The 72,089-nt window shown below is 46.5% G+C and overlaps 1 protein-coding gene across 6 annotated transcripts; it reads left to right on the forward strand.

The window, feature by feature from the left end:
* The first annotated feature begins 13,030 nt into the window (after positions 1–13,030).
* Positions 13,031–49,938, forward strand: ISL1 (ISL LIM homeobox 1). Of its 6 annotated transcripts, none has more exons than XM_085631233.1 (6): positions 13,031–13,391; positions 30,279–30,468; positions 36,017–36,276; positions 41,629–41,915; positions 46,565–46,732; positions 48,712–49,938. In XM_085631233.1, the coding sequence occupies exons 1-6, from the start codon at positions 13,313–13,315 to the stop codon at positions 48,841–48,843; spliced, it is 1,116 nt and encodes a 371-aa protein (XP_085487359.1). In that variant the 5' UTR covers positions 13,031–13,312; the 3' UTR covers positions 48,844–49,938. The 6 variants fall into 6 exon arrangements, with proteins under 6 accessions (XP_085487359.1, XP_085487360.1, XP_085487363.1 ...); XM_085631234.1 differs by having other exon boundaries at positions 41,632–41,915; XM_085631237.1 differs by having other exon boundaries at positions 41,632–41,915; positions 48,727–49,938.
* The last annotated feature ends 22,151 nt before the right edge of the window (positions 49,939–72,089 follow it).

The following is a 72,089-nucleotide window of genomic DNA, read 5'->3' on the forward strand; positions in this document are numbered from 1 at the left end:
GTGTATGTTATGTCAGACATGTCAGTATTACGAATTTCGATTCACTATTTTTAGCACAACGCCGGCATGGAGTGAATAACTATATTTCTCTTCATTTTTAATCACAAAGCGGCACATCAGAAAGAAAAATGTGCGAACACTTGGGTGTAGTGTGCTCACAATTAACATTGACTACAGTACTTGTTATCAGATATTTTTCCTGATTAACTTTTGTTTTATATCCTACAGACTATTTGCTGACGTACATTAGGTATGTATTTTAAAACGCATGCCTTATAGTTACGGCATCACACTTATTGCACCTTATTCAGGTTAACTAGGAGTGGCAAGTTTCTCGACACTGGGCTGGTCCCAGTGTAGTCCTGAAGAAGAGCTGGGGAAGCTCGAAACTAGTTGACCAGATCATATGCTAGGCACACCTTTCCATTATAGTTAGGTTTCTCTGGCATATTACCCCGTTTTTAATCTTTTCAGCTTAGAGCACTAATAAAGTTTATTCTTGGCCCACTAGCTGATTATTTTAATTATCCCACTCCACCACATTTTCACTTACACTACACATAGTCCAACATTTTTTTAATGCTCCTACGTAACCTCGCAAGTTGTAGCACGCCTCAGTCCGTAGAGGACTGGGAGGACCCCTTTGATGAAGCATGTCACCGTGGGGAAACCCTGGTGAGTGAGGGGACTCAAGAAAGAGATAATCCTTCCCTTACTTTCCAATCGGTGTTCTTCAGGATCGAATTGACTTCTGACACCACCTGTTTTTCCTGGTTAGGTTCTTGTTTACTTGACTTGCTCAGGTAGTTGTTTTTTGAGCTATAATACCTTCCACATATTGGATAATTAACCAGTTCATTACTCTGGTGATTTTGACATTCCACTTCCAATACTGTCTACAATACCATCAAGTGTGCAGATATGAAGTGTTGGAGGAAGAGTATGTACATGAGTCTTCTGTTTTACCTTTTAAGTCCGTTGTCAGAGTAGGGAGACTGATGTTTTTCTTAGCGGGTCTAGCTCTGAGAGTGCTTTAAGTCATTCGTTAGTGTGCAGGGAAATGCATTTCAGGACCATGCCATTTTCTCATGCACTGCTTGATGGAGCCGCTCAACACTTCCCAGAAATGACCTGAGGCCAACCCTCCACATGCAGCCAACCCAAAGCTGTGCACGGCTTTCGGCTGTATGCAGTGGGGGTTGGCCACAAGTCCTGGCCTGTGCCCAGGCTATGTAGCTGATCCCCTCAAAGGCACCCAACCCCACGCTGTGCAGGTCTTTTGGCTGTGTGCGACAGAGGATTAAGCCTTTACCACATGGCTTAGAATTGGCCTTTGAGCAGCGGAGACTCCATCCCCCGGAGCCAAATACGATTAAACAGGGGAGGGACATGCAGCCTCCCTCCCCAGGCCGTCTTGGGCCTGATGGACCTCATCCTCTGGGGCCACGTTGCGCACTCCCTGAGCCTTATTAGGTTTCGAGGACACCATCTTCCAGGGCCCTGTGTATTTTAAAGGGGAGGGGAGCCACGTGGCTCGCCTCAGAGAGCCTTATTAGGAAGAGCAGTGTCTACACCATGTATTTGTGATTCACCCTCATGAAAGCTCATCTGTGCAATTTGGAAGAAATTATAACATTTTATCAAGGGTAATCATTAAGAACAAAATTACCAATGAAAGAACAGAAAGAGCAATTGATAGCCTGCTTTCCTGGTGGGATCACCTTTTTTAAAGACTACCCCCCCAGATGAACACCCTCTGCAGTCACTCGATATATCATGCACTTTACGTACAGAATAATTGTGCAGATCCTGGGGCCACTGACTACCTTTACTATTTAATTGCGTCTTCTTCCTCCCATCAGTACCTCCGGTCACAGCTCACATACCACGACGGGGTACCCACGGAGCGGTAAGTCTGGTGTGGTGTACGCAACCTTGACTTTTGAATGGCATGCAAGATTTTTACTTGGCTTTACCTGGCTTCACTTCAACATAGATATGAATATGTTGTGCTTTTGAAATCGATAGGACTTTCCTTGCACGTAAACCGTGTCTCCTGCCTGCACTGTTTCATTAGAGCCAAATGTTGTTCAGCTACATCTACATTCATCGAGACTGGGTACCTTCTGAGCTTAGAGTGCTTAGCATTTCACACAGCTCCAAAGCTAAAGTATAGCCTTGACCTTGTATTACACACAGGCTGTTTTACTTGGCTGCAGTTCACATAGCCATATATCGGCTGTGCTTTTAATATTGATAGGAGTTTCTTTGCACGCACTTGTGATTTCAGTTCGTGCTTTAAAACACGCTGGTTTTTCTAAGGGCATATGTTATCCTTCTACATCGACTTTTATTAAGACTAGCAACCTCTTGAGCGTAGCGCGTGGAGTATTATATACAATACCGAGGCTAGGGCGTACCCATGCTTACCGACAGGGCATTGCCATTAATCCTTAATCATATCAATGACGCCTAGACATACTTTGCTTTCTGAAGCACATTGTTTTATTCCGTAAATGTCAGAGCCTTTTTACCCAAGTGAACATACATACTTTTTACTCACCTCCACTTTGGACTGCACCGTGTCCTTAGTTGTTAGTCCTCCTATACTGTGTGTATGGGTGTTAGGTCCACCACCAGTGCAATTTTTTCAATAGACTAGTGTCCACTTTAGGAGCTCATATGTGTGACACATGATCTTGTTTTTTTTACAGAGAGGGACCCTCTTCCCTGAGTTGTTACCAGGTTGAGGTGGGGCTATTTATCCTAATCCCTTGGGTAAGTGGATTTATAGAACTAAGTTTGAGTACCTATTTGGACTCAGAAGGAGATATATTATTAGTCCTTGCATACTAGCATGTACCTGTTTGAAATAATCAAATTAAGTTATGTTTGATTTTTTTGCCTCACTTCTACAGATAAGTTCCAGTAATACTCAACCCTACATAGGATTACTGGTTTTGTATCACTTTTCTCTGATCTTTCACTACTAACAGCAGCTTTGTTCCTTGGTTCTGGTCCTGAAGAAAGCTTAGATACTCATACTGATCGTTTAAAGCTGAAACATGTCAACCGTTTTTGATATCTAGCAATTTTAATTTTTACCACTTCCTGCACTGCTTTTTAACCCTACCAGTGCGAGAAAGCAAATAAAAGGTTTTTTGTCCTCAATAGGTAGTTTTAATCTCACCTTTTCTATCTCACTTATGAATGACTCTTGTGCTGCGTCCTCACTACACCATAACTCACGTATGGGGTTTTAGCATCCTTAGTACAACATTAGCATCTCATAAAACATCCCTGAGCTCCTGCCTCAGTGAGGGAGTTGTAGCCCTCAGTGGGACTAGGTTTTCCCACTGGGAGGAGAAGCCCATATGATGAAGCATGCCACCTAGGGTGGGTGAGGGCATTCGTCCTGAAAGAGATTCTCCCCTTTGGGGTTTTCTGTGAGACATTAAATTTTTCTTTTTCTAAACTGGCCACATGCAAGCACAGACCGGAGTAGATTTTGTGTTATGATTACAGATCGCAGGTCATTAAAAATTCTCTTCCCTCGGACCCTCCTAGCCCGTTTTTTGTGCTATGATATAATAACAGGCTGCCACAACATTTAACATATTGCGGCTACCATACCTTTGACTTGGGCTGGGTAAAATTTAAATTATGCGGGCATAATTCTCGTAATTTTTGGAATCTCTCATCATGCTTGATATGTAGAATTCCTGATATCACATCATTGCATCACGTCATGTGATTACGCGCCTATCACAGCAAACTTTTACCACAGGAATGCAGGAATAAAGCAACCAGCCAGAATGAGATACGGCTGTTCCTCACACCACATGTGTCTTTTGTGCTATATTTTTACCACGAGATGCATTCCTCATCAAAAATTTATACTAGGACGCATTTTGCTCTAAAATCTATCTCTAAGGGATGGATTCTCATTTTACAGAATTATGTGCAATTTTTGCATAATTTTCCCACATTTTTTAATTTTTACGGAAAAGCAATTACACTAGTTTTGCACAGCCCCTATCTTTGCCCTGGTCCACATTGGTCTCGGTTTGGAATGGTTCATTGCCCACTGAAGTCAGATAATATTGCCCTGTTGTCATGTAAAAAGTGATCCAAGTGCAACAAAGTTTATATGGGATTTTTAAAGGTTGTGGGCAAGAGTTCCTATTAGGGAACCCAAGCAGCTGACAGAAAAACGAATTCCCAAAATAGTTTGTGATTTGAAGATGTGGATGCTTTCAGCATTACTTCCCTGTTTATGATACATGAATTAGAAGTGTGTTTATAGGTGTTTTTATTTTCTAAGATCCTATAATTGCACCCAACTTTCTACACCCATTTTCTTCATGTGTTCAATAATTGTCTCTATTAGCGTTGTTCTTTGCAGCCATCAGCTTGATTCCACATATTTTAGGGGCAAGAGGTGACCCTTTCCTTCAAGTATTTTCTGTTCTGAGCTGCACAGTATAAGTCCCGTATTAAACACCTGGATCCTATGCCTCTCCCTAATGTATTTGTCATACCCTCAATACATTTTTACCATGAAAGTACATTATTCTGGTTCATTGACCTAATGTTTTTAGGGTAGCATATTAAACAAGCACATAGCACCTTTAATGGCCTTATCTGCTGAAAAGTTACAAAGTGTGTGAGGGGAAATGTTCATTGATTGTAGAAACTTTTAAGAGATGATCACTCAAGCCTAGAGCTGTGATTTCAAAATGTAAAATGTGTTACCGAATGGACAACTGAGTGTGTGAGGCCTGTGTGTCTCTTCTAAATGTTATTTTATTGTATGTATTCATTTATTTAGAGGTTTTGGTATAGTGCCAAAAAGCTACTTGACGTAGCCACAGAGTACTATGGGGGATACTCACAAGGATCTATCGCCGAGTTAATGGCACTTTATCACAGCCAAAGTTGCGATAAACGTATCGCCCCAATCACAAGCTGGTGTTAATAGCCCACAGCACCAGTATACCCGCGATCGCAGCCGCAAAAAACTTCGCCACAGATGACCCCCGCACCTATCGCTAATGAGATGCAGAGTAGGCGATCCCGTGCAAAAAGCCGCGACAACACCACATCTCAACATTCTCAATGACCAGCCATATCGGCGATAAGAACACAAAACAGGAGATAAGGCGTGTTAGCACCCGGAAACTAACACCTGCTCAGACCTGGTGCAAAGTCGAACGACAGCCTGCACCACAAAAGGGAGACCAGCCCACAGCCACATCGGAAGGGCAACAGATGCCATGGAGCCACTCGTCATGCGGCCCGGACACCCAAGAGGGCCACAACACACACCGCCACCCCCCCCCCCCCCCCCCGGACCCCAACCCCACCTGGAACCCCCCCCCGGACCACCACAGAGGCAGCACAGACAAAGACAGCGGATCCCCAGGAAACGTACCAGCCTCACAGACCCAACACCTGACAATGTCATTGCCCACTACAGGCTCAAAAGGAGACCCATCCTACATATCCTGACCAACAACCTCCACCAATGTCGCCTCCAAATACCCAGCCAGTGTGCATGATACCTCCATCCTCCCACAGTCCATCAGCAACCAGTGTTCCCAGGATGGCACCAAGGTAAATGCACAGCCCCTTGGAAAATTCCAAATGAACACCCCACTCACCTAAACTCCACAACCATTCAACTCACAACTCTGGCAATGCACACGTCACAAAATCACAACCAACATACAAAACAACATGCCCACACACACACAGAACAACTCACAATGTACATGAGCCATCAGCGGCATGGCACCCCTGCCACACAATAGCCGAATGTGGGGAGAGGTGGCAAACAGGCCTGTGTGAAGGATGCAGGAGAACCATGATTGGGAAAGCACACAATGCCAAGAGTGGCAGAGATGTGCTGGACAGGCTGCAGTATGCAGAACACACCCATATCCATCGAGACATACACCTCTGGTGTATGGAGTGTAGTGGACAGTGGACGCAACCATGTCACCCAAGCCAGTGGGGGAGTTCCCGGAAATGTTGCCAGTTACGTCCCCCCTGTAAGCGTGAGCAGAGTGGGATGGCCCGGCGTACGCCAGGCCAGCTTAGGGGTGTGAATAAAAAGCACTTAGCCCTGGGTGTGGACCTCTTCGGGAAAGCCCAACGTCTCTGCCAGGACGGGGCCTCTTACCACGCCACGAGGCTGACACCTTCCTCGTGAGCGGAGTTGCCTGTGTTCCTGTGCACCTGCCATACCCTGGCCCGCTGAACCCTGAACCTGTCAGGCCCACCCCTGCACAGCCAGGCCACACTGATCACCTTCCAACACTGGCATGTGCCAAGGTGGGCCCACCACATGCCTGTGCAAGCTCCAAGCCCGAGGCCCGTGACCTTGGCCCCCTCCTCAGACCATCACGGCCTCCAGGACACAGGCCCGCTTCAGTCCTTTCTTGTTGACGTACTCTACTGCCACCTCCGGCCTACACCACGGTCAAGTAGGTCACACATTTGGAACTGAGTCTTGATCATGCACTGTCCGTGTATGCACAAGAAGGAAGATTCTACTTCACTGTACTCCCTTCGGTCAGGTGGCAGCAACCATGTGCATAGCATCCCAATGACACGTGGCTGTGGGCCCTTGCTGACCACTGTCTCAAGGCCTACACTACCGTCGAATAGGTCACACAAACTTTCAAATTCAGCCTTGATTTATTTATGGCAGGCTTGATGTCATTGTACAGGCCTCATCGCAGACTGCATCCCCTTTCAGCCGCGGTGCCACTATGTCTATTCCGTGAGTCCCATGGACACTTTCTGGTGTGGACTTTCGTGGTGACTGAGTCCATGGACTTGGGGTTGTCGTCGTCATCATGGGGGTGATACTGACTTTGTGGCGAAAACGAGGCCGTGGCATTCCACCCCTCCATTTGCTGCTTCCGGACAGCTTCCACGCTCTGCATCATGCCCTTGAGGACAACTTCCACGGTCCCCCACAACCCTCCGCAACATACACCTCAGAAATTGATGAGGACCCGCTCAGTTCGCAATACAAGTCACCGTCCCGTGGCAGTGTGCCTGTGCCAGCTGCAGTGCACCCGGGGCCACTAACTCTGTGCTGGTCATGTCCGGGACCCCTTCTTCTGAGATATTGGATGGCCTCTGACGCGATGGCCTTGGGCTCATCAACACCATATGTCTATGGCCCTGCGCTGTCCGCAGCCTCCAGCCTCAAGTGCGGCCTACCTGGGCTCACACATCAAATCGAGTCCTGACTGGCCTGGACGTCGCATCACCACAGGAGGCACACGCCACCACTGCCAGGACCGAATCCAACCGCAAAATGCCTGTGTCGAAATGGTCGTACTGGCAGACTGACAGAGTTGCCTCCACATGTCGTGGATGCCATCTTCTGCCTGATCCCCTGCTCAGCACTCCAGGTGCCTCTGACTCAGTGCACCAGGAATCATCGCCCATCACTGTCTTGGTTATGTACTGTGGTGGGTTCACGCAACAATGTCACCTCAGGCGGTCTGGTAGACCTGGGACGTCGATGAGGAAGATAATGCAGGTGCGACACCCCCCCACTGCAGCTGCATCATATTGGTCCTGAAGGGACATAATCCTAGACATTCTCTTCACATGCACGTGCACAGCTCTGGTGCCCTAGACTTAGCGCACTACAACTCATGGACACTTCTGTTTACTCATTGTGTGACCTCTGGACTTTCTCAGGCTACCTCCATGATGCTCCACAGTTGTCCCTGTAATGCTGGTGTTGTCTGTTTCCGTATTCATGCTGTTAACTGTTTTATTTGTTGCCAGCACCAACAACTCCTTGAGGGCGGGCTTGCACCCACCCCACACACATCCAGCACAGGCGTCACTATACTTGTGACCCTGCCAGTAAAGGGGCCGGGCGCACGTGCCCATAGCCAGTTCATCCTTAAATCTGCGTGTGTCCCTGTAGTCTTGTTTTATGCATGAGGGCCCTGGGCCCTAAAACATTACATTGTGCTGTGTACAGTGGATGCAGACATGTCACTGCAGGCAGCGATTTGGAGCTTGGACATGTAGCTTTGTTGTCACCCACTCAATTCGAAGGGAAGTGGACTGTGCCATCGTACGCAGAGCCAACGTGGGTGTGTGACTGATATGTGCATGCCCCTGGGCGTGGTTCTGTACTGGGAATGTGCATCTGCGTGTGTCTCTATGGCAGTGTGGGTCTCCTTTGTGGGGTGTAGGTGGTCCATGAAGGGTAATGGACACCCATGTATGTGTTCTGTTACACCTTCCATGGGTACGGACCACACCCGCACCTGTTGGGCCACCTTCTTTTGGTGTTCTGACACCTGGCATTGGTGTGCCATTTGTGGGTAGGAGAAGTGTTGTGTGCCAGCCGTGCTTGCAGGTGCTTCATGCTGTGTGGTCTGTTGCAGGGGCTGGGTTCTCCTCTAAGTGGCTTGTCTGACCTGGTCCTGGTGGTGGGTTGCGTGGAATGTCCATGGGCTGTTGTAGGGTGTCGGCATCGAAGGTGTGGTGGTCATCTCCGGCATCACTGATGGGTTGTCTGGTGTGACCTGCTGGAGGTGTTGTTTGTCCCTCTGCAATGTGAAGGGGAGATGCATGTTGACATTTATATTGGCACATTGTTCTTGTGGACATGCAGACTGTGTGACAATGTACATCATGACTGTTTGTCCGGTGCTGGCAATTTGAGGTGGGACAGTGGACATTGGACATTTGGACAACATGACTGATGTGAGGTTGTACCCGTACATATGCATCTCACAGTTCCCTCCTCTGGCCTATTTCTGCGCATGAGTGGACCCAGTTGTGTCCCCTGTTCCGTAGTGTCGGTGTTGCACTTTGTGCTACATTGTAATGGGATTTGCTGTGATTGCTATGTGTGTATGCTGCAGTGCGCCACAGGGATGGGGGACAGGTCCCTGGGTATTTGTGGTTGTGCAGTGTGCTACACATTGTTACTCATGTGTGCCATTGTGCCCATTTCCCCCCGTCCCCCCAGTCCCTTTTAGATCCTCACCCTGTTGTTGTTGTGTCAGGTCCTAACGAGCTGTGTCCGGACTCCCAACTCCTTGCACCGTCTCCACACTGATGACTGGCATCCATTTCCTCCAGCTCCTCCTGTGGCGCAGGACTCCCACCTCCTGTTGCCGTTGCTGCCTTCCTGTTGGCAGAGGGTTTGTGCCTGGTTTAGGCTTCCACGTCATGCCAGCGCCTCTTGGCTTCCTCCGTTGGCCTCCTCGACACTCCGTCTGCATTCAAGATAGTCTGCTTGTGGGTCCGTTGCTGGTAGTGTTCTGTCACCTCTGTGACGCTGGTCTTGTTTTCCTGCGGTCTGCACCCCGTCTTCCTCTCCCTCTTCTCCTTGGCCTTCCCCGACCCAGTTGTTCCTTGCTGGTGGTCTGTGGGGGTTGTGGGGTTCGCGTTGGCCTCTGCCCTGGGTCAGGGTGCATCCATGTTGCTACGTGTTTTGGCTTGTTTCTGATGTGTTGTTTCTGTGGTTTTTATGGTGCATTATCCCGCCAGACGCATGGGATTTGCAGGCCTGTGGCTGGTTTTCACTACTTTTTGTACTGCGATTGGCCTCATTGTATGATTTTTTGCGTTCGCATTTTTACGGCGTGGTGTTGATTTTTGCATGGCCATTTGACGCGTTATCTGGTGACAATCGCATGCTACCGCCGCGTTGTGAATACTTGGTTGGCACGGCGGAATTTTCCTGCGATAGGCTGCGATGTTGAGAGTTGCGTTAAGCTGCTCTTGCGGTAGTTTTCACACGTTCTTGTGAATATACCCCTATGTGTTCGATAACAGTGGTCCGGGCATAAATGGGATGTTAAATATTGGAAAGGACACCAAATGGACTGAGTTATCTGGGATGAAGAAGATGTAAACGCCTTATTAGGAGTGTGACCGTGTGCCTTATATGGAGAGTCCCATTTTAGGCGTCTAGTCTATATGCCAGAGTTGGAGTGCACAGTGGCCAAATGCCAGGCTTGCAGGGGTGTCAAGTGGTGGTGGTAGTCTGGAAACTAGCTGTAGGTTGTTTTACAAAAAACAATGGTGTTTTAAAGCTTCCTGGATCTCAGAAGGTTGCTTTACTGCCCTAGATGCGATTTAAGGGAATACCAGAGGGAGTATCCGAGGGTTTGAAGGGTTCTACCTCCAAATCCTTGAGGTGGAACTGGGGGGTGGAGTGCCGATTCTGACATGTGTGTCTTAGACTCCGGGAGGAGTGGTATGAGCCAATGTCCCGGACAGATGGATGGGCGCCCTGATTCCAACCTATCGATTGCAGAAAATAATACTGAATAATATAGAATTAGTAAATGTCCTATATCGAATCACAAATTTTAGACAGGGTATTTCTAATCTTAGAGAGCCTTCTGATATGTACACAAGCTGTGTGCTGCGAGATACATGTGACATTCCTTTGGAAGGCCCAGTCCTGGTTGGCTCTTCTTAAGCCACGCCTGCCCCTGCTGGGCTTCAGTGCGCTATCCCTATGAGTCTGCAGGCTTGCCCTTCCATTGAATCCACATCAGCAATCGTCAAAGAAGTACGTGAAGACTCTGTAGTAACTCTGGTCTACTTTCTTTTGGTTCCAAATGGCATGCATGCTAACTTTGCCCGTGTTTAGAGTGTGTCACATAAAGGGCAAGGCACTGTTGGATCTTCCTCAGCCCTTACACGGTGAGACTAAGGATGCCAGTGAGGGAGTGTCTGAGGTTTAGGGGCAGATTTACAGGAAAGTGACGCATCTTCAGAGATGCGTCACGTTCCCTGGGCCACCCTGAGAAACCTTTGTGCCACCATGGATGTGCTGTATTTACAATACGGCGCACCATGGCGCAAGGATTGACAGATGCGTCAGCAACTCTGACGCATCTGTTGGGGCAAAAGTCACGCATTGCTGGAGTCATGTCGCAAGCACCACGCAACTCCGGCAATGCATTTTGAGACCTATTCCCGCTACACTGCGTCACTCCTTACGCCTGCTTCAAGCAGGCGAAGGTTTTGACGCAGTGGCATCCTAGAAATGACACCGTGAAATCTTGCAGATTTCACTCTGTCCCTTTTACGAGGCTTTCTTGCCTGGGGGCCCACCCTGCATACATTATACTTGACGCAGGTAGAAGTGTCAGGTTGTTAATTGGCCACATTTTTTACGCAGCCGCTGCGTCCCAAAAGTGACACAACGGCACGCAAAAGTGTTGCAAGGGGCTTGTAAATCTGCCCATTAGGTGGGAAACGTCCTTGATATGGTGCTGCCGCACGAGCTGGCTCTGCTCTCCATTGGTTGACTGGCCTCTGCTGGGCCCTTGGGGAGGGGTGCACGAGGGCCCTTCACACGACCGCATCACACTCATGCCATACTGGCCATATCACAGTCATTCTTCGGACCTTTTCGGCCAAACCACGGATTAAAAGCTTAGAGCCATCCCTGCCTGTCCTGAATAATCTCTCCAATAAAAGGGCCCTTCAGCTGAGAGCAGGCAGGGAGGTGTGAAGGGAGGGACATGCCTCCCCGATGCCACAATAAATACAGCGAAGGGGGCAATGTAACTCTGCTACACGCAGCCTCATTCCGCTGGTTTGCTTTACACCACTCTGTCTGACCAGCAGCTTTCAGAACCGATTCGGGAGACCTGCACGCATTCTTACTTGTCCTGGTGGCTGGGAAATGGCTTCTCTTTTACAGAAAACGAGCGCATTGAGGTTCTGCCGTCCTCTTCCGTTGCTGTTTCCCATCAGAATGCCTCTAGCCGCGAAGAGTGCACGGGAAACGAACAAGTGGCGAGCCTCACTTGAACACATTCAACATTAAATGAATAACCTAACATCCATCTATCCATCTATCTATCCATCTATCTATATTATCTATCTATCTATCTATCTATCTATCTATCTATCTATCTATCTATCTATCTGTCTGTCTGTCTGTCTGTCTGTCTGTCTGTCTGTCTGTCTATCTATCTATCTATCTATCTATCTATCTATCTATTTATCTATCTAGCTGTCTATCTCTTTCTATTTTCGTCCGTCCGTCCGCCCGTCTGTATGTCCGTCTGTCCGTCTGTCTATCTACCTATCTATCTATCTAGCTATCTATCTGTCTGTCTGTCTATCTCTGTCTATTTCTGTCTGTCCGTCCGTCGGACCATCTATCTATCTATCTCTATGTATCTGCCTATCTCTTGTCTATTACTGTCTGTCTGTCTGTCTGTCTGTCCGTCTGTCGATCTATATATCTATGTGTCTGTCTATCTATCTGCCCATCCTCATATCTGCGTGGTTGTCTCTATGTTTGTGTCTGTCTGTTTCCCGGTCTGTGCCTCTACCTATAACTTTGCCTCCATTTCCCTTATTCTGAATGCCTTCCTGTGACTCTCTGCCTTTGCATTTTTGCGTCAATGTCTCCATTCATCTGTGTCTACCTCTCAGCCTGTCTCTCCAAATCCCTGTCAGTCGACTCTACTGAGATTTGAGTCTTTCTATTTGGGAACCTTCCCTCCTGTCTACCCTTCTGTGTGTGTTCCATGTGCATCCCTCTATTCCGTCGAATGTTTGCCTCACAATCTCGCCCCCTCCCTGTCTTGCTTATCTGCCTCTCTCTGTCTGTGTGAGCATGTCTGTCTGTTCATGGATACGGTCTATCGGTGCGCCTATTCTATCTGCCTCTCTCTGTCATTCTTAGTGTATACATATCTGTATGTTGGTGCTTCTATGCACGCCTTGCTGTCTCTTCGTCTGAGCCCCTCTGTCTCTCTTGCTGTCTCTATGCATCTCTGTCTGTCTTTGGTACACTCTCTGTCGTTGTAGCTGGGTGTTCTCCTCTGTGGCCGGCATCATTCTGTCCAGTTTTATACTCAATTTCAAGACGTCATGCAAAATATACGTGTTATTGAATGACGTAAACAAAAGAGAAACGCAGCCTGTGCTCCGTGTTTCTCATTGAGAGCTCGCGCCTCCAGTTCCCGGGGCGGCTCTGGGAAACTCTGGCAAAGGGGAAGCGAAGCCTGGTCAAAATGAAATGTATCACCAACTTTTTAGCGTCCGCCCGGCGTTTCCTGCTCCAATAAACGGAGCCCTCGCAGCCCCGAGATGGAGGGCTCGCTCTATATTTAGCCATCTGCATGGCTGATCCCTCAATGGCTTTCCGTCCGCCCGCCACATTAGCCTCTGCTAAAAAGACTGTGCTTCATTGTGGGGCCGGGTCTGAGGGGCGCTGGGCTAGGATTAACATGCAGTCCATTAAATCAAAGTGAGTGCGCACGTCGTGGTGTCTCCCCTCATGGATTTCAGGATTCTGCCAGGATTACACCCGCGCTCTGCTGGGGCCGCTTGCTTAGAGATAAATCTGCGGCTGTCAGGTACGTAGGGCAGCGGGGGCAGGGTGGTGCTTCTGGACGTGTCCTCGGGTCCCCAGCGGCGCAGTGCGCTGTGCAGGCGGCACAGCTGGGCTCGCGCTGGGCTTTGTGGAGCCCAGGCTCTCCACAGGCTCTGTGCTTGAGGCACAGCAGGAGTCACGCAGCGCTGAGTGTGTGCTGGGGTCACCACACAGGCTCGCGCAGCGCTGTGTGTGCTGGCGGCACAAGACAGGCTCACGCAGCGTTGTGTGTGCTGGCAGCACCACACATGCAAACGCAGCGCTATGTGTGTGCTGGCAGCACCATACAGGCTCACGCAGCGCTGTGTGTGCTGGCCGCACCACACAGGCTGTGTAGCGCTGTGTGTGTGCTGGCGGCACCACACAGGCTCACAGCGCTATGCGTGTGCTGGCGGCACCACGCAGGTTCAGTAGTGCTGTATGTGTGCTGGCGACACCACACAGGCTGTGTAGCGCTGTGTGTGCTGGCGGCACCACACAGGCTCACACACCGCTGAGTGTGTGCTGCCTGCAACACATAGGCTCACGGAGTGCTGTGTGGTCTACCAGGGGTATTTCCACGTTCACCTAGCGATGTGTGGTGTGGGCGGCACTACAAAGGTTCACACGGCGCTGTGTTAGTGCTAGCTGCACCACACAGGCTCATGCAGCTGTTGTGTTGTATGCTGGAGGCATGGCCATGTTCACACAGCGTCTGGTGTACCGGCGGCACCACACAAGCTTACGCAGCGCTGTGCGTATGCTGGCTGCAACACACGGGCTCACGCAGCTCTGTGTGGTGTGTCAGGGGCATGTCTAGGTTCACATGGCGCTGTGTTGTGTGCCGGCGGCACCACACAGTCTCACGCGGCGCTGTGTAGTGTGCTGGGGGCATGTCAGGTTCACACAGCGCGGTGTGGTGCTTGAGGCTCTGTAGGGCTCACGCAGCGCTTTCTAGTATACACGGGGCACGGGTGCAAGGCTAGCAGCGGCTTTTCCCATGTGCCTGGAGATTTTGAGCGGATCCCCTGCACCGACAACAGGAAGGTCTGGGTGTAAAGATCGCGGCCATGGAGAAGCTGGCGCTGCTCCCCCGGGAGCTGGGCGTTACGTGATGTATTTGAAGCTGTGTTATTTTGTTGGCCAGTTCTCGCTTTTGCAAGTACTCTCCTTTGCACAATGTGCTCGGGACTGACGGCCTATTTAGAGCCCGGACGCACATAAAAACGCCGGCTGTTCACCTGGGTTCTGGGCCGCGCTCATCATTACGTATCAGGGTTTAATTGTGAAATGGTCCCATTAAAATATGGACGTGGAGCGTGAAATGAATTGTGACATGTGTCATTAGTTTAAATATTTGAAACTGTTCAGATATTTAATGTGATAAACCACAGTTATTACCTCAGGCTGGCAGTGAGAGAAGGGTTTGCTGTGAATGTGAGAGTTCGCTTTTGTGTGTGTCTAACTGTGAGGGGCTCCGTGAGAGAGGAGTGTGTGTGAGACAACGACAGAGGGAGGTATAGTGTAAGTAACTGGGATCTGTGCGTGGGTTTCAGCGGGTATAATAGCGCTCAGTTGTCGGTGTGTTGCAGTGTACCTGTGCGCTGGTGACGCAGCATGAAGCCGTGTGTGGGTTTTTTCGTGGATGACCGACAGTGAGCCCGAGCCTGGACGCCAGTGTTTTATGCGCATCTTTGGACGGATCTGCGTGATATTTCTGAGCGCTTGCGTGACTGCGACGTAGTGCGCGATCTTGAATCAGTGTTGAATAATAGGCAGCTTGTTTGTATTATTTGTTAACGGTGCACAAAATACACCAGCTTTGTAAACCGAATATTGCTTCGGAATTAGATTTATCTTTAAAACACAGCTCGCCCTGATATTAAAAGCAGAGCTTATCTTTTTCAGACACATATTATTTATGCTTGAATTTATTTATTTCGAATAAAAAAATGTATGCATTGTCTTTCAAAACGACAGCCTTAATTTTCCTCATCGTGCAAACATCGTGAAACAATTGCGATTTCCCATGCATATTAAGCTCTCGCCTCTTTCGGCCCTCTCGCCTTCGCGAGCTGGGAATTGCAATGCCTTATAATTGTTTATTTTCTTAAAAGCAACATAGCAGATCATGTTTTAATTAATACTTATCGTCACGGCACTGCTGCCACGGATGTTTGATCGATAACCGCAAAATGTATTGAACAACTTTTGCCTTAGTATTGTGTGCGTCTACTCACATTAAATGAAGTCTTACCGAATGTCTAATATGCTGAATAAACGGCGGCGTGGTATTAACACAAGGGACGTCTCGAGACCAGGTGCCCCTTTGATTCCCGGCAGAGACGGGGCCGGCTCGCACGCGCCGTGTTTGTGAACTGTACAATGGGATTTATATTCTCGTCCGTTCTGTGCCGCTCAAAGGCCCATTCTGTGCCTGAACAGCGGGAAGGTGACCCGCTAATGGGACGAGCTCGGAGTGCTTACACTCGCATTTGCCCCCTGGATGTGCTGAAATATATTGATCGCTTGTACAGCCGTATACCATCCAGTTCATGACTGTGCCAAGGGGGACACGAGTCCTAGAGAGAGAGAAAAAAAAACGTTTGTACTTTATGAGCTGCAGGGAAGAACTCTAAAACGCCTGTTTAATGTCTCTCCAGACACGCGTAAATTGATATGATAAAGGGAAGGTCCAGCGGCGGTCTGGCCCTGGTGATGCCGGCGCAGCCAGGCCACAGCGCACCGCCTAAGAGCCAGGGTGGACAGGCCACAGGGGGGCCCGGGTGGCATCACGTGCACAGGTCCATTTTGGCATAGGGTCTGCCCGAGTGCCAGCTGTACAGGCTCCACGCAGCAGCTCCTCGTGCAAGAACTGCTGGAAAAGTGTGTCCCTGTGGGGCCCAGCGTGGAAGGCCGCAGGGGGTCCGGGTGGCATCACTTGAACAGATCCAGACTGGCATGGGTGTGACCCAGTGCCGGCTGTACAGGCTCCACGTCGCAGCGCAGTCCCTCGTGCAATAACTGCTGGAACTCTATGTCCCTGTGGTGCCATGGGTGACCGACCACAGGGGGTCCAGGTGGCATCACTTGAACAGATCCAGACTGGCACACCGAGGCATGGGTGTGACCCAGTGCCGGCTCCTGGCAGCAGCCCCTCGCGCAGCCGCTGCTGGAACACTGTCCCTGTGGGGCCCGGTGGACTGGCAGCCGTGCAGGGACAGGTCCTCGCTAGTACCCCAAGGGCTCAGCAGAGCCCTGCCTAACGCCCAATACTGGCTGTGCCGCCTCTATTCCAGTGCAGATGCTGGTCGAGCAGGGCCCCTGCTGAAGTGGCAGCCTCTCCCGACGCCGATGCGGGCCAGGACCAAGAGGCCGCAGCACCCCTACCACAGGACCCCGACAGGCTTCCGGTCGAGCCAGCTCTGTTCCTGCTAGACAACCCCTCGCTCAATAGCTGGCGTCTCAGCCATTACGAGCTGTTTCGTCAATAGCCAGTTTGAGGAACACAAACTTGACCATTTTGCATTCCAGGCGTGCCTGGCTTCAACATGTCGCTGTCATCAGCAAGTGGCTACGCCATACCAAGGACGTTGTTCTGATGCTGGGTTTACAAATTACTGGTAACCTCACATACCATGTCTCTGGTTTAGATATCTCTATGTATTCTGTGAAATGTTGAGCATTCGTGTGTTTGCGAAGCAGAGAACGCTTTAGGAAATACAATAACATAATCGGATCGACGGATCCATACACCTGCCTTTCCATGCATTCATATTTCCGTCCACCTACCAGCACACCTGGAGCCCAGACCCTGCTATCCGACCACCCACATTCTGTCCATCTGTCCGTGGAGGTGGTTACTTACTATTCAACAAAAAGATTAGTTTAGAATTCAAAATTATAACAAAAAAATCAATGTTCATCATAAAACTACTTGGCAGCATTAAAAAGTTGACTCATTTTTAGGTATAATTATTTGAGTCCCCAATTGCAAGTCTTCGATGCTTATTGTTTTCATCATTGTATGCTTAAAAGCCACAACATGCACTCGCAGGCACGGGAATACATTCCACTCCTGGACACACGAGGTCGCTGTTGTGATCACATTTGCCAAATAGTGTCTTAAAAATGTTACCCCTTCTGATACGCGGCAATTGTAGTTTTCGGTCCGAGGGGCGCAAAACTGGGCCGCTAGGAAAGGATTAATACGCGCATTTGATGAGGAGAAATTTCAAGAGACAGTACTCGTTGTGACTGCGTGTGTCTGGTCTTGTTTATTCCCGCCAGAGTCTCATTAGAAGGTGGTTTAAAACCTGCAAGCTCCTTATTGGTTTATGTTTTCACACCACTGAAATGACTCAGTTCTGGTCCACTGTAGAGAAGTTGTCCGTTACTGAGATGGTGTCAGTGGCCGCTGTCCAGAGTGTCCCCCCCCCCCCCCCCTCCCTCATCGCTTCTTTTTTGACAGAGCTGAAAAGGTGCGTTCTGGTGAGAGGCGGCCCACTTTAGACTCTGCGTGACTGCTTGTTTGTGCTGTGCACGGTGAGTTCACGCGTGAACGCAGCACATGGAGCAGAGGTTCACACGTTAGCTGCCGCACAACATAACATTCCGAACCAACACCATCTGCCCAAATGTACTTGTTTTTCTCTACAAACATTTCCCTTTGTGTGCACCTTCAAGACATCTACCGCATATATGTCACTTTCCAATTTAAACTTGGTGCTTCCATCATGGTATGCTGAGGGTACCCTTCTGTGGTCGGTTTCTTCACAGCGATGGAGCTGAGACACGCTAACCTGCTCCTATCCTAGCACAAAAGGGTCAAAGGGCGCCACACACTACAAACACTGCCCACCGTGGTCCCTCTCAGGCACACCCACCTGCCCAGACTATCGCGTGCATGCCTTGCTCCTAGGCTGCTTGTGGTGTGGGCCTTTCTATGTGAAATGTGGCAAGGATGGAGGTGGACCAGTGGGTTATTGTTATTTGGCACTTGTATAGCGCTCAACGACAATTATGGCATTGCGGCGCTGCAGCAGACTCAAGGGTATCGATGGCTTTACCCCTACCGTTTCCACGTTATGTTTGTAATTGCATTATTGGTGAATTTCTGAGCTCTTTGGGTTATCCCCCTCTAAGCTTACCCAGCATATAGTGCCAGAGGCCGGCGCCACTGAGGAGGAAGAGTAGGGTCGCCTCCATTTCTAGGCGCCAATAGCAGTCAGGCGCTCCCAGCGAAGAGAACTGGAGGGCCGCTGTAAATAAAATCCTGACTGCGTCACTGGAACAACGTAGGACGTACAGATGCGTCAGGTGTGACGCATGCATCACAATGAGAATAGACACTGATCTGAACTAGGGTATCAGAGGAGTCAGCATATAGACCGTCGCAAATAAAAGTGAGGCCAAGGCGCGTGGACTACTTGAGTTTATTCAGCCCCAGAACGCTCCTCAGCCTCTCCCAGTCTCCCCCACAGCCAATGCACAGTACCCTCCGAGGAGGATCATCAGCTTTCGAAGGAAGGCTATGAAAGAGGGCTGTACTGTGTTGGGAAGCAGGAGTGGGGAGGGACAATGAGGGGAAAGGAACATACAAACGTAACAACAGATTTGCGGCTTAATTTTTATTCCCAAAGTTGCTGTGGGTAGAGTTGACAGTTCAGCAGGTGCCGGTGTATATGTTTGATACTTTGAGCAGGTGTGTGTGCACTTGGCTGAAATTGTATTTATAAATACTCAATTTGTGTTTATAATGCGTTATCAATTCTGCTGTAGAGGCGTCCGTAGAACAGCCCCGTATGGACGTGTTCAAATCCGAGTAAGCTTTCTATTGAGGACGCTTCGTCCAGCTACGGGTGCCGAATGGGCACGTGATGTGCTCCCGTACTTCGTCCATACCCGCTACAGATGCCCTTTGTAACGGTTTTACAATTACACACTGGCACGGGGGCACTCTGAAGAGTACTAGCGCGCGCTCTCGTGCGCGCCCTCCGACCAGGTACATAATAAAATCCGCACATTTTAACACTTATACTATTTATTGTTTTAAAACACGATCAAGAAGGATTTCTAAAATAGTCCTAGACAAAATCACTAATGTATTTTGAAGATATGCTCTCATAAACCCCACGAGTGTCCTCCAGCAGGTTACTGCCCTGCACCTCCAAGGGTTCGAAGTGAAGTGGTACTCTCGTCCCTTCCTGGGTGTGCCCAGGGCTGCTGTCACTCACTCGAGTACCGACGCGATCACTACACGTCTTGAGACTCGATCGTTAAGTCTCGTGCAGCAAATTTACGCTTTGTTGCGAAACCATTACTAAACCCCGTGCCAGCCGTAGGAGCCTAGGGAATAACTCACATCTCTCGCCAGTGCCGGCTAAAGAGCTACCCTCGCACTCTCCAATGAGAGCCTTGTAAAGAGTTACCCTCACACAAAACCCAGCAGCCTATTAAAGACTAACCCTCACGCACTTCCATAAGAGTCCTGTAAAGTTATTCTCACACGCATCCATCCCGCCCCACAGTGACCGCTGAGGAGTTGTTCTTACGCCACCTGCACTAGTACCGACAGAAGGGTTTCTCTCGCAGCCCTCGCTCGTGCCCCTGGCGAGGTGCTCTAACACGCCTGCGCTAGTACTGACTGAAGAGTTACTCACACGCCCCATAGTGCCCCCTGACGAGGTGTTCTTACGCCACCTGCACTGGTACCTACTGAAGGGTTGCTCTCACAGCCCTCGCTCGTGCCCCCGACGAGGTGTTCTTACACTACTCCACTCCTGCAGTAGTACCCACTCGAGAGTTACTCTCACATGCCCCATAGTACCCTCCGATGAGGTGTTCTTACACGCCTGCACTAGCACAGAATGGACAGTTACTCTCACACGCCTGCACTAGTACCGACTGAAGAGTTACTCTCACATGCCTGCACTAGTACCGACTGGAGAGTTACTCTCACACTCCTGCACTAGTACCGACTGGAGAGTTACTCTCACAGCCCTCGGTCGGGCCCCTGACGAGGTGTTCTTACACTACTCCAATCCTGCAGTAGTACCGACTGGAGAGTTACTCTCACACGCTCCCAATAATGCCCTCCGATCAGGTGTTCTTACACTACTCCACTAGTGCAGACTGGAGAGTTGCACTTACGCGTTCTGTTAGTGCAGTCTGCAGAGATACTGAAGAGTTACTCTCTCACTCTTCTTCGGTACTGACTGAGGAGTTATTCTCACAATCTCCCATTAATGCCCTCTGGCGAGGTGTTCTTACACTCCTGCACTAGTGCCGACTGGGGAGTTACTCTCGCATGCCCCTTAATGCCCTCCGATGAGGTGTTCGCACACTACTCGGCTAGTGCAGACCGGAGAGTTACGCTCACGCGTTCTGTTAGTGCAGTCAGCAGAGATACTCTCTCGCACCTTCAGTAGAACCCACTAAAGACTAAGTTGCTCACTCACTCCTCCTGTAGCACTGACCGTGGATTTACTCTCACACGCCCACTTATTGCCCCCCGAAGAAACGCCCTCGCACCCCTCCATTAGTGTCGGAGGAAGACTGGATTGAACACACGTCTTAGTGTCGACGTAAACCCACTCACACATGCACAGTTAGTTGTGCCTTGTGAACAAGATGTATCACCCCATTCATTCATCCGAAACCTGTCAGTGTCTCACACACACTATTAGTGCAGCTTGAAGAGGCCCTCTCAAACACCCGCACTTGTGTTTCTGAAGAGGTACTTACACCGCCCATTGATGGAGGCGCCTGAAGTGAACTGTTGGTGTCATTGGCAGATGCGCACACATACATTCCCACTAATTAGTGCGGCCTGACTATGTGTTCTCGCAACCCCCATACATACCGCCTTACCTGATTCTGTATGACACGAGGGTCATCGACACAATATGATCACGTACGCCCTTTAGCGCAGTCTCATGATTAACTAACTCTCTTCCCCGGTACACCCCCTCAGGGGTACTCTCCAACACCATGTGCCTCTATTCTGGAGAGGTACAGGGCATCACTCCATTAACCGACCCCACAAAAGCCTTCTGGAGAGGTAGTCTCACGGGCCACCATTCATACATTTTTAGAAAAGTTCTCACATATACCTACCTATCAGTTCTTTCTGAAAGTGTCCTGTCAAATACCCAATAGTGCATTCTGAAAAGGTAGGTTGGCACACACCCATTAGAACCTCGTGAAAAGGCACTTTGGCAAACACCCATTAATACCTTGTGAAAAGGTACTCTGGCAAACATCCATTGGTACCTTCTGAAAAGGCGATCTGGCAAACACCCATTAGTACCCAGTGGAAAGGTACTTAGGCAAACACCCATTGGCACATTCTGAAAAGGTACTCTGGGAAATATCCATTTGTACCTTCTGAAAAGGCGATCTGGCAAACACACATTAGCACCCAGTGGAAAGGCACTTTGGCAAACACCCATTAATACCTTGTGAAAAGGTACTCTGGCAAACATCCATTGGTACCTTCTGAAAAGGCGATCTGGCAAACACACATTAGTACCCAGTGGAAAGGTACTTAGGCAAACATCCATTGGCACATTCTGAACAGGTACTCTGGGAAACATCCATTGGTACCTTCTGAAAAGGTACGCTAGACAAGTAAGTAAGGGTTTTATATAGTGCTTGATTGCTGAGGCGTCTTGGCGCTGGGGAGCGCACAGGAGTGAGGTGGACCCCTGAAAGGTAGGATCAATTGCTAAATTGGAAAGGTCCAGGTTTTCAATAAGCCCCGGAATTTAGATCGAGCAGGTTGGGATCTAATGTGCAGAGGCAGCTTGAAAACACCCATTAGGACCTTCAGAAAAGGTGATCTGCCAAATACCCATTAGTACCTTCTGAAAAGGTAGTCTGGCAATCAGCCATTGGTACCTTACGCTAGAAATCACCCATTAGGTCTTTCAGAAAAGGTGATCTAACAAATACTGATTACTACCTTCTGAAAAACTTCTCTAGAAAAAAACACTAAGACCTTCTGAAAAGGTGATCTGGCAAACTCCTATTGGCAACTTATGAAAAGGTGATCTGGTAAACACCCATTAGTACCTGAAAAGGTACTCTGGTAAACACTGTTGGTGCCTTCTGAATAGGTACTCTGGCAAACACCCATCAATACCTTCTGAAAAGGTGATTTGACAAACACCGATTGGTACCTTTTGAAAAGGTACTGGGCAAACACCCATGAGTACCTTCTGGGTCTGCTCTCACACATCTTCAGCAGTGTCTACTAACAGACCCTTTGGCAAACCGCCATTAGTACCTGCTAAAGTGTTACCTGTAGTAATTCTCTGCAGTTCCTTTTGATGAGGTATTCTCACACACCCTAGTACCTTCTTGATAGGAACAATGACATACCCCATTAACGCCCACTGGAGAGGTACTCTCATGCACCTTATTAGCACCTTCTTGAGAGGAACTGTCACCCAAATAATACCTTCTTATGAGGAACTGTCACATACCTCAGTCATGCCTACTGAACAGGTACGCTTACATACCCTGTTAATACCTTCTTTAGGTGAATTCTTAAATACCCATTAATGCTACTGAAGTGGCACACGTGTGCCTCTTGGAGAGGTGTACTAACACACCCTATGCATGTCTCCATGACAAATTGATATAGGTGAGGGACCTTCACGAGACCGGTGTGATGAAACAGGAAGACCGAGATTGCCCTCCCCAGACCAGAACAAAATCGCAGCAGCATCCTCCATACGAAACCACAAAGACAACCATATTTGCGTTTTGATAATGTAACCATTCTCTGGCCATATTTATTACACTTCATAAACACGACATAAAACATTCACTGTTGTCTTCATATTCATATTGCATAACATTTTCAATCATACAAACATAATGCAAGTGAAATTTAGCAAAACCGTTACTAATACAACTGATCATCTCCTCGCATATTCTCACACTTCATTAGGAGTCATGTTTGACCACCTCTCGGTTCCTAGTGGCATCGTTTACAAGGCAAGCTTCCACTCCCTCAAGATAGAGGGAGCTAGGGCCAGCAAGGCAGCTGGCCCCCCAAAAAGAATCCTGCCAGAGCAACCCAATAAAGGGACACCGACCTGGCACCCAAACGGGGGGATGAGCCTGGGGAACTGGGCCCTACCATGGTCCCCTGGCGCAGCCACCATCCCTCCCCCACTCCCGCAGCGCATATCACGGGGTACCCTCTAGGGCTAGGGACAATTGCGGTAGCGGATGCCCCCACCCCTTCACCAGTGACTGTGTCACCCCTGCCCTGGGTCGCTCAAAATCACCATCATCTTGAAGCCGCCTGCGCTTAGATCTGTGAAGCCCCATGTTGGCAACCCGTTTTGTGGTCAAAACATGACTCCTTAACCGCCTCGCCAACCATAGAAGCTAAAGGGATAGGCAGGTGGGTAGAAGAAAACTCCTTCATCCTCGTGGTGGGGCAGTGTGCTCCAGGCACCTTCAGGGGCAGGCAGGAAGCAAGGGTGCTCATCAGGCTGGACTAGAGCCTTTTAAGCTGTCCTGCCACCCCTGCAAGCTGCCCGGATAGCCCCGCTGTCCCCCACGCATCCAATTAGAGTGACCCACGGGAAAACAGTCAGGGAAAATTTGAACTTGCGAACACCGTTAGGCCGCCTCCATAAACCGGTCTATACCAGCCCGCACCTCTCTCCGGGGCCCAGCGAGGGGGCTGTGTGGCCCCTTTGTCCATAATATACCAATTAATACCTGGTGTGTCAATAAGCCCTCCTATTAGTGCATTCTTAAGAAGTATCACCTCTATCCGATGAAATACATGTTCAAGGGATATTGTCACTCCTTTTATACACAGACGTACACGCAAACACACACGCACGTGCACACACAGACACGCACATACCTTTCTTACTAAATAAGCAGTGCAACAAGGCAGTCATTGTACTACACCTACCTCCAGTGATCCAAAGACCTGCACCCCCCACCTCGTTGCCAGTGAGGCATTTGCGCATTCTCCAGAGGAACTAGCAGCAGTGCTTAATTTGTGCTGGTGTTTTCCGGTGCTGGGCACCGGCACTTAATTATAAACATGGGGAGATATTCATGAGAATATGCCACCACGTCAGGGCGCTGTCTGTATTTTGAATGCAAAATTCGTTAGTGGAACATTAAACTGTTTAATATGTTTTCAAAAGATCATAAAACTCATGCTTAAACCTGAAGTTTATAGATCTCGGACCCCCTAGGACGACCCCCGCCCTACCCCCATGCAGACCCACAATCAGTACATGATACTTCAAGAGTGTGGGTATAAACGGCCATGTTTAATTACAAACACACATAAACATGACAAGAATTGCATTGATATATTTCACATTTCAATTCAACATTAACACTTTTCATATCTATAATCACAATCAAATATCATAACCACCGGTTATGCGATATTCACTTGCTCCAGCAACAAGGAGCCCTCTGGCTCGCATCTCCTAGTCTGAGAACCACGCAAGGTGCAATCCACCTGCGTCCTTGAGCGGCGAGCCCCAGCCCTCTGGTCCTTGTCCGCCATTTATGGGGCCCACCCCTCTACCACCAAGCTGCCAAGGAGGCTCGTAAGGAATGACCAGGGGCTGCAGCCCCATGCCCTAGTTCGTAACCTGGCGCCCTTGCCTCCCCAGCCGGTGTCCCCATTCTCCCTGCGGAGAGCTTACCGTCTCTCCCCTCAGTGCTGGCCTAGGGAGTATGTAAGAAGGACTCCCGTTAACCCTGCAAGTCAATGTTCTGTGGCCTCTTTTCCGCCACTCTCCTCTCCTAACTTCGCCCCCAAAAAAACGCTAATCTCAGGGACGGGTGGGTGGGAGATTGAGGCCCTCGAATAGTCCTGGGGTCTGGCACAGGAAAAAGAGGAAATTCGCATGTGTCCCAGGGCATAAATAGCCCCTTGACTCCACCCCTCCGTTTCCCCACCGGAAACGCGTCACTCCCTGACCCGGAATTAATTACTACGGCCGGTAACCAATCGGGCTACCTGGCCGGACTATGGGGGTGGGGCGTGGGTCTAGGGGGCCGGGCCCTAATGGTGCGCTTGTTGACTCTTGCGCTTTCTAAAGTGTCTGTGGGATGTGCCAATTGCAGTGGACTTGTGTAAAATGCGCTTATATTTTTACATGTTTACAAATTTAGCACTGACTGGAAGGCTTCCTGTTCTTCACTTAGAATCACCCCAGATGAATGCCTGCTGACACACACTCCAAAGGATGAACATCCGGGAGTTACTTCACACATTCCCATGAGTACCTCCGAAGCCCCTTACGTCCCGATGAAGAGTTAGAGGTACGCGAGCGCGTTCTGTGGCACGGTGCGCTGGTACAGAATAACAAAGTACACCCTTAAGAGTAACCCTCACGGCCCCTAGAGTCAGTGCATCCTTTAAACTTGCTATCACAGCCCCACGTTAGCCCTCCATAGAGATGCTATCCACTCTCCAGTGTGGGCCTGAAAATCCTGTGCTGTCACGGACATCACTCACAGACCTGCCCTCTAAGGGGGCATCCTCACACACAGCTCCGGGGCGCACTCCGAAGAGCTGCCGCACACAACAGGAGTGACTTAGAAAGAGTCACCTGCTTGCTGTACTAAGAGGGACTATAGCACGCGGGCGAGGCATGGGTGTGCCCGGGGGTGTGGCCGTACAGTCACTGAGGGAGTTTACCACCACCACGTGCAGTATCACTCAGCAAGCAGGGCACTCTGAATCGGTACTATCACATCTGAACAATCCTATGTCCGATCAATGCTGGACCCTGTGAATGGGGTCCTCAGTCCTGCCATATTCACTCCATGTATTCCGGGTAAGTTTTTGAACCTCACCTAATCAGTGCACCCTTAACGCCCTCAAATAGTAGGGCGCAAAACTCTATTGAATGATGACTGAACCACGAAGCTGCACTACGACCTGCCCACACTCTCATGCACACTACACTGCAATGTCTATAAACAGACACACCAATGCACTGTGCAGGAGAGTCGGCACCTTCCTCTATTACTCTGACCTCTGAAGTTCTACAAGACGTAGGTAGTACCACGCGCTCTGTGCAGTAGACAGCACAGTGTGCAGTTGAATTAGACAGCGCGCCTAAAGAGTTGCTGGGATGGCTGGCAGGGCACCATCAGACACCGCCCGTGTCAGAGTTTAGGCGGACAAGACAGCTCGGGAGGATCGCCGCTCATGGCACGGCTGATAGGACTCATGCATCATAGAGGGTGCAGCAGAATTGTGAGGGAAGTACTCGAGCGCAGAGGGTCACAGGCCACTGTGACTGCCCCTGAGCGCAGCCAGCGAGTCTCTCACAGGAAGGCACCCTACTTGCTGCTGTAGTGGCGCTCATAAATGGGCAGGATAGCTCTGGTAGCAGATCTGGTCAAATTCTGGTGGCGGCACTCCTCACAGGAGTGTGGAGTGCTCGCAGCAAGGAGATCCCACGGCAGGGTGGGCACTGTGCAGACTCAGAGAAGGCCACGGGCCTCTAGTAGTGATCTCCCTGCAGGTCTGACAGGGCAGCAGGCAGCGTGCTGGGAGCGGGCCGCTCCTGGAACTGCTGTGATGATTTGGTGTCACGGCTGGGAGAGCTCTGGTAGAGGCTGCTTATTGAAGCAATAGTGGGACTGTTCTGGCAGCGGGGAAGCCTAACTGCACGCTTGACCCACTCGGCCGCATAGGGTGACAGGCTGCTGGTACTGTAGGTGCACTAGCTGCTAGACTGCAGCCTAGGCGCTGGGCCTCTCCTGGCAGGCAGCGGGCTCCCGGCAGGTTGGCACCTCTCGGCTCTCAGACTGCTGGTAGTGACTGTGCACGAGCTATCCCCGCGAGTCTGTGCTACATGCGCAGGAGGAGAGTCTGCGCGCCGTTGGTGGGCCCTCTTGGCAGGGCTGCGGCATCAGGCAGTGCTCACGGCAGGTCTCGCACACCCTGGCGCAGGTCGCTGGTGCCGAGCAGCGGCTCTGTCCGAGGGTTTCTGGCAGGAGAGCCGCCTGCTCACTGGTGGCGGCAGACACAGCCTGAAACGTGAACCGGGCAACAGCTGCTCTCTTCTCAGCGCGGCCAATCAGGGCGCGGCAAGGACGTCACCGACTCGCGCTTCCCATTGGCCGGGCTTGGCCAGCAGGTCGACGTCACCGAGTAGAGCGAGGCAGCGCCAGGGGGAGATGGGGGCCGAGCCTGGAGCTGCAGAGAAGTTTGAAGGAAAAAGATAAGGAGGAAGAGTAGAGCGCGCGCTGCCCCTCTCCACCGCCGCCCGCACCGCACCGCCGACGCGCCCAGAGCCGCGCGTGCTGCACCGCACTGGAGCAGACACAGCACCCGAAGCGCCGGGAAACTTCTGCTGCAACCGGGCACCAGGGCAGCCCTCACGCCTCACCTCCTGGCTTCCGCGGGGCTCACATCACCGTGCACCATTCCCCTCTGGACATTATTCCCTCTTTCAGATATGGGAGACATGGGAGACCCTCCGAAAAGTAAGCAGGCCATTATTTATTTTTCTTATTGGTAGCCACTTGACATTTCTTCCTCGTTTGTGTGCTCATCGCCTTCATTTCGGCCACCTTTACTAGAAGTGTCTTTGCCACCCGCTTTGACAGCGGCCCGCTTCAGGGCGCTAGAACTGCCATGTGACACACAATACTACTTTCCCCTTGAGGCCTATGTTTCTGCTGTTCCTGTTGTCATTTCAAACAGATACTGCAGGAGGCACACTGGAGATGCCTGAGGGGCAATTATGCATCTAGATATCAGATTTGTTTAGGGCTAGTTGAAAAACTGTTATTGACAGATTATTTATAAAACCATTAAATACATTTATATGGCATTAATTTAAGGCCGTGAAACATGACTTCGACGTATGTGAATTATTCTGTGGCGCGCTATTTAAAATGTAAGCCAGGTGAACACCACGTCCCTGGCTTTTTCTCCCTTTTGAACTTTGTTGTGAACCAGGAGAGGTTGTTGCCGGTGGCGTCACCATAATGTGGTGCATGCTGCAGGGCGGATCCTGCTGGGCTGAGGGAAGCATTCATTGAACTGTGTTCCTTCCTGTCCCGGGTCTCTGTCTTCTGAATTTAAAGTCATCCTGACAGATTTGCGCGAGTCTCTGTTATGTCTTTCTGAGAGGTGCAGTTTAAACACACTGCTGCATTTAAAGGTAGGGTGACCACATTGTGAAATACTAAAAACGTGATATTTGTCAACAATAGAAAAGGGACTACAAATTACACATCATTCGAAGGGCACATTGACAGCGCTCATCAACAAAGCAATAAAATATACAAATGAAAGCCAGTCTATTAAATTGCCTTTTGTTGCCCGCTGATAACTAGCGCTGCTTTAGAGCGCATACGAACGTGCATCAATTGTTCCCAGTCGGTTCTCTCTGAAAACTGGGACTTGAGCCAAATTTGCAGAAATCTGCTGGGACAGCTGGTGAAAACTAGGGGCTGTCCCGCCAAATCCGGGACGCCTGGTCACCCTATTTTAAAGGAACCAAATGATCTGTTGATATCATTGTGCAGCCTTATACAATAAAGTGATACATACAAATACATACATTAATAAGAACACCTATTAGTGTCCTTGGGAAAACGGAGTGCACTGCCTGAGTGGTGCGCCTTATTTGTGTCGTGGCTACACTACTACACATATATTGTGGTACGTTTGTGCATGTTGTATTCCTCTACTTCGTACTTGGCACAGTGCGTGTCCTAGTTTTTGAGACCACGACATCTCTTTCCTTTTCCTTTAACACGGTTGTCGCGCGGTGCTCTGACATAGCGCCAAGAAGTTGCTTTCCTGCGTGGAATTGTCAGTTGTCGGTGAGGCTGTAGTATATATTACAGGAAGCCCATTTCAAACCATTAGCATATGTTCCTTTGACTCGATGTTCAAAATATGATTGTCCAGCGAGTGTGAAATAGCATCGTTTTTTCCTATACAACACCTGCAAATTACATATTTTTCCAGGTGGAACTTGGCGTTTATTTTAAGGACAGCCATATCATTGTTCTATCACTTTCCATTATTCTCCCTAGTAGCGCTTAGGTTTTACATTGCGCTCTACTTAAGTAAAATACACGCACGCATCCCTTTTGTTTCCAAAATACTTAAATGTAAGCTGAAAATTGTTAACAATTGCACGGCGAATTGAATATTCAATTTTCTGCAAAAGCAAGCTGGTTTTTAGATTATTATTTTTTTAGGGGGCGGGTGGGCTCTAAATTCTACTTAATATCAATGTGTCTTTGCGGAATTTCTTCAGTTTGTGACAGTTCGATGCATTCTGTAATAATTCTCCAGTTTAATTGGTGTGTAGAATTGCAGCAGTACCAAACTATTGGGGAAAGGTGCAGTCCAGATAAAACACCCTATTTTTATTAATTGAAAATCTACAACAACAAAACATATTCCCGAAAGTTTATGCCTCCTTTGTCTGACTGCTACTTTTGATTTACGTCACTTAGGCCCCTGCTGGTGTCTTGCATGTGCATTATTGCAGTTAATGTGAGAGGAGGGCGTGCTGCGGGCCTCGCTGCTTTTATTGTGCACAGGAGTTTGAAGGGCTAGCAGTAACCAGCAGTAACCAAGGGCACCAGGCATTCACCAGATCCCCTCTGCTCCCCAGCACGTGCATGGCTTTGATCTGTTCGCCCCAATGATAATTGTACACACACGTGCACCAGTCAGATCCAGGCGGGCCATCCCCTGCTAGCCTCCTGTCTTATCACGTCATTGTTGTACTCCGCGCTTTAGAAGCTGCCTCTAAGCGCTGCAGTCTGTTGTGCGCTTGTGACATGGGGGTGTCCTGCGAGGCGAGTGAGAGCCCGGCCGCTCACGTCTTTCTCTCCCCTCCAGAGAAGCGCCTGATCTCGCTGTGCGTGGGATGCGGGAACCAGATACATGACCAGTACATCCTGCGGGTGTCCCCGGACCTGGAGTGGCACGCCGCCTGCCTGAAGTGCGCCGAGTGCAACCAGTACCTGGACGAGACCTGCACGTGCTTCGTCAGGGATGGCAAGACCTACTGCAAGCGGGACTACATCAGGTAGGCCTGGGCGCTGGCGTCTGTGGGGCAGAGGCCTGCAGCGAGAGGTGGGCACAGGCGTCTGTGGGGCAGAGGCCTGCAGCGAGTGGTGGCCACTGAAGTCTGATGAGGCAGAGGCCTGCAGCGAGCGGTGGGCACTGGCGTCTGTGGGGCAGAGGCCTGAAGCGAGTGGGGGGCACTGGCGTCTGTGGGGCAGAGGCCTGCAGCGAGTGGTGGGCACTGGCGTCTCTGGGGCAGATGCCTGCAGCGAGCGGTGGGCACTGGCACCTGATGGGGCAGAGGGCTTATTGGGGGGCAATACCTTCTGCAAACGGGATGCATGAGGTAGGCCTGGGCACTGGCGTCTGATGGGGGCATAGACTTGCTGCAAACGTAGGCACTTGTGTCTGATGGGGCAGAGGGGTGATGCGAGCGGTGGGTACCAGCGTCTGATAGGGCAGAGTCCTGCAGCGAGCGCTGGGCTGGCGACTGATGGGGCAGAGGGCTGCAGCGAGCGGTGGGCACTGGTGTTTGATGGGACAGAGGGCTGAAGCGAGTGGTGGGCACTGGCGTCTGATGGGACAGAGGGCTGAAGCGAGCGGTGGGCACTGGCGTCTGATGGGGCAGAGGCCTGCAGCGAGTGGTGGGCACTGGCGTCTGATGGGGCAGAGGGCTGCAGTGAGCGGTGGGCACCAGCGTCTTATGGGGCAGAGGACTGATCGAGGGGCGAGACCTCCCGTTCACGGGGCTACAGGAGGTAGGCCTGGGCATTCCCTGCGTCAGGCACTGGTAGCTTGTGGGGCCGCTGACCGGTGATAATCGTTGGGTTTAGCCTTGCGAGGCCTGCTGTACTGTAATGTGTTCGGCCTCTTCTTGGCGCTATAAATAACAGGCTAGTGAATAGAATAGTACCCGTAGAGAAAGGCATAAGTCTGGAAAAAGAGTGGTATCCTTGTTTATATCAAAGTCTATGCAGTAAAAGAATTAGCAAAGAAACCACAAAGGGACAGGACTAGTCTTTCGAGGCACTGCCTTGTTTAAATATCAGCTCCTAAGAGGTGTACCTGTCGCATTGCAGCTGTGAACAACTGCTGCACGCGCATTCCACGCTACACATTGGCAGAGCACATGTGCAGCTACACTCACCACAACTATCAATCTCTTGACATTTCAGGGCGAGCACTCTAGGCCTAGATAATTATGCCAATAAGTGAAACAAAGCGATGAACTTTGAAAGAGTGGTGTGTCTTTGTGTTTATTTGTACGCGTCTACGCGTACACACGTGCAAATGTGTATCGTATGATCTGTTCATGTGTTTATATAAAAATACAATTTTATATATATATACTTGTATGTGTGTTTCTACATATGTGTGTGTATATAGATCCTTGTAGACTCTGTGTGTGTCTGTGTGTGTGTATATATATATACATATACTATAGATAGATATAGATATATAGCTATATATATATATATGTATATATATATATATATATATATATATATATATTTACACACACACACACACATATATATATTGCTCGATAGGCACGTATGTATCCCTTCGGCATCCTTCCCTTCGCCTGCGGTGTCGGCCGTGCTTATCTTATCTGTGCTGATGACTTAGACAGAGACGATCATTTGGCGCAAACAATTGCCGTATTTAGATAATGAGGCGCTTGTTTCCTCTCTAAAATCGCGAACTGATAAAATGAGTGAGGGCTGGTGTGTGCCTGGCACACCCAGCCAGAACGCCCTGCCCCCATTAGCCATCTGTGCCCTTGTGCCATATCCTGCCCACCTCGCTTCTTGACCTGCAGTGTCCTGGACACCAGAGTCACCACACGGAAGGCACTGGACTCAAATATTTTGTTAAAATATGTGTTCTACGGAAATCGTAAATGTTATTGCTAAATCTTTACGCATTATTCGTCTTACCGAATGCATAAAAAGAAGCGGCTCTACTAGAATTAATATATTTTGAATGAGTTTGCATTTGATGTAAATAAAATTGTGGCATATTTTATTGGTGTTTTTACAATTTCGTCTGTGGTGAAAAAAGTGCATCGCCCTTCAGAGTCTGATGAATTGAAGCTGCTGGCAGCGGAGGAGGGTGCGGTGTAGCACCGAAGTTACTAATCTTGCGACCCTGACTTGCTGTTTACTCCCGGCTTCAGCCCCTGAGTAAACGTTGTGTGATTCTAGACACACCACTCTGCCTCACAGTGCACGAAATTGTCCTTCGATGCCTTGTGATATTGCACGCAAAGTCGAGTGCAATTCAACTCACCCCGGCGCCTCTTTATGTGCAACCATCTGCACCCGAAAAGCTGTACAAATAAATCCATATTTACATTGCATATCTGTTAATAAACAATTGTTCAGGACGCCCTTAATTTACCACGTAGATAACACACTGGAAGGCACGTGCCTCGGCGACATTTCTGAAAATCGAATGCCTTTTGGGCGCTTCATAGCTATGGGAACGGGGCCCTTTTCCGTAGCGCCTGCGGGTGCACTGTCCGTCTGTGGGGCATAGAGGGGTTTGCAGGTCACATCTCGAGGTGGCATCAGTTAAACTTTTACATGTTTGAAGAGACCCCCGAGCGGGGTTATAAACAATCATGGCTGCCCGGAGCGGCTCACGCAGGCGGTGTTTCCTGCATTATGTCTGTTTCCACGGACATATAGAAACAATATCCGCCGGTGCACCACCCTGCCAGGACGCATCTTTTTACCCAACAGGGCCACTTTTGTGTCTGATTCCGGCTAATTTCGACTCAACAGTGTTATGAGAAATCTAAATGAAAGTAAATTAAATCCTCGCAAATGCTGTTAAAATAGGTAAACAGCGTGAGGTGTTCGCACTCGTGTACTTCTTACTAACAAACATGTTTTTGTTTGAATTACCGGGTACAAATATGCACAGCCCTGTGTTTTTTTTCCTGACCAGAATAAAAGCTCGGTCGGAAGGGAGGTGAAGTTTGGATAGAACAGCCTTTTCTCTTTCAGTCAGGCAGAGCAGTGCAAACGTGGGGCCAGTTAATGTGTTTGAGCAATATTATGCTAAAAGTACATAACTGCACGTGTTTACTCAGGGATGCAAGAGGGGAAGGCATCACAAGAGGGGGGAGGGTTCCTTCGGGCGGCGCAGCAGAATACATGTTAGTTTTGGTGTCACGGAGCCGGGGTGCAACGCGCAGGTGGGCGGACAGGCGCCCGCGTGAGACCTCAGCTAGGCAGCTCGTATTTTGGGCACCTACGAGATGTACACTTCTACCTCAGAGTGACATTTTTTAAGCAAAACCTATAGACGCACTGTCTTAAACAAACTGTTCTAAATCTCGAGTTTCGCGGCGCTCTACAGTGCACACATCACAACATAAAGTCACCGTGTGTTGTCGGCGGAGGCTCCGGCTACACTCACTGACTGTTGCCGTGTTCACACCACAGCACTGGTGCCTCCTTTACACTTAGCGGCAATGACGTGGTGTAGGATTCCTCGCGTGCTGAGTTTCTTTTTGTTTCCTGCTCACTAGGAATGCCTGGTTGTGTGCGTGGGCGCTTTTTCCAGTGAACATATATTATTGCTCATGTATTTAGACATGCAGGGTCGGACTGGCCTATGGGGCAGTCCTGCACTGCCTGCCAGGTCTCTGTGTGAGTCGTTATGTTTTTGCTGTTTGTGGTTCGGTGTTATGGTCGGGTAGGCCGGTGTTTACTGTTGAGTTCCGTGATATTGCCAGACGCATTTCCTGCACCATGCTCAATGCACGCGGTCTCCCATACGATGCAAATAGCTTTACAGCGTGTCTTTACAAGTCCACGACTGCGGCGAAGCGGCCACTTATTTAAGTATCTGGTTCCCTAAGGGGGAGAGTGGGGGGGCTTTATTTTGGTGCCCGGACTTGGTTTCTGTCCCGGTCCGCACCCTGTAGACGTGTTCACACTAAGCGTAGAAAATCTTGCTTGTTCATAGCAGACACTAGGACACGGCGCATATACACACTGTGGGAAGTGCATCTTGTGAGGGGGGACGCTGTAAGCTTCAGTAGTGTAAAAACACTGCATAAAGTGCTGCTTGCGAGGACCCACACTAAAAGCTTCAGTAGTGTAAACACACTCCAGAAAGTGCTGCTTGTGATGACCTACACTGAAAGCTTCAGTAGTGTAAACACACTCCAAAAAGTGCTGCTTGCGATGACCCACACTGAAAGCTTCAGTAGTGTAAAAACCCTGCAGAAAGTGCTGCTTGCGAGGGCCCAGGCTAAAAGCTCAGTAGTGTAAACATACTGCAGAAAGTGCTGCTTGCGAAGACCCACGCTGAAAGCTCGGTACTGTAAACATACTGCAGAAAGTGCTGCTTGCGAGGACCCACGCTGAAAGCTCAGTAGTGTAGACACACGGCAGAAAGTGCTTCTTGCGAAGACCAAAGCTGAAAGCTCAGTACTGTAAACATACAGCAGAAAGTGCTGCTTTCGAGGACCCACGCTGAAAGCTCAGTACTGTAAACATACTGCAGAAAGTGCTGCTTGCGAGGACCCACGCTGAAAGCTCAGTAGTGTAGACACACGGCAGAAAGTGCTTCTTGCGAAGACCAAAGCTGAAAGCTCAGTACTGTAAACATACAGCAGAAAGTGCTGCTTGCGAGGACCCACGCTGAAAGCTCAGTACTGTAAACATACTGCAGAAAGTGCTGCTTGCGAAGACCCACGCTGAAAGCTCAGTAGTGTAGACACACGGCAGAAAGTGCTTCTTGCGAAGACCAAAGCTGAAAGCTCAGTACTGTAAACATACAGCAGAAAGTGCTGCTTGCGAGGACCCACGCTGAAAGCTCAGTTGTGTAGACACACGGCAGAAAGTGCTTCTTGCGAAGACCAAAGCTGAAAGCTCAGTACTGTAAACATACAGCAGAAAGTGCTGCTTGCGAGGACTCACGCTGAAAGCTTCAGTATCTTAAACACACTGCTTAAATACATTGCAGAAGGTGCTGCTAGTGCATGGCTGACACTGAGACAAAGCTTTGCTATTTTATACACACATGGAAAGTGCTGCTTGTGCCGGGTACACCTGGGACATAGAGCTTCAATGGTTTATACTCACTATAGAAAGGGCCACTTGTGCCGTGTAGACACTGAGACACAGAGGTTCAGTGGTTTATATTCAAGTATAAAAACTGATGCTTGAGACAAAGCTTTGCTTTTTTAGACACACAGAGTGCAAAATGCTGCTTGTGCGTGGCAGACACTGGGACATAGAGCGTTTGTGATTTATACGCATATGGAAAGTGCTGCTTGCGTGTACCAGACACCGGGTCACAGAGCTTCGAAGGGTTATACTCACTATAGAAAGTGCCGCTTGTGCCGGGTGGGCGGTGAGAGCTTGAGTGGTTTAAAATATTGCAGAAAGTGCTGTTTGTGCACGGCGGGTACGGGGACTAGGAGCTCCAATGATTTATACAAAATGTGGAATGCCCATGCTGGCACTGGTTGTACAGAACCAAGTGTGAAAATTGTGCATTATCGCTTAACTAATGTCCGTCTTCTCTTTCTTTCCCTGCTGGCACAGGTTGTACGGAATCAAGTGTGCGAAGTGCAACATTGGCTTCAGTAAGAATGACTTTGTGATGCGCGCACGATCCAAGGTGTACCACATCGAGTGCTTCAGCTGCGTGGCGTGCAGCCGGCAGCTCATTCCGGGCGACGAGTTTGCACTGCGGGAAGACGGCCTCTTCTGTCGGGCGGACCACGACGTGGTGGAACGGGCCAGCCTGGGGGCCGCGGACCCTCTCAGCCCCCTGCACCCCGCTCGGCCTCTGCAGATGGCAGGTACTTCTTCAGATACGTATACACGAGCATAGTCAGAAACACACATTAACACTGAGCCGAGTAAAGCACCCCACTGACTGCAACCCACGGAGACTCGGCTCTCATTACAAAATAATATATTGGCGTTGCAATGTCACCAGCTGCCTCTAGGTGGCAGGCACGCCCATTGTCACTATACTCACCCGAAGCCTCTTTTCAACATGTAGGCAGAATATGGCCTTTGAGTCGACTGTCCACTGTCCTGTTCCAGAAGCTGGAGAACACTCATTCGCATGCGTGAACTCAAAATATACATATTCCATGTTATACACCCGTACAGCCATTCAAGAGGCTCTGTGCCCACGAATGTCATTCCCCACAGCTACGAATGGTAAAATACACCTCTACTCACACATTTTACTCGACTCACTACTGTCTCCTTACACACCGCACCACATGACGCATGTTCGTGTACTCACAAGTCCTTCGCTTGCTCTATAGCTTTCACACAGACTCATTCACGCGCACACTGACAAGCGCCGACACACACACACACATACGTATTCACAGACTCGCACACACTGACAAGCGCCGACACACACAACCTATCCTTTCAGGCTCTCGCTCATAATCGAAAAATTGAAAAAAAGACGGACTATTTTATTTCACGGCTCCACGTAATGGTTTTTCCCGTGGTCATCCAACCAAATCCATGCATGTATATTTTATATCCACGTGTTGCAGTCACAGGGCCCACTCACTAAAACTTGCAAATCTGCTCCTATACATTTTTCTGATTTGTTTTTAATTGACCAAGGTCGCCAGGAGGGCCCCTGGGAAGCTGCGGTTGTCATCGTTTCCCCAAGAGTATTCCTGTTTTTTGTGTGCACATTCCATTTACACTTAACCATACATTGAAACATCTACGCGCTAATGATACAATGTAATTTGGCCAAAGGGAAATGTCGTTTTCCCTAGTAGTGCCTTTACTCCTCACTCCTCCGCCGTGTATAAGGAGTTCCCTGCCCAGCCCAGCCCTGACCCTGGGAGAGCCTTTCTGAGGTGGCAGTGGAGCCGGGTATAATCTATCAGTTTATACAAACACGTATGTTTGTTTTTGCTCACATACTTTCATTGTATTCTAATCCTATAAATGAAGCATCTCTTCTGGCCACTGGGAAATCATTTTTCAAGTTTAATATCAGCTTTTGTGACTGCCAGAAGCCATGTAAAGGATATATGCATGTGTGCGCTACCCAAGCTTGCACAAGCAGCTTTATGAATTGGGGCCACCTTCGCTAATAAATCTGCCACTGTCCTAACGATGGTGATGCCGCATGACACACTCTAACATACATGTGCAGGTAAGCTAGGCACAAACTGTATTCCATGGTGCACACACAAAGTCAGATGGTCTACTTCCTAGTAACCACATACAGAGACACGCAAGCACACACGCCTGACTTTGTATGATGTGGCACAATTAATCTTCAAATAAATACTGTTCAGTTTTAATTTTTGTTTTTATACTCTTTAGTTTTGATGTGCACTTTCAAGGCTCGTCTTTACCCCTGCGTCAAAGTATCTAAACAGAGCTCTGTTGCTTTTTTGAAAACAAATGTTGAACTACCCAGTGGGATTTAACATTAAATAACACAGTATTGCAAACCCAGGGTAATACTGTAAACCAAAGCAATTTTAGGGACAGGCAGACCCTTCGGTCCAGATTGACAGAGGTCCTTATGCTTACTGCATATGCTTATGCTTATGTATCCTTCACTACTACGTTGAATATGCACACAAAATATACATAGTTTAGCAATTCCGTCAAATTATGTATGGAAGAAGCATCTTACATGTAGGAGTACATGTAACTTATGCGTGGAGCCTCTTTCCCACGCAGTAGACCCCATTTGGCTATTACAATATCTTTTTGCAGAATATTTCCTTCTCTGGTTGCAATTGTCTCGTGACTGATTGGTCGTGTTGCTAAATCCATTTTGAGCGATCTGCACTCACTGTGACTTGTCTGCACAGTGTCAGTTCAGGGGCAATAGAATGCTAACATGTCATGTTCCGCGTTTGCCAATCAGCAATCTTTCATTTATAGATATAGGACCACACTATCCACGCTCCAGCTTTGCTTATGAAAATGGGACGATTGTGCTGTTTCCTCCCCTTACGTTCTCACTTTCATTTGGCCACAGCTGTTTACTCACCACAAGATACACGTATGTAGTGCAATGTTCTGCTCACAGATGCACCACTTTCATCCCTTAACCTTAACTTAGTGTACTATTATATGTGCAAGGGCTAGTATTATTTTTTGGGGTATCATTTCCATTGTTGATCAGCAAACTCTGTTGTGCCTTGGGTCATGTGTAGAGGGGTCTCTTGGACCTTGCAGTGTCTGAAAATAATACAGCTGTAGAGCTGAACAAAGCCCAGGGATCTTTGTTTTGCATCCCCAGTCTTGTGTGCAGGAACTCTCAGTATGCGAATGCACTGACATCGTGTATTTGAAAGGCTTGTTCCAGAAGAGTCATTGCTGTCCTAATGCTCTTATGGAATTACGACACGTTATCACTGGACTCTTTCCCTTTCTTCATGTGCGCCCCTCTCATCTGCATTCATGCAAAATCATCAAGATTTATGAAGAAAGTAAACCCCAGTGTCCTCTCCTCTCCCTCAGATAGTAGTGTCTATGCACAATCCAGAAGGGAGTACCCTCTGTCGAGGGATTATGTAATTTGCATTGCCGAAGACAAGCGTAACCCTTTGTAACCAATAGAAGCCATCCTCTCAACATGATAGGAGGAGTGTTTGACTTGTCCAACCTTCTGACGAAGGTTGTGGCCTACAGAGGGAGCCTGCGGAATCCACGCCCACGTGCAAGGGAAGAGCCTGCATGTATGTGTCATAGCGAACAAAAGGTACATGTACAAGGGATCATTATCTAGGTGATGTCATTGAATGCTCTGGCGCCGGAACCCTCGCGATGCAGCTCTTTAACAGACATTTGTATGGTATTGCTGCAATAACAAAAAAAACTAGGCCACAAGTCGCCCCACAGAGGCTGTAGCACTTCCCTGATCACGTCATCCTGCAACACCCTAGTGAGCCCTGAGCTTACATTCCATTGATTCTCAAAAAATGTGGGAGTACGTGTGCACCAGTGCTGGAGAACTCATGTGTATTTATTTGCATGCTGCAAATCACACTCAGTAAACAATTCTTCACTTAAAACAATTCAGAGCTTATCTCCGCATAATTGGCTGCCCACGCATACGGAAGCCTTTGGGCTACATGTTGGGACAGTGTATGTATGAGGAACACACGAGGCAATGTTTCCCAGGATTGAGTTTAATTCCCAATTTGACTCATAGTGAATGAAGGCGGCTGCAGGGTAACTCGGGCCACATTGCTACCTTGAGCCAGAAAATCCCATTACATTCATTTCTGCCAAACGTTCATTTCATGCCTGTGAACGCGGGATGGGAAGGGACATAGACTTGGTAACTGCAGGCTGGCACTTAGAGTGTAATTTAAAACTGTCAACAAGCTAATCTTTCGTAATTGCCTTCAGAGTGAGCCTGCTTACTTGAAACACTGAATGTCATTCGCTGACAATCCCACCTAAAACCCGCTGCTATAGGGCTCGGCTCCCTGCTCGCAGATCTATGGTAGCCCCTCATGTTCTCCCGCAGAAGTGAGCAACAAACTGTAAACATGTCTAGAAGCCAGGCCACTGTAGCACAAAAAAGAGCAGCGCAGGTCATTTTTCCAGTCAGTGATGGCTAATTTGTCTGAACACTGGAAATATCTATCCATATTGAACTGGTTTTAGATGACAAAGCCCCTGGTACCTCAGGGAAAAGAGAGATAATCTTTTCCATGCCTTTGGGCAGACTGCACCGTCTGCTGCGCTTAAAGCTTCACTTAATCAGATTTTGCTGAGTATATTTTAACCAAATAAACATCGTGTGCCTGGTGTGGGAGCGGCTGCTCTCTCCAACAAGCAGTTAATGCATTCCCTGTGAGCGCAGCAGCACACACAATCGCTGCGGCAAGGCGCAACCAACCACACTGGCCATTGTCATCTTCAATATTTACAAAAAGGCCAAGCTACCTTGGTTTCCACTACAGATGGACTGCAGTGCATGCTCGTGGGTGACAGCAGCCCCCCCCCCATGGAACTAGCCCCCTCTGATGCTCACCATGCATCACACAATCTCTAATTCCATCAGCCCTTCTGTCTTCAAGCACAGTCACTCAGAAATGTCTATTGTCAATCATTTAGGACTTGGGTGCCCAGAGCACACATAACACTATAAATTCAAGTTGACCAGCAGGATGTATCAGTCCAAAGTGTTTCCTCGCCCAAAACGTCCTTGTATACTGTCTCCCAGATGTATATTGTGCTGCGGTGATCCATCCCCGAGCCTGCAGCACCATTGCAGGCGAGAAGGGCGGCTTATTGTAGCGAGTCTGGCTCTTGTGGGAGAGTTTAAATTTAACATATGTTAAATAATATGAATTTGCTGCCCTGGTCCATACACATATTTCAGAGTTGTAGATGAAACATTTATATAGGATTCTGGTTGGAGGCTGTTGAACTTGAAGAACAGTAACCCTCAGAGTCCAAGTCCAACAGCACCGAATGCCCCGTCCCACTTGGGGCATGATTGAGGGGTTCAGATGGACTGAAACAAATGCAGACACATAGAATATCGTGTAATGGCTGTGCCACCGTTTCTTCAGTAGTTGTTAATGGTGGTGTTCGGTGCCTTATTATTATCATAGTTAAAGCAGAAACACATTTCACAAATGTGACAGGCGGATAGTAAAGATGCACACCAGTTGCCAGTTCAGGCATGTTCAGAGGAGTTTGTGAGGAATGGGGCCTCTCAGGAAGTAAACCCAGAACTGAGCAGGGTCCTACTTGCCACACCCTAAACCTATTTTGCAGATCTAGGGTCATATGTCCTAAAGCATTTTACATAGGCACATAATGTGTATAACCCTGTGGTACATTTGGCCCCCAATATTGTAACACATTTTTTAAAGAGCGAATTTAGGAGGAAATTCCATGATGTTGTGTGTGGTGTGGGAATTGTATGTTTTAGTGTTAATAGTCAACTGATATATTTAGAAAAACCATTATTATTACTAACTGTAATGTATTATTTGCAGATTTTCGATTTTAAAAATGGTTACAACTTTAAATACTTCAAGAATGTGCGCTTGTGTGTGTATGTGTGTGTGTACACACACACACACACACAGTCTACTCAGTTAATGTCAATGTCCTCCAGTCACACTCAGTGTTGCAAGTTTAAAAACTGGACTCTTTCTCCTGCACTTTCCTTACAGCAGAACCTATCTCTGCCAGGCAGCCCGCTCTCCGACCACACGTCCACAAGCAGCCAGAAAAGACAACCCGAGTCCGAACTGTGCTAAATGAGAAACAGCTCCACACCTTGAGGACCTGCTACGCAGCCAACCCTCGGCCCGATGCCCTCATGAAGGAGCAGCTCGTGGAAATGACTGGCCTCAGCCCCAGGGTCATCAGGGTATGGTTTCAAAACAAGCGCTGCAAGGACAAAAAGCGGAGCATATTGATGAAACAGCTTCAACAGCAGCAGCCCAACGACAAAACCGTAAGTGGCTGCAGTTTCTGAAGACCGCGCCAATGACAAGAATTGTAGCATTGCAGAGAGACATAGGGAGGGAGTAAGATATAGTAAACCTTTTATAACACACTTAAATTATTTAAGTGTCCTTATATTTTGCTATTGAATTTACTGAAGTAGATGCTTGATTTATGCTTGATGTAAGCAAGATTTGCCTTAAAATTAAATTGTAATCATCGGTCACAGCACTATAATGATCTTGCATGCAGAAAGAATTGACGCTTCCCTTTGTGCAGTCAGATATTCCGTTTATTTTTACATATATTTATGTATTTATTTATTGATGTTTTATGAAGTGTTAGAAGTCAAGTGCTTTAGTGTGCCATAAGTGAATGGATTATAAGAAGGGTAAGAGGAAAAAGCGTGATAAGAATGTAAATCTCTAAGCATTTGCAGCAGAGGCAGAGCCTTATTCCAATCCCTGCTCTTCTGTTTCGCCAGGAAGTTCTGGCTGCAGAGGATGGTTTGTTTCCAGCTCCTTCCAGAGTGTGCATTCCCATCTCTGGGCTCTGGTTTTGCAGGGCTTGTGGCCTAGTGTTACTCGTGGCTTTTCTCTGTCGTGTTTTAGCTGGAGAGTAAGATATCTCTTGCTGGGATCTCAGGTTAGGAGTGGGTTAACAGTGCCACGTCAGCTTGCTTGGCTACTTTGGCTATCAGGCCCACTATGCACTGTGAGGCATTCAGAGCACCTGGAACTCATGTTCTCATGGTCCAATGACGGCTGTCTAGGACTTCACTTCCGGTGTTGTGTTCTTCCATTTTAGGCTCTAGCTGTAGGGATTTGTCTGTGAGTAAGAAGGAATGTATTGATTCGATTAATTACAGCAGCTACAATAATTACATCCAACACTAATAGAATAAAAGATTTTCTTACCAGATTGTGATCAGTTTAAAATAGTAACATATGTGAAAACGTTTTTCCTAATAACACACATACTCGGAAAGACATCTAAACAATCTTTAAAGGTAGTATTCCAGAAATGTCAGCCCAGAAGTCGCCATTTAAAGTAGTCCCAGTTGTTGATCACTGCCATTTGCCCATTACCCTCAGTCAGCTTTGAAAGGATTTAATTTTGTTACTTATTATGTTTATAATTTTTCCAAACCGAGCATGTTCTGTTAGATCATTCATGTTAAAACACAATGCCAGCTATTTCTACAGGTTGTAATACCATTTTTTTTAATACATTGATTTAAGTAAGTGGTATTCTCACTTCAGAACAACAACAATGCAGGGATTTGGATTCACTGGGGCTTTTCAGTTTCACATTGGGGGGATATATACACCCACCACACTCAGGTACAGAGGGAAGGTTCCACCAGGATGCTCGCTACTCACACTTTGCGTACATCATTGAGGGTGTGCAGTGTTTGTTAATATTCTTTTAGAGCAGGAATGACAATGACACCTTGGATATAACCCCTGGCTTGCTAATTCTGTTTATTGGCCCTTGGAAGTTGACATTGAAGGAGTTCATGTGAATGATACACAATCTCGCCTGGCTTTAGCAACAACAAATAGTCATTCAATGCATCTTGTTTCAGATGCCAGGTGCCTGCATGTTGTTGTAGTGAGGGCAGCGCCGCTGGCCTGGTGTCTTAATGCAGAATTAGTTTGAAAAAAGAGAGATGGCTTAAATATTGCTGCTAAAGCAATGCACTTAATGTCATCATAAAACTGGCCGTGTATTATTTAACCCTCCCGCAATCAATAACGTTTGTAGATAACATCCTTGCAGGTAAAAGACCTTCTTTTAAAGTGTGGGTTTTCGTTGGTATGTGCTGGATGACTCGTTAGCTTGACAAAAGCCTTAATCTTACTAAATGTTTCTCCTTGACAATTTAAGGTCAGCTGTATTCACGAAGAGCTGCCATTTTATTTTAGTTATATAGTTATCATAAACAGCTGATCAATCAATGGCCTGGTGGGAAAGTTAAGTTTATCTGGCAAATGCAACCTTAGTTTTTGTTTCCTGGTTAGTCGCGCTTCAGTGTGCCTTTCCCATGCTTAGTAGAGTGATTGTGAAATTGAGGTATTTGTATATAGTCAGACAATAGACTGCAAACAAAATGCACAGTCTCCATACTCATTCTCTTGACCTTCCACAAATGTGCCTTCCCTAATCTGCACGGTGAAGAGAATTGAGTCTGTTCCATTAGACAATTGGAGTCACATATTAAAAATGCATTATGAGAAAAGAGCTTGTGAGTGTATCTTTCCTCTGTGCAGAGGAGGAGGCCTGAAGCTTTTATACGGCCATTAGACTGTAATATTATTTTAATCTCCTTAAAAAACTAGGCTCGTCTTTGGCTTTTGAGACAGGGACCAGAGAAAGCCTCACGAGTCTAGGGACATTCATATGTTTCCACGATTAGTACAGTCCACTCTCTGACAGAAATGCCTTTGCCTCCCTAATAGGCTTGCGGTAATGCCGCCCGATGCCCTGAGTGCAGCAGCCCTTGTAGGCAGACATGACTTGGACTCCCATAGTCTACTTGTCTGTGCTCGGACGTGACATCACGGCTCCATTAAAGCCGCCTTCAGCGGGTGTGTTGTCAATGCAAGAGGGTTTTGTCCAAGGTTCACAAAAGCCTGACACAGCTGCCGGGCAGAGGGAAGAGCTCCTTCAGAGAAATGAGGACAATTTGGGAGCAGTGCTCTGGAGTGGGACGAGCATAATGTCCAACCTCTGCATATCCTCCAGGAAAAAAGGAATCATGTCTGTCGTTTTAGACAGAGTCACCAGCAGCCTTTCTCTGCTTGGCTGCTGGTGACTCAGTGTGGTGCTGCTGTGGTCTTTTGGATTCTTAAACTTATTAGCTGACTGATCAATCGGGACAGTCCGAAGACACAATAATAATAACAGCAGCAACAGCAGAACAATATTTATAACTGTAGAAAATACTTGATTTTGTTTAGCAATTCATTTAAAACCTGGTTCTCCCATTTATAATGCTGTGGCAATATAACGGATTTAATGGCACTCCATAAATGTGATCCTGAAAGAAGGCAGACTGAGTTGCCCTTTCCAGGAGTTATTCTCTTGAACGCAGATCACACGAGGTGTCGGTGGAGAGCACTCAACCACTGTTCATCTTGATAACTTTTTATTAGGAGCGACTGAGGTGGAGTCTGGATCTTGCCCAAGGGTTGAAGGTGACTGGGTCAAACAGGGTCCTCTTTGCCCTGTTTCTAGGGTGGACTGCGAATGGCGAATGGCGAACTGAGTATAGGCCAAGCGTGTCTCAGAGAGCCTGCTAGGTGTGCCGACCCTTCTAACCAAGGCAGAAAACTAGCGTAAGAGCCGTAAGAGTGTGAAGGTACAGAGCAATGGACCCAAACAAAGGAGCAAAACCAAAGAGAGTTTACATCCCGAACAGCGCTTCGAAACAAACAGCTTACACAGTGGTTGGAGGAGAACAGGAAGTAAAGGCGAACAGGAACAAAGAACAATAGAAAAACCTATGAAAGTGAATAGTTTAAAAGGGCATAGGTAGAGGACAAGAGGGAGTTGAGGTAAGCGGAAGGAGATTGAACGTTTTAAGTTTACGGTATATGTGGTTGAAAAGAATAGAAAAAAGTCTGTGGCATTTTTCCTCTGGTGAGCAGTACCAGGGCGGAGGTGTGATGTGATGGCGGAAACAATCGTAGCTGGACAGTCTTGCTATTTCATTTTTAGGAAGAAAGGTAAATTCTCGTTGGGGGGGCAGAGACCAGATTTCTTTCTCTGGACGAGGCTGCCAGGGAAGGAAGGTGAATGCCAAGAAAAACAGGGTAGGCAAATATGTTGTTTAACCCACTGCCTCTTATTTTCTCACTGGCCACACTTATTGTGCTTTCACAATAGTGTTATTTGTGGTGTGGGTGTGGTGGAACCTAATGCTGCCTGTAAAACGTACACGTTTTATGTTATGTTTAGGTTATTAAGTACTGTGTGCTGCTCATCTCAAGCTTCCCACAGTGTCATACAGAACTCAATCTTGGCTTGCTGTGCTCTGTTGTTGCCCCAGAGGTACCAGGAACCCGTTATTCCAATACACCCAACTGCAGATAGCAAGTGCACTACGATTGTGTATAATTGTGGACTTTATTCAGAGATTTAAACAATCTGCACCTGAGGTTAACAGTTATGATCTATAATGTATGGATAGGTGCGATGTGTTTTGATTGAAAACGAAGCATTGATCTTTAGGGTGAGAGTGAATGACAGTGCAATTGATGTATCTGGTGGCCTTCCTCAATTAATAAAGGTGTATCAATAAAGGTGGAACAACTTCGTTGAGTATGACATTTCAATGAGTGACTCCCATTTAAAAAAACAATGCTTAGAGATGTTGTGCTAGAGTCAATTCTGCTCCATCACAAGGGGGAAAGTTCAAGGTGAAATGCTGGAAGATGAGTATGGCAATACCTCACCAGAAGTTTGTGGTCCAAGCTTGTGACACAGGTTAAAACTGGAAAGTAAGAACAGCAAAATGATTCAAATGAGAGATTAACAATTGGATGAAAGGAGGCCATATGGAGACTATATAGATGTGTTTCAAAACCCTCTTATTTACACAGCCTGCCATAAAGTTACCCAACCTCCTTCTCATGACTTCATGCTTGTTTACAGAACATCCAAGGGATGACGGGAACGCCTATGGTGGCGGCCAGTCCTGAGAGGCATGATGGTGGTTTACAGGCCAACTCGGTAGAGGTGCAGAGTTACCAGCCGCCCTGGAAAGTGCTCAGCGACTTCGCCCTGCAGAGCGACATAGATCAGCCTGCCTTTCAGCAACTGGTAAGTGGCATTCCTCAGGAAGTGGAATCTTTATGGGTAGATATCTAACATGCCATCAGTTTCTAAACTAAAGAACGGGACTTCAAGGTTACTAGTCCTACATGAATTGATCCATTCTAACTACATGGATTTCAATTTGTTATGCATGAATCTGGCTTGTCAAACATTAGTGGAAACTAGTGGTTGAAAAAAAGGGGGAACAAGCCCTCATTATGCCGTCAATATTATATATAAGTTAATTCACAATGTTGGTAAATAATGTGCATATCAACATGAAGGAAGTTCATCATCACTCAGAACAATTTAAAGCAATTCCCATACGTTTACTTATTTATGCATATTTAGTGAGATAATTGTCTTTCAGGATTGTTTAGCTAAAAATGTCTATTGCAAAAATGTATTTACAGCTGTTTTAATGCACAGGTGACATTTTGTTAATAATTTAAAAGCAAGAGTCGTGAATTTTGTAATCTTACATTTAAAAGTGTTTAAGCATATCTCACTCTAACCTGGTCGCAGAAATGGCAAAGCTTTTCAAATTGCTATCGGGTCTTATACCATAAGGGGCATCATTGAATTTCACAATTCATTATGCCGTTGTTCAATGGGAATTGCCCCCAATGATATCTTTCTTGCTGCTTCTTACTACACATTATACAAAGAATATATTTAAAACATATATTACTTCTATTTAAACATCACTGCCATTTTGCAGTTTGTGTACATTTATTTAATATGTTCCTCGACACCTAAATAACTATATTTCAGCTCTCCACTGATCTGATCATTGTTAACACAATTACATTTCAAATGATAAAAAGTGGGAAAGCTGAACACAAAATGTGAAAATCTTATTAACAAAAATGTTCCCAAAACGCAATAAACTAGGCAGCAGAGACTAGTACAGAATATTGCAGCCCATGACTGCTAGTCCCTGAGCATTGATAGAAGCATAAAACGATGTCTCCTATAATAAGAGTGTTAAAATCAGTTCACCACAATAGCCGGCTGCAGTATCAACACAAAAGTGTTCTATGAAAATTCCCTTTATTTAGGCCTTGTAAACGGTTTGGCAACATACCTAATGTGCCTATTGTAGCAGGATATAAAGATAGTTTACAAAAGAGAGCTGTTTACAGACATCCAAATAGGCTTAAACTGACTTCAAGGCAGAGTGAATCAATTTCAAAATAATTGGCAGACTTTTATGATGTAACTGAGTTCATTCTATATATATATATATACATATATATACAATAAATTGTCCTGCTATGGATTATCTAAGAACATATGCTCCTCTGTCCGTCTCTTCCTCAAGTTACCCTTTTTAAAGTTGGCAGGTTATAATAATGTTTTTTCATCAAGCCCCTTTCGCTAAGACACACTTTCCTTACATATCAGGGCCTGTCCACAGCCCTTGCACCGGAAGCACTGCAACCTGGGTATTTCAGGTGAATGTTCAGGGCATTGTGAAGATGTGACCCAAACACTTCCCCCAGCATTCATACCATTTAAATTTACGTGGGTGACCAGCAGAAAGCCCCCTGACATGAGGCCATAGCTAGTGGATACTATTTTCTATAGGTATCTCTGACCACTTGCCTTAAAGATCTATGTCTGGTATATAGCTAAGAGTATTAAGCAGAAAATTCCATTAGCACCATTAACAAATCTATAAAATTATTAGAGTTTGAAAAATGAACTACGGATAATTAAATGAAAGGTACGGTGTGTTATATGTAGCATTGTAAAAACAGTGAAGGCGTTGAAAATGAAAGGAGAGGGCGCTCTAACCTGAAACTAGACTTGATTTTTAATTCAAGAAAGAGAATATTATGTGCGAACACATTGAAAAATGAGCATATCCAAAGAAGGACATTTTATGTTATGTTATTAACAGATGTTGACTGCTTTATACTACAATATTGGTTTTTATGGCAAGATTTACTTTTATTTCCTTCTTCTGCTTTTAATTGAAGACCTATTTCCCGCAGGTAAATTTTTCCGAAGGGGGACCAGGCTCCAATTCCACTGGAAGCGAGGTGGCATCAATGTCCTCCCAGCTCCCGGACACACCCAACAGCATGGTAGCCAGTCCCATTGAAGCATGAGCGACTTCATGAACTCACTTATGGCTTTTCCTGCTGGAGCAAGACTGGGAATTGTGACCTTAGCCTCCTTAGAAGAGAAGAAACTAAGTATTTAATGACCGCGTTATTATCAAACCGAACATAGGAAAGACAGCTCCATGAAATGCACGATGTCTGTTTTAACGACAAGGTGGTATGGTAGCAACACTGTGAAGACAATCATGGGATCTTACTAGGATTGACAACGAAAAACAATGTCCAATGAACGGAGGAGTACTTCAAAGACGTTTTTTATGACGTAGAGGATTTATATTCATGGCTCTCGACCTAGAAAATATTATTCGGCATCCCTCACCCCTGTGCAACACAAGTGACAGATATAAGGAGAAATGAGTTCCACGAGCATACCAATGGTGCTGTTTATCTATTGAACATGGCTCGACCTTTGCCTTGCCAAACAGGAGATCTAGCAGGATTCCAGTGGATCAGGCTGGACGTTGCCTCAGCAGAATGGACAATTGCTGGTGGGATCCTTTCTGGATTTAAGGTAGAGCTGAGTTGGCGTGCAATGCTTTAAGCTCTTATTACAAGGGGTGAAGTTGGGTCTTCACTAGCATGTGGCTGTATTTTTTTAAGGGGGAGTGAATCCCCTATCCCCGTCCCCCCATTTCTCAAGAAGCCCTAACCCACAACTGACACTGCTTTAAAAGGTTTTTGAATATTTTTCTTTCGATAACCTCTCTAGAGAGCGTTGCAACAAGGTATACCTCTATTTTGCCACAAGCGTCTTGGGATTGTGTGTACATTGTGTCAGTCCAAGAACATTTTCCCCAAAGATGTGTATAGTTATTGGTTAAAAAAAGAGTGTTTCTCGCTCTCTCTCTCTGGAATAAAGAGAAGAATAGGAAACTTTTTTTGTTTGCTCTTGCATTGAAAAAATTATAAAGTAATTTATTATTTATTGTCGAAAGACTTGCCACTTTTCATGTAATTTGACTGATTTTGTTTGCTGAAGTAAAAAAGAAGAACAAGTTTGTATTGTCTTGAATTATATGTTTAATTCTATGTGTTCTGTCTATTTCTTAAATATGTGAAATAAAAGCGCCATATGTAGAATTGTATCCTCTTAACTACTTCACTATAGTCAATGAATCAAGGAAGAAATCTTCTCTAACAAACGTATATCTGTGTATGTGTGTGTGTGTGTGTGTGTGTGTGTATGTGTGGCAGGGGGATGTGCACACTTGCTGAATTTAAACGGACTAATATTAAATTTATATTTTAATGCTGAGGCATATATAATCATGCCTGCTGCGTGGCACCCACATAAGCAAGTATTTAAACCCCTCTCCCCAGTCAATATATTATTTGTATACATTGATTACTTTGGTAAACAAGAAAGGTGTCGGAAAAGGAAGGCCCATTCCCCTGCCAACTTTGTTTTTGTGCTTTCTCATTATAGAATGAGCTCATTCACCTATTCACATTATGGATTTCCCTCATCTCAGACGTTAGTTCTCCGTGCCTACAAGTCTGTCAACACATATCCACTGCTTGTAGTGGAATCTTGTGAATTGCCCTCCCCTTCTTTACTTGTGGCAGTGAAATACTAATCCTCCGCTTTATGTACATCATGAGTGACTGAGATTGGTTTGATGTACAGATGGAAGAATGCGGTGAAGTGCAGGGTCTTTATATGTGAGTGTGTGTGTGAATAAGGTCCTACAGTGACCGAAACGCGTAATGGCTGATTAAGTGCAAATAAATCTCTTGAAGATGTCTGAGCCTGGTCCTTTGGTGGATGCAACATTACGGGCAGTTGTTCATATATATATATATATATATATATATATATATATATATATATATATATATAGCCTCCATGAGGCCGAAGCTTGAGTGTTCATTGAGGTCACCGAATTCCAATATCGGTGGCAATATAGGAGCATATTACACGTTTCCCATTATTTATTATTTATATTACGTTTGTATGTTTTGTGGTAATTGGCTTTTCTTCAAAGTGCAGCTAACAGTGCCCACTGACTGGAGTGATAATGTTTAGGTTTTATGTACTGGCCTTGAAAAAATACTATGCGTTTTTTGTCTTGTGCTTTACATAATATTGCAGTATAATTTGGTCCTGGATGCTGAATAATCCTAGTATCTATGAAAATGTCAAGCTCTGCCGTGTGATTTGTGGGCCCTCATGTCAAAGAATGCAGCTCATTCTTTGTCAGTATTTTTAGTCCATTCCAGCTAGCAACAATTTTATTTGGAATTCTTAAATTATGTGGCAACTTTCGTTGTAAATGTGGTAAATCCACAATTATGCAGTAAATTGTGCAGCCACAGAGTCACATAATTCACCTGGCCCTCGCCATTAGCCATTGTTTTATCAAACAGTAATTTATGAAAGATAAATACATTCTCATTCGATAATTATGCAGTAACCTCTGTAGCCATGGGACTGCATTATTCCACCGTGTATGTCCATTACCTTTTATTTTACAAACGTCTATGGATGAACAACAACCAAAGCCTAAACACTCTAAATCTAACTGGTGTCCATTGTTAGCTTTACCTCGAAGAGAACAGTTTCAACAATGACTCCTTGCGTCAGACAAATCCTGTGTATGAACTACACAAAGAATGTTTTTTATTCTACCTTTAAAACTGCAAAAGTAACTAATGTTCACTTCTTTTTACTGCACACAAGCAAAGAGTACAAACCAGTATTTTAGGCACTGTCTTCGCTAAACATTTCCCTGTTTGAAAAAAACAGTTTTTTCAAGCTAAGCGCACTAATATAATTATTTAACGGGAAAGTCCATAACAGGAAATATGTGCAATATGGTACTGTATTGCCATTTTGGGGTTCTGGTGACATCTGGAAATCAGTCAGCTTTCAGCCTCGTGGTTGACGGTATCACTAGAACACATTGTTGGCAGCACTTGGTCATATTACTATCCTCTATATGTATATATTTTACAGATGTGCATTGTGTCACATATACGAGGTACTACCTTTGTTGAGTGTGGGAGGATCATGACCCAAGAGGGGTGAAGCGGGGAGTCAGTCATGCTACCTCTTCCCTCGCGCGACAACATTGTACTCTCTGAGCATCTGCATATATGGTTTCATGTAGGTCAGTCACATATATGTATTTAAGCAGAACCAGAGCACAATTGCCCTGCACAGGTCCATATGACGAGCAATGAAGCTTAGGGGGACGATGAACATGAGTCCTCCATGAACTGTGGAAATAATAAAGGATTTCACCTGCGCGTTGTAGTAGTAATAATAGCCTGACCCTACTTCTATCACAGCACTTGCTCCTTTGCTCCTAATATTATGTGTGTCCGGGCACACACACAAACACACACTATGAGAGTGAAAACAAATAGGGATCAATAACAGATATTGTTTGGAGAAACTGTACTCGTAAACATACATTTCTTAAACCATCTTGATTGAGTTTTTTAGCCACATCATGCTTACATACTGATAAACACACATGCTTATATTTATTATTTCAATGCAAAGGTATGTGCCCAAATTTGTACCATAGTACACAGGAACCAAAATGAGAAAAACTGTGTTTACGTCCTCACAGATTGCATGTTAGAATGATTTTTTCCAAGGGAAATAAGTCACGAGGCCTTTCCACCATGATTTCACCTTGCTGCACAATCGTAATCCCTAGCATCCAGGTTTTTTTTAAACAAATGCACAAGAAACGTGCCTTGGCGTTAACCATACATGCCTTCGTGTAGGGTGCAAAATGTACTTTAATACCATTGTTTAGAGAGGGGTAGGGCATTAAGATGACCGACCTGCGGCTTCTCTCTCATGACTTACTGCCACTCCCATTCTCAACAATTGTAATAAATAACATAATACTTTTTGCACATCAATATATATTTTACTACAAGTGTGTGTTTATATTGGTTGAGTGGTTTGTAAATAATACCAGAATCTCCAAAATAAAATCAGGTTATTCATTCGGATATGCCTCTGTTTTTAGATCATGACGTCAGCATTGCTTTGCTTATCGTTTACATTTTTCATCAGAGACAGACACCAATGAATTGCCTATTTTCAAACTGAATAAAACAGTCCCGCTCTTCATTTACAAATATACCAGCGGGGCCATGTGTGTTTATGTGTCTATATGTCTGTGTGCCTGTGCGTCCCGTTCTAAATAAACACCCGTACTGATGCTCTGTGTATTAGGTAGGAATCTTAATGTGACGTCACTATTCTCCTCTGTGAAATGAGAGCCGCGCATACTGTAGTCTCTTCCTCCTGAGTGAAATATAAGATACAATATTGGGTAGTGCCACCCCAGCCCCGGCATCAGTTGGTAAATTACCCTAAATGTGTTGGCCATTCACTCCAAAATGTCACAAGAAGGCCAGGGCACGAATAAAACCAATGGGGGGGGGTCGAGGGGGGGTATGTGTTTTAATCATGTTTAAATTATGCCATAAACAATTATGCACGATTGGTTGAACCGCGAGTGAAATCAATAGTAGGTTGCATTTTTAAGCACTTTACAAAATAGGTCCTAGTATCACCCAATTAATCGGCACTCGATTATTCACCTTGAGAGGATGAAATGCTGAGTTGATTTCATTCCAATTTGTGGCACGTGACTCACACAGATGCCAGTGGTGTTTCTTAAGTAGCCGACCTATCGTGTTGAATACTAAAGGAACCCGTGCATTACAACTCGAGCCTGTAATTCCACCAAGGGCTGCTGGTGTGGAGATAACACCCCTGGAGCCTAGAGGGTGTAATTGACGTCAGATCCCAGAGATATGGAACCCTAACACACTCGTTGATATACATTTTATAGAAAGCGTGTTTTATAACGTGTTTTGTTTACCCCTTGAAAGGATGTCAATAATTCATAGGAATTACGTCATAGCAGTTATTATAGAGTGAAATGTGTGTCAAATACCAGTGAATTAAAGAAATGAAAGTCCATGATACCATGTATTTGAATTTGGGTTTATGAAAGCACTGCTGTTTGACAGACGTCACAGTCCAAACATTTGATATTAGCACAGAAAAGGGAAAACTGCATTGGACTGTCGCTATATATATTCCATTGCAGCTCGTCTGCAACCATAAACCATCACACCCAAATGACTCACTGGTTTGATTTCCAGATTAGCTAAAAGGATTGAAATCTATTGTGATATTTCATAATCAGAGCATACATTTATATGTTTCATGTATAAAACATGCTTTTACATATTCTGTAGGAAATAGATCCATAAATATAGAACTGAGGTATAGAGCATATACTTTAAATGTATATGAATGGCTGAATTGCATTTTAAATATGTAAACATTATGTTTCGGGTAATGTCAATGCGTACCGTGTAGTGCTCTTGGAGTGCACAATGGTGTATTTCGAAACGGAACCAAATCTCCTATGCAGGAAAGCATTCTTTGGGTCGTAAAGCCTGTGCCCTGCTACATTAACAAGGATGACATTGAGAACATTCAAACGTGTTTGAAGAAAAATCTGCACTTTCATCCTGATCACAAGTGCTTACCTACTTTGGTAGTACATCTGGTTGACAATGCCTAGCAAAGCCAATAGGTCAATCGCACAACAAGGGAGCAAGAGATCTGCTTGCCACACATCCTCTACACATGAAAACATATCACACAACAGGTATGGCAAGAGTAATATTCCAATATTTATTCCAGGAATAAAAAAAACGATTCATTACAGAACTTCGAACACAAAAAAGCACAAAGACTTGAACGGAAAGGCCTCGCTTACTGTGTTGTGGCATGCTTCATCGCCGCCAGTCCGCCCCACCATGAGATGATACCAACATAGTGGTCTCAGCCTCATTGGGGAAGGAGGTCAGATTTTGAGTTCTCTGGTCATGAATGGGGTCCAGATCTTTTTCTAAAACAACCTCAGTGTAAATCCAGGTACTTCCTTTACTCTTGAGTATATTTGGCAGAGTTAAAAATTTAAACGTGAGGATGCTACAAGGAACCTATGTCTCGACCATCACATCTAGTTGGCGTGATGCGTGAGGTACCCAAATCTTTGTGCTTTTTTGTGTTTGGTGGTCTATAAACCATAGTTTTTTATTCCTGAAATTAATATAGGAATATTACTCTTGTCATACCAGCTGTGTGATAAAATAATTCTCACCATGTAGACATATTTGATATGGCAGTGCTTTTTGCCGATGTGGTCAACATATGCTGGATGAAAAATGTTTTTTGCCTAAATTGTGCAGTCTTGGCAAAAACAAAGATAAAAAGAAGTGGTGAAGCAACCAGTGCTATTTACATAATTCTGGAGGCGAGGCATGCATGCATCACCGTGAATGTGTGCTTACAGAATGACATGGGTGTCATTTTTTTTATTGACTGATTTAAGATGGCAAATGACACTTAGGGGTCTATTACGATGGCGGGCGGACAGCAGGCACCGCGTGGTGCCTGCCACGACGTGCATGCAAATGCAGGGGGTTACCATAGGTACCCCCCATGTGCACCCCCAACACCCTGGGGGCCCGCAACGTGCCCCCACATGCAGACTCCGCATGCCTTTCCATGGCGGGGTTGCCGCCATGGAAAGGCACTTCACCGCCTGCATCTTGATCAATCCCCTTTTCCGCCTGGTCTCCTGTTAGACCGGCGGAAAACCAGCAGACGGTCTTTCCGTCCGCCGGGGTCCCCCCCGCCATCCTAATATGGCAGGGGGGAAATGGGAGGTGGGCGGTGAATAATGGCAGTCTGATCACCACCACCATAGGGGCGGTGGCGATCCGTCCACCATTATAATAGACACCTTAGATGGGTAAGAAAAAAAATGACATTTTACGTGCACAAACACACTTTTCTTGTGGTGGATCCCCTGGTCGCAAATGGTAGCTATCAGGCCCTCCAAAAAAATACAACTTGAAAAAAAGGAAATGCCTTCAGGGGTGGGAGAAGTGAGGGGGAGTGATAAAATAAAGATAAAGCCAGTTGGGGGAAAGGGGAAGTTGCACACAGGGGGAAGAGCAGCACAGAGTGCGAGTGGAGGTCTTCGGCAGGAATAAGGACACAAGGGAAAGAGCTAGAAAACACATCCATTCTCTAATAGTGCTTGACAAAAAAGAAAAAAAGTAGTTCCCTAAAAGTAAGTAGTTCAATAAAAAAACAATAAAAAGAAGGAATGTTCCAGGGCATGGGTACTCGTAAACATTTGCCCAGGGACCACAAAGTACAGTCTGTAGTGTGACCAAGGGCCGCATTGATGCCAGCAGGGTGGCGGTAGGGGGTCTGGGTGAGTCAGGAAGTGTGTGAGGAGGTCTAAAAAAATGTTAAATAAACGGGCAAGCATTTATTTGGAAGTTAATAAATGCCCATTTTTTAAACATTTTTTTCTACATGTAAGTGCTCAGTAACTAAGCAGCAGCTGGTGATGCTGTTCACCAGGGGGGCCACATATAAAGGTCAAGAAGGCCACAAATGGCCCCCAGGCCGTACTTTGGGTATCACTGCTCTAGGGGAAGGACAAACACAAAAAGTTAGAGTAAGAAAAGCCACTGAATTAAGAAGCAAGCAAATGAGTGTTATAACAAAGCAGTGGGCCAACCAAAACTATGTTGCGATCTCACAGGATATAAGAGTAAGGGTGGGCGGAATTTGCGTAGTTGCGTTACTCAAAGTTCCGCGAAACGGTAAAAAAATCTCTGAGAGCTACGCAGTATTCCGCGAGCACTCGGAATTGCTTTTTCCGCCCGTTCACGATGCGTTTTACCTGTTCGGGGATGCTGTTTGCATGCTCGGGGGAAATATCTCGCAAACTTACCCACGCTGTCTCCAATTGGCGCGGCCATTTTGTTTCACTTGTCCCGCCCGCTCGCGATGCGTGTTTCCTGTTTGCGAACGCGGATGTCCGGTGGCGCATCCGAATGACATGTTCACGATCGCACACTCTCGCGAGATCTCATGGAACACGCGAACGGATAGGAAAATTTGTCACCGAACGCAGGGAACCCGGTAAGTCGCTCCCACGAACACGCATTTTGAAAGCGCAAACAAGGAAAAAATTCCGCTACGCCGCGGATCACGGAATTTTTGGCAATTTCCCGTTCTCCGCAGAATGCAGAATTGCCAAAATTCCGCAAATTCCGCGAGCGGAGCGGAATTTACCGCCCAGGCCTATATGAGAGACCGAATTAATAACCTGTTAGACCATTTGCCACTCTGGCCATTGCTAAGTGACTGATTTTATTAGATAAAGCAAGTCCTTTTCTTTAATTAATATTCGTGACCTTTGAACTGCAAAAATAGATATATGTTTATAGTGAAAAATAAGAAATGTGTTGTTTTTAATTAATATTCGCAAATACATATTTTTAGAGAATGACATTCATTAACCTCGCCTTGACTGAAAGAGGCACATTGATGACGTTTCAAATGTATAAACTTAATCCTCTTTAAAATATGTGTGAGTGCTGAACATGTGCAAACGTGATTGTGTGTGTGTTTTTGTGTGTGTGTGTGTGTGTTTTTGGGTGTTGGTATGGATGTAGGTGTCCGTTACATACGTAACTATTGTAAGACAAAAATAGCTGTGTCCTGGAAAACAATGTTACTACAAGTACGTCATTCTCATTAATTACGAATGCGCCCAATAGAGATCGTGGGGAATGAGCGCTTAAGTCTGATTTCCTTCCCAGTCAGTCTCTTTTCCCGCTGAGCATGAAATCCCTTCAGTGGTCCAAACAATCCGTGCAGTTTAAACAATATCTTTGTTTAGTCAGCAGTGTTCCCATGAAAGGTAAACAAAACGTGAACGTTCCACGCAATCAGCAGCCATTGTTAGCAAAGCACTGCGGAGAGGACCTGCAAAAACCCTTGCTTCTGCAGACAAATATGATTGTCTTACAATAGATCACCATTTCCAATCCGCTGCTGTCGATAAAAAATATTTTTCATGACAATCGAGACACAAACGGATCCATGCCATATAATAAATGAAAAACGGATAGCATGTGTTAGATTTCAAGAATGCCACAGCACTCAACCTTCAGATTCGCGGAATATTGTACTATAGGGTGTCCTTGGTGGCATTATGCAAGCACAGCAGGTGTAAACGTCCTACTGATCGTCATTCAGCCACCATTTGTGTTGTACCTCTGGCTGCTGCAGTGTGCAGCCTAATTCGAACCCTTCTGGACTAGTGTGTCTCTGTACCCTCCACAGACACGGCCCTCCGCTTGCACAGCATTTCAGCCAATTGACTATTGCCATTTATAGATGTATATTTCTATATAAACATATATATTCTATGCGCATGTGGATATATGAAGATACGAATACAGCACAAGTACACTACACATGAATTACGAAAAAGGGTTTAATGCTTAAAGCATACTTTTTACTATGCACATAGAGCTGATATGTAGGCAATGTTAATTGTATGTATATGCGTGTATATATATATAAAATAAAAAAAACAATATATATATATATATATATGGGCCATGTCTACATCTATTGGTATATCTATATCTATATCTATCTATATATATATATATATATATATATATATATATAATATAGACCAATATATGTAGACAACATGGCTCAGATTCATATATATATATATTCACTGAAAAAACCATAGGTTTCACACACGTTATAGTTAGGAATTAGCATTTAAAAAACCTTGCAAATTCATTTAAAAAACCATAGGTTTCACCCATGTTATAGTTAGCTGGACATTTCACTCATGAAAAACCATTGAAATTCCCCCGTTATAGTTAGTGCAGGCAACTATAACTCACGCGACCGCAATCCTCTGCTGATGAAGTCAGATATTACATCACTGTATTTAGACACTTATTTACCCATGTCTTCTTCCATTAATTTTTAGCTATACATATATTACAAATATTTTTTTTTCAGAAAGACTCATATGTCATCAGTGATGTAATATCTGACGTCATCAGCAGAGGATTGCGGTCGCATGAGTTATAGTTGCCTGCACTAACTATAAAGGGAGAATTTCAATGGTTTTTCACAAGTGAAATGTCCAGCTAACTATAACATGTGTGAAACCTATGGTTTTTTAAGTGAATTTGCAAGGTTTTTTAAATGCTAATTCCTAACTATAACGTGTGTGAAACCTATGGTTTTCTCAGTGAATTTGTACGGTTTTTTAAATGCTAAGTTATGTATTTTTTTTTTTTGTAAGGTTTTTCACCGTGCACGCGCTGTGGGCACGCGGTGCGCTTCGCGCACCACGCGCCCACGTTACGCAGTTCGCGGAATTTTTCCGTTTCTACCGTACGCACACGCTACGCGTACTCCGTGATTTTTCGCAAAAAACTTAAAGGAAATTTTGGCCCTTGGGGGTCCTTCTGGGACCCCCTGACAAAGGCTAGGGGGTCAGGAACTGTCCACCCTGCCCCCTTTTCACGTTCTCCACCTTTGTTTTTCACCCCGTCAGACTGCGAGAGACAAAATGGCGGCCGACACTTCCTGGTTGCGACCGATTCGAATGTTTACTAAGATCTAACAACCAATCAGAATCGCGCTCACGCACGGCAGCGTGCGCGTACGGTAAGTTTTACCGTACGCGCACGGTGCGCGCTTATAGATATATATATGCTTTTAAATGCTATTTTCTCAGGAAATACTGAACAGATTTACACCAGACCTGCAAAAGGCACATCCCTGACCTGAGGACTACCTCTCTGCCAAATTTCAAGTAATTCTGTTCAGCCGTTCGGTCTGTAGCTTGGACTAAAGGTCCTATGGAAAAATGCATGGGGAAAACGCGTTTTGGGACCCCCCTTTTTCTCAGCCCCCGCTTGACGAATCCTCCCAAGACTTTCAGGGAAGGAGCGGAGCAGAGCGCCCCACCTATTTTGAAAATTTCGCGAGGATTCGTCAATCGGCGCCAAAGTTATTCCAAATAGAATGTTGCGGATTTCCTATGGAAACACGATCCTAAATATAACTATCTACTGGCGACCGCCAGTAGATAATATATAAAGATATATATATATATATATATATATATACACGCATATATATACAATTAACATATATGACTACATATCAGTTGTATGTACATAGTAAGTAAATAATACTTTATTGTTTTGGTTAATTAAAACCTTTACAATTTGCAAATAAAAAAGATATAGCAGCAAGTTCATAGTTTGAGACAAATTTGAAAAAAGACATATCATAAAACATTCGTAAAACATTTGTTCATTGTGCTAACATAAATATATGTACATAGTAAAAATGATGCTTTAAGCATTAAACCCTTTTTTGTAATTCATGTATTTATATAATATAGGCCAATATATGCAGACATGGCTAGTATATATATATATATATATACATATATATATACATACAATTAACATATATGCCTACAAATGAGCTGTATGTACATAGTAAAAAGTATATATATATATATATTCATAGGTTTCACACATGTTATAGTTAGCTGGACATTTCACTCGTAAAAAAACCATTGAATTTCCCCTGTTATAGTTAGTTCAGATAACTATAACTAGCGCGCCCGCAATCCACTGCTGATGACGTCAGATATTACATCACTCATGACATGGTCAGTGGCATCACTCATGACATCACTGATGACATCATCCTTGTGATAGTGTGGCGGTCGCGCGAGTTATAGTTATCTAAACTAACTATAACGGGGGAATTTCAATGTTTTTTTAAGAGTGAAATGTCCAGCTAACTATAACATGTGTGAAACCTATGGTTTTTTAAGTGAATTTGCAAGGTTTTTTAAATGCTAATTCCTAACTATAACGTGTGTGAAACCTATGGTTTTTTAAGTGAATTTGTAAGGTTTTTTAAATGCTAAGTTATGTATGTATGTTTTATTATATTTTTTATATATTTATTTTACAATAAGCTACCTATGTATACAGTTATAGATTGACTGTATCCTGTAATATGGAATGGCTCGATTAAAATGTTTTTTTAAAGGTTTTTGAAAATAAAATGTTTTTTTCACCCTTCGGGGTCCTTCAGGGACCCCCTGACAAAGGCTAGGGGGTCAGGAACTCTCTACCCTGCCCCCTTTTCACGTTCTCCACCTTTCTTTTTCACTGTCACACACAAAACACACAAAATGGCGGACGACACTTCCTGATTTCGACCGATTCGAATGTTGACTGACATGTAACCACCAATCAGAATTACGCTCGCGCACGTTATGGTGCGCGAACCGTGCACGCACGGTGCGCGCACGGTGCGCGCTGATAGATATTTATGTGCTTTTAAATGCAATTTCCTCAGGAACTACTGAACAGATTGACACCATATATGCAAAAGACACATGCCTGATCTGAGGACTATCTCTTTGCCAAATTTCAAGTAATTCTGTTCAGCCATTCGGGCTGTACCTTCGACTAAAGGTCCTATGGGAAAATGCATGGGGAAAACGCGTTTTGGGACCCCTCTTTTTTCTCAGCCCCCGCTTGACGAATCACCCCGAGACTTTCAGGGTAGGAGCTGAGCGGAGCGCCCCATTAGTTTTGAAAATTTCGCGAGGATTCGCGGCGCCAAAGTTATTCAAAATAGAATTTTCAGATTTCCTATGGAAACACGGGCCTAACTATAACTATCTACTGGCGGTGCCATATATATATATATATTATCTACTGGCGGTCGCCAGTAGATAGTTATAGTTACAACCTAGTTTCCATAGGAAATCTCAAAATTCTATTTTGAATAACTTTGGCGCCAGTTGACGAATCCTCGCGAAATTTTCAAAACTAATGGGGCGCTGCGTTCAGCTCCTACCCTGAAAGTCTCGGCGTAATTCGTCAAGCGGGGGCCGAGAAAAAGGGGGGTCCCAAAACGCGTTTTCCCTATGCATTTTTCCATAGGACCTTTGGTCACAGCTACAGCCCGAACGGCTGAACAGAATTACGTGAAATTTGGCAGAGAGGTAGCCATAAGGTCAAGGAAGTGCCTTTTGCAGGTCTGGTGTAAATCTGTTTAGTATTTCCTGAGAAAATAGCATTTAAAAGCATATCAATATCTATACGCGCGCACCGTGCGCGCACAGTGCGCGCACCCTGCCGTGCGCGAGCACAATTCTGATTGGTTGTTAGATGTCGGTAAACATTCGAATCGGTCGAAACCAGGAAGTGTTGCCCGCCATTTTGTCTCTCGCAGTCTGAGGCGGAGAAAAAAAAAGGTGGAGAACGTGAAAAGGGGGCAGAGTGGACAGTTCCTGACCCCCTACCCTTGGTCAGGGGGTCACAGAAGGACCCCCAAGGGAGAAAAAAACATTTTTTTTTTTTTAAATTGCGAGGTGCGCGCACCGCATGCGCACGGCACGCACTGTGAACCGTGGGTGCTCGGTGCGCTAAGCGCACCGAGTGCCCACTGCGCGCGCACGGTGAAAAACCTGAAAAACAAAATAATTAATAAATACATAACTTAGCATTTAGAAAACCGTACAAATTCACTGAAAAAACCATAGGTTTCACACACGTTATAATTACGAATTAGCATTTAAAAAACCTTGCAAATTCACTTACAAAACCATAGGTTTCACACATGTTATAGTTAGCTGGACATTTCACTCGAAAAAAACCAATGAAATTCCCCCGTTATAGTTAGTGCAGGCAACTATAACTCACGCGACCGCAATCCTCTGCTGATGACGTCAGATATTACATCACTGATGACATATGTGTCTTTATGAAAAATAAATATTTGTAATATATGTATAGCTAAAGATTAATGGAAGAAGACATGGGTAAATAAGTGTCTAAATATAGTGATGTAATATCTGACGTCATCAGCAGAGGATTGCGGTCGCGTGAGTTATAGTTGCCTGCACTAACTATAACGGGGGAATTTCATTGGTTTTTTACGAGTGAAATGTCCAGCTAACTATAACATGTGTGAAACCTATGGTTTTTTAAGTGAATATATATATATATAGGCAATATATGTAGACATGGCTCACCATTACTTACTATGAAATTAATATATTTATGTACATGTATTTACTACCTGCTGAAAATTAAAGTATGTGATGGAATTGGTGGTGACATTCCAGATATGTTCCTCCTTAGCCTAAGGGGGCAAGGCCTAGTTGTGAGGAGGAGGGTGTGTTTGGTTTTGCTGTGTCTCCCTCTTGGTTTCATTTTGATCAAGCGGCTTCTGATTGGTGGGGGCTGTTCTATGAGCCTGAGTGCACAGAGCAGCTCTCTGCCTTGGCAGGAAGCTGCAGGCCTGGCTCTTGACTCATTGCTGTGGCAATACCCTGACAGGGGAAGTCGCCTCAGAACCCGGAGGCCAATGTCTGCCTAGTCTGTTCCCTTCCTCGCCCCACCCCCGCCTCGATTCCAAGGGAAGCTGGTGGGTGGGAGCTGCTGTAAAGAAGAGGCTGCATTTTTTTCCTGGGAGGGAGAGAAAATGAAAGTGCAGCAGCGCTGGAAGGGCTCGCCGATCTGCGTGATGTGGAAGCCTGCCCTGGCTAATAACTCCTGCTCAGGGAGGGCCGCCAGGGCCGTAAACTCGGGCTCGCTGCTAATTCCTCGGCATCTGGTACATAAAGACGACTAGACTGCCTCTCCCAAGTGCACATTTCACTTCCCAGGCCGAGCCAGCTTCCTCTGTGGGTGGACACCGTAAATTCAAAATATTAAGCTTGGATTGTTGTAAGGCACGCTCTGAGCAGAGAGCTAGAAATCAAATGTTATCCGCCACCTCTTCATACATGTTAGTAGGATGCCATCAGCAGGGATGAGAGTATGTGGGAGTTCATTTATAGGATGCCCACAGGCCTCAAATAGATACAGCTTGCTGTTTGTATATGTTTGTCTTTTAAAGTCTGGAGTTGACCGGCTACTGAAGGCGTGCTATATCATGTACAAGACCCCTCAACCATCCTACATCATGCGTGTTTGCAAGGGTACACAAGCAGGTGTAGCACTACTCACACAGCCAAAGATATGCTTAGTAGGTGTTAGTAGTTGTAGGTTTTGCTTACTAGGGAAATAGCTGTATGGTATGTCTATAACCCTGTTTAACCATTTACGGGATTGAATTATCCATTTATAGTCCGGTTTGTCCCAGATTAATCCTCCTTTGTTCCAGTTTAATGCCTCTCTGCCTGAATACATGGCTTCCTGTCCCAAATAGACATCCTGGTTACACATGTACACACCTTTGCACCATGCGGCATTTTACAGTAGGGCAAGGCCTGCTTCCTCCAATGGCCGGCTTACCCAGTATATGGCCCTCTTTCTCATCTTTAGGACCAGCTTGCAAGTGTACAGGCCATGTTTGCAAAAGTTTACCACTTGCCCATGCAGTTGGACTACTTGGTCGACGGATTGTGTGGGGTAATGGCACTCCTGGGAAACACGCAGTGAGTATATACTAGTTTGTAATTATGATTGCGGTGCATAAGGGTTGGGAGAGCTACCCTCCTCCCCAATGTGTGGATAACCACTGATAAACCAAATCAAAAGTCCCTTGCACACGCTAACAGCATATATTATGTATCATTGACAATAATAAAGGATATTTGCAAACCCTCTGTTCAATAGTCGGGCTGCCTCCGGCGTGTTCCTTCTGCGGACGCGCTGGAGGCAGCCCTGCTACTGAACAGAGGGTTTGCGTTTACGCCAGCAAAGACTTGGGTGCTGGCAAGAGGGACTCACTTAGCCCCCAAAGAGTGGTTTTACTATACCACGTTTTCATTCTTCATGATGGATTTATGATTTATACACACAAGATCCACACTTAAGAAAAGAGTTCTGGAATACACTAAATCTTGGACACAGTAATCACTGTTACCCGATACTGTGGAAATATCACTGGAGTGCTAGAATCCACCCTGGGTCGGAAATACAACTGGAACTGAGGATCCATACAAAGAGATTAGAGCCCTGAAGAAGTTGTTGCGCACAACAATTAAGCGCAACGAAACACGTGTTGGCTAAGGATCTCAAGTTTAAACTGAAGTGACTGTTTCAACGGAGGAACAAGAGTGTTTTTTAACATTGTCAATGATACATAATATATACTGTTGGCGTGTGCAGGGGACTGTTGTTTTTGCTCATACAGTTCAATGTTAATTTAAGTGCTTTTCCCTCTGCCTCTAGTGCCCTTCAGGAAACAATATTACAGATTAAATTGAACGCTAAAGAGAGAAAATAGGGTCATTAAAAATGGCTAACATACCAAATGAATGTAATAGTGTAATAGGCATTGATAAAAGCCATAGCTCTTGTTTTAATGTGCTAACAACATGTGCAATATTAGCACAGTAGGGTGAGTCACAGTATGGAGAAAGCTGCAGTGAGGGCTTCAGTTCTGATGTAGTCCTTGGTACACTTCATTTAAAGCCCTGGTTCTGAGGTGAAAGCATTCAAGGGAACATACAACACCACTAGGGAAGAGTTGAATACTGCACTTGTGGGGGGCCGAGATGCGGTTGACAAGTCTCAGGTCAATGGTTGAAAAAGGTTCATCGAAGAAAAGCCTGCGAAAGCCATCTTCTGTGTGATGTTAGAAGTACACCCATTCACACTCAGACCTAAAAAGAAGTTTACATATAATAATAAATAAAAAGAAGTTGCCCATGTCAGAAAAGTATAGGCAAAGAAAGCAGGAGTACAATTGTTACTCCACAAAAGGTCAGGTCTCTCTTGTTAGGGCAATACTTGTGTAAACTTGGCGATAGTAGAGTGTAGTGTATCTTATTTTTAAGATATGTTATACGTCATCAGTCCACATAGCTCTGTTGACCTAAGTGAGCTCGCAGGGACCAGCAATCTTGAACCTGGTCACATTTTCAGTAATGTTTGCAATGAATGCGTCATCATTAAAGCCTTTCTGTAAGTCTTTCCTTCTGCAGAGAAGAGATCAGGTTCTTTGCTCCGAACTGGAGGTGCAGAAAAGTTGCAAACGGACCAAGGTTTCACAGCACTACGTTAACAATGCAGCCTCGTGTTTCGCTTGCATCAACCGGCAGAGGCTTGTTTCTGGCAAGCTGAAGGGTCAGCTGCCTTTACTGATGGTCCACTCAAGCTCTGGGGTCGTGGAAGCCCACCCTGCAACAGCTCTTCCTTCCACAGAAGTAGTGCAACCCTTCCATTGCGCGCAGTCTGTGCTTGGCCCTCTCCTACTCGGAAATGAAGCCTTCTTGCCCCAGTGCTGATCTGTGTTCACAGCTATAGGGCCTGGTTACCAAAGATGTAAACTGCGGAGTAGAGGAGCGCCACACATTTAGAAGGATTGCTGAGCCAGAGCCGATCCAAGGATATGGCTTGGCTCTAACAGCTCGTGCAAGAGACGATCAAAGGTCTAGCTTGGCTCTAAGACCCCATGCACGAGGACCAGAGCCAATCCAATGGTATGGCTTGGCTCTAGGAGCCCGTGAACGCAGGCCAGAGCCGATCAAACGGTCTAGCTTAGCTCTAAGAGCCTGTGCACGAGGACCAGAGCTGATCCAAGGGTATTGCTTGGCTCTAAGAGCTGTGAATGCAGGCCAGAGCCGATCAAAGGGTCTAGCTTAGCTCTAAGAGCCCGTGCACGAGGACCAGAGCCGATCAAATGGTATGGCTTGGGTCTAAGAGCTCGTGCACGAGGACCAAAGCCGATCAAATGGTATGGCTTGGGTCTAAGAGCTCGTGCACGAGGACCAAAGCCGATCTAATGGTATGGCATGGCTCTCAGAGCCCACCCATGAGGTACAGGAAGATGACTTACAGAAGCCACAGGAAAGCTCGCGCATTTTGGGCTTGAAGGTCCAGGAGGAGCTCGAGCAGAGCTGGCGCCAGTCGTTTGACTCCAGTCTACCTTTGAAATTTCAATGCCCGCCCACCTCTACCACAGGGCCCACCTGCTACCTTATTTGAGCTGTGTGTGCACATGTGGTATCTCTCTCTCATACTGCTAGCTTTTGTGTTTGTTTGCACGTAGTCTCTCTCTCATTTTTGTTTTCTTTTTTGCAGTTTAATATAGCACAAACTCCACCCGAAGGTATTGGAGCGCTTTACATGAGCACCGGTTACATTATACACACATTCATTTTTAGTAGGCTGGGGGAGATTAAGTGATTTGCCTACAGGATCTTGAGCCGATGCCGAGACTCGAACCTCGTTTCCCAGCTCCAAAGTCGGTAGCTATGGTCGTTACACCACATCCTCCCCCTCTCATTCTCTCCCATCTGTCATATCTACCCTTCGTTGTTTTTGGCCCTGCCTAGAGGTGTCCTGTCGTCTCTCCATATTTCCCAGTCCGGGTATTGTGAGTGGTCAGAGAGTGAGATATTCAATCATTGCTGGCTCTGACCTTTGACCTTGTGCATTAATATAGGCATTTTTTACAGTGCTTAATGGGACCTGTCTTTCTTATTTCAGAAGGAAAGGCTGCTCTTAGAGGAGTATCATTTTAGGAGCCCACCATGTGTATGTTTTCAATTTTCAAAAAGATTTGTATTTCTACCTACAAGCATTTTTTCTTGCCCTCAGGTAAAAAAGCGTATGGTTGTTTCCATTTGTTTCGGTTCAGTGGTAAGCTGTTAAATAACTACATCCTTTTCAAAAGGGATGAAGCATAAATTTACACAGCACCAGAATTCATGAGGTAACCCCTTTGGAATCGACCATCATTCCCACTGGCCGCACACCCTGCACGGTCTGGGAACTGGGTGGAATATTCCCTCCATTTCGATGCCCTACAGTCGCGTGGCCAGCAGGGGCCGCTATCACTCGCTCATCGCCGACGGTTCTTACAGGAATTGTTTTAAAATATCACTTGTGTAAGAATACTCCTGTCTTTGATCATTGCAGTGTGTTGTGTTTTGCTTAGTTTTGTTTACTTCTTGTTTTTTAGAAAGCTGCATTTGATATGCTTGTCTTCGGCAACTCTGTGGCCGTTTTTAGAGTCGCGTGCTGAAATCCTATTGTATCTATAAATGAAAGCCAACCGTCATTCTCCTGCAGTGCTGTGAAGCTTTGGCGCTACAACACTCCCAGCGCCCTCAATTCTAACTTCTATAGTCGGCAATTGGGGGTAAAATCGAAATGAAATTCTAACGGGCATTCCAGGTGAACCTTTTGCTCTGTCTTTAAAATACCGGTTTATCTTCAGAGCTCTACTTTAACGTATAGGTAGGCAGGTGTATCATTTGTAGGTGTTTAGGCAGGTGCTTGTTTATTAATGTGAGGTGGTGTTTCTTGATAGTTGCAATATTCCCACGTGATTTCCTGTCGCTGCTTGTCCTTACACACCAGACTGGGTAGATTAGCAAGAACACATGCATGCGCCAGTGAATGGCCCGTTTTACAACAGCCTGGCAGAATCATGTCTCGCTGTGCTTTTCGGGAATAAAATAAAATATCCATCACCTTATTTTAGCGTTCTTGTTTGAGAAAAATGTATTTTGTGAAATGTGGGCGTGATGTGACGTGCGAGTAAATATGTTCCATAATTAATTTTCGCTGTGTCCCGATACGACGAATACCTACGAAGAAATCAGCATAATTTGCTCTTTGAGCATTTTATATGTTTTCAATTGCCAGCGCGGTCTCTTTTCATATGGATACAGCGGTGTTTCCCTTTCATATAATTCCCATGGCAAGGTTTTTCGTTGTTTCTCCCTCTGTGCTCCTTGGCTTGTTTACATTGGACTAAAAGGCCCCTCTCTCTGCTGGCCTACCCTTTTTTTCCGAAGAAAGAACCTACAGGACAGGCGTTCTACGAGGTGTACATTTTCAAGTACAAGAAGGAATCTTAAAGAGAAATATTGGTACAACAATATACACTTTAACATTAACTCCACTAAGTAACCTCGTCGCTGCACTAGGGCCCAGGAAACGACGCCCGGTTGTGTGAATCATAAAGTAAAGGGTTCAGTGAGCCCATCAGCCCTCTGGACCCCGGTGTCACAGCACTTGCTGCACCACTGGAAGCTACGCCCTGTCTCCAAGGGTCCCCGGTGCATAGGTGTGTCTAGTGCCGTGAATGAGCCAGGAGTGTGTAGCCTTCCCTCCAGTCTGCACGCACAAATACAAAGCTGGCGTCTCTGCTAGGTGTGGGCACTTGGCCTGTGCCTCTCTGCGCTTTCTCCGTGCTCAGGGATGTGTCATGTGTGTGTGAAGCAGGAAAGGGTGTCTCTGCTGGGTGTGGGCAGCTCGCCCTGCCCGCGTGCCTCTCTGTGGGCGCATGTGTGTGTGAATTAGGACAGGGTGCCTCTGCTGGGTGTGGGCAGCTCGCCCTGCCCGCGTGCCTCTCTGTGGGCGCATGTGTGTGTGAATTAGGACAGGGTGCCTCTGCTGGGTGTGGGCAGCTCGCCCTGCCCGCGTGCCTCTCTGTGGAGGGATGTGTGTGTGAATTAGGACAGGGTGCCTCTGCCGGGTGTGGACAGCTCGCACTGCGCGCCTGCCTCTATGCGCCTTCTGCTCAGAGATGTGTGTGTGAATTAGGACTGGGTGCCTCTGCTGGGTGTGGGCAGCTCGCCCTGCCCGCGTGCCTCTCTGTGGGCGCATGTGTGTGTGAATTAGGACTGGGTGCCTCTGCTGGGTGTGGGCAGCTCGCCCTGCCCGCGTGCCTCTCTGTGGGCGCATGTGTGTGTGAATTAGGACAGGGTGCCTCTGCTGGGTGTGGGCAGCTCGCCCTGCCCGCGTGCCTCTCTGTGGGCGCATGTGTGTGTGAATTAGGACAGGGTGCCTCTGCTGGGTGTGGGCAGCTCGCCCTGCCCGCGTGCCTCTCTGTGGGCGCATGTGTGTGTGAATTAGGACAGGGTGCCTCTGCTGGGTGTGGGCAGCTCGCCCTGCCCGCGTGCCTCTCTGTGGGCGCACGTGTGTGTGAATTAGGACAGGGTGCCTCTGCTGGGTGTGGGCAGCTCACCCTGGCCCTGCCCGGGTGCCTCTCTGCAGCACGTCTCTGCGCAGGGCTGGGAGGGTTTTGTTTTCTCTCCGCCGGCTCATAAAGGCCACTGGAAGCGGATCCTGTTTACTGATAGCCCCTGATTGTTGCGCCCCTGATAACAGGGCCGGCCAGTGAATGACAGTGTTTGAGCTCAGGCGCCAGAAACATAAACCCACAGCTAACAATGTCCCGGCCTCTGACGGAGCATCTCTCCGCACCTCCCCGGGACTTCTGAAGTGTGGACAGAGAAGTTCAAGAGAGAGGGGGAGGGCTGGGCACGTCTTCACGGGAGAGGTAAAGGGGAGGGCGGTGGGGGCCGCAGTGGCCCCTTCAGTGTTTGCCGAGGGACAATAAGCTCTGTGAAGGCAGCCTCGCCGCACCGGCCGTGGGACTGCAGGTTCGCCCTTCGTGCTTTAGCCACACACCAGGTTCTTAAGTCAGTTCCGGGGTCACCCGGACCCTTGTTCCTTCTGCACAAAGCATTTGAACTTGTTGATGGAAATCACATAATCCAGGGATCTGGCTGCTGGAAATCTTGGTTTTCGATTTGGCAAGAAGTTCCCTAACAGAATTTCCACCTATATTTTTAGGGCTAGATTTATCACACACAACGTAGGACAACTTGCTGCACTGCGCTGAATGTAATAGGGCAAGCATGCGCCTTGCTGCTCTCTGCATGCGCTGGTGCACAACCTGCTGCCTAGCGTCAACGCAGGCACCTTTGTATTATATTGCAAAGGTACCTGCATGGCAGGTAGGATTGTTTTTGTGCAGGAATGACACCTTCCTCCCGAAAAACAATCATTAGAGGCGCTTTCCTCTTTCTAAATGTGCAACAGAATGCAGCACATAAAGAGTTTTCTCCTTGTTACCCCTCCCCAGGGAAGGCATAGCATTTTGATGCATTCTCAGGTTTATCAGTCTTCGTAAATTTGTGAATGCGTCAAAATTCATGGTTGGATGCTTAGGAACACCCACGGAACGCCTTCCCGGGACAGAGTAACGCAAGCAGCGTATTCCACATTTGCTAGCAACACAGATTTATCACGCGATGCAGGGCCATACAAGGTGGACTTGCGTTGCTTGATAAATCTGACTTAAGTATTGCGTTGCCCTTGCGGCACCATGTGTGACACAAGGGCAACGCAATGCAACGATAAATCTGGCCCCATGTATAGGTTTAACAAAATACCTAGGGGCTTATTACATTGGCGGCAGACAAAGCCGCCCGCCACCATAACGGTGAACGGGACCGTCCACCAGAGGTGCGGCGGTCCCGCTGTGGCCATTAGGATGCCACCGCCACCGTGGCGGTGGCACCCCCATCCACAACATTGTGGCGGGTGGGGCTCACAGCGCCGCCCGCCACAATGCTGTGGATGCACGTTGTGCATTGGCATGCACAAGATGACAGGCACCGTGCGGTGCCTGCCACCTTGTCCATGCCAATGTAGAGAGTACAATAGGTACCCCCCATGTGCACCCCCAGATCCCCCAATACTCTGGGGGCCCGCAACAGGCCCCATAAAGCAGAAACCGCATGCCTTTCCATGACGGCAATGTCGCCATGGAAAGGCACATCTCCGCCAACATCATGATATGGATAGCGGTGTCTTGCAGACACCGCCACCATATCATGCCCTTTTCCCGCCCGGTCGACGAGTCACACTAATATGGCGGGTGTCAATCAGGCAAGGATGGCGGGCGGATCGCCCCCGCCGGAGCCAGATGCTGGGAGTATAACATAACTTACCTTTCACAGTTTTCAGTTCTTAACGCTTGGCTATTCACCTCATTACATATTATAACTTAACACAAGTAAGTACGTTGTCTTTGGTAACTGGAAATTGTCATATACTTTGGTAAGATGTTTCTCATGTGATTTGGTTGCATAAAAGTTGTTTTAAAAATACAGCAATGCATAGAAAGTAACTGAGGCAACAGACTGACGGACTCATCAAGCCAGCACATATCCACCTGTTGTAGCACCCACTTTCCCTCTTGAGGGGCCTATTTACAAACAGCATTTTATAGAACGTTTAGTAGTACTACTAGTACTATAATAGTACTACTCATGTGCTCCAAAATGCTACCTACTAACCTACCTGCAGATGTCTCCACCTCTTCTACCTTTTCTGTGCGGAAATCTCCGCAAACATACACCTACATTTTAGTAGCAAAGGAGGTAAGGACCGAGGTATTGACTGGATAATGGGGGGTTCTTACTATAAAATGGAAGGAGGGATTTAGGGAGGCTGAAAAGGGGGTTTAAGGATGGCCATGCACCCATCCACATAAAAGCCAGCCCATTCCTAATCACAAACTGCATTAT

The sequence above is a fragment of the Triturus cristatus genome, chromosome 2_1 (assembly GCF_964204655.1).
Source record: "Triturus cristatus chromosome 2_1, aTriCri1.1, whole genome shotgun sequence".
In the NCBI taxonomy this organism is placed as follows: domain Eukaryota; kingdom Metazoa; phylum Chordata; class Amphibia; order Caudata; family Salamandridae; genus Triturus; species Triturus cristatus.

What these genes read in the sequence shown, in the direction of transcription:
- ISL1 (XM_085631233.1), top strand. Translation starts at nt 13,313, where the DNA reads ATGGATTTCAGGATTCTGCCAGGATTACACCCGCGCTCTGCTGGGGCC. An exon ending in GATAAATCTGCGGCTGTCAG is followed by an intron (nt 13,392 to 30,278) that starts GTACGTAGGGCA and finishes TCTCCCCTCCAG; the next exon opens with AGAAGCGCCTGATCTCGCTG. An exon ending in AGCCTGCCTTTCAGCAACTG is followed by an intron (nt 46,733 to 48,711) that starts GTAAGTGGCATT and finishes TTTTAATTGAAG; the next exon opens with ACCTATTTCCCGCAGGTAAA.